This window comes from Lathyrus oleraceus, chromosome 6, assembly GCF_024323335.1.
Source record: "Lathyrus oleraceus cultivar Zhongwan6 chromosome 6, CAAS_Psat_ZW6_1.0, whole genome shotgun sequence".
Classification (NCBI taxonomy): domain Eukaryota; kingdom Viridiplantae; phylum Streptophyta; class Magnoliopsida; order Fabales; family Fabaceae; genus Lathyrus; species Lathyrus oleraceus.
Genome location: NC_066584.1, coordinates 29,184,630 through 29,256,718, shown reverse-complemented (window position 1 = coordinate 29,256,718; position 72,089 = coordinate 29,184,630). Strand labels below are relative to the sequence as shown.

At 34.1% G+C, this 72,089-nt stretch overlaps 4 protein-coding genes across 7 annotated transcripts; 2 read left to right on the top strand and 2 right to left on the bottom strand.

Moving 5' to 3' along the window:
• Window positions 1–6,848: 6,848 nt before the first annotated feature.
• LOC127091484 (carbon catabolite repressor protein 4 homolog 6) lies at window positions 6,849–21,930 on the top strand. The gene is made up of 16 exons (XM_051030133.1): window positions 6,849–7,001; window positions 7,118–7,574; window positions 8,207–8,373; window positions 8,918–8,983; window positions 9,622–9,674; window positions 11,777–11,858; window positions 11,997–12,028; window positions 17,797–17,878; window positions 18,015–18,107; window positions 18,197–18,229; window positions 18,312–18,400; window positions 18,496–19,091; window positions 19,192–19,373; window positions 19,468–19,553; window positions 19,874–19,958; window positions 21,593–21,930. Exons 1-16 carry the CDS (start codon window positions 6,921–6,923, stop codon window positions 21,677–21,679), a joined length of 2,271 nt encoding a protein of 756 aa, XP_050886090.1. The 5' UTR covers window positions 6,849–6,920; the 3' UTR covers window positions 21,680–21,930.
• Window positions 21,931–36,158: 14,228 nt separating this feature from the next.
• LOC127092184 (probable histone H2A variant 3) lies at window positions 36,159–38,017 on the bottom strand. Its single transcript, XM_051031012.1, has 2 exons — window positions 37,821–38,017; window positions 36,159–36,753 (listed from the first exon to the last, which is right to left on the bottom strand). Exons 1-2 carry the CDS (start codon window positions 37,926–37,928, stop codon window positions 36,457–36,459), a joined length of 405 nt encoding a protein of 134 aa, XP_050886969.1. The 5' UTR covers window positions 37,929–38,017; the 3' UTR covers window positions 36,159–36,456.
• A 12,137-nt stretch (window positions 38,018–50,154) lies between these two features.
• LOC127092340 (boron transporter 4) lies at window positions 50,155–54,295 on the top strand. Of its 3 annotated transcripts, none has more exons than XM_051031191.1 (14): window positions 50,155–50,527; window positions 50,622–50,715; window positions 50,796–50,878; window positions 50,954–51,146; window positions 51,408–51,546; window positions 51,642–51,807; window positions 51,920–52,086; window positions 52,180–52,353; window positions 52,440–52,535; window positions 52,616–52,732; window positions 52,817–53,118; window positions 53,277–53,556; window positions 53,642–53,824; window positions 53,920–54,295. In XM_051031191.1, the coding sequence occupies exons 1-14, from the start codon at window positions 50,431–50,433 to the stop codon at window positions 53,947–53,949; spliced, it is 2,121 nt and encodes a 706-aa protein (XP_050887148.1). In that variant the 5' UTR covers window positions 50,155–50,430; the 3' UTR covers window positions 53,950–54,295. The 3 variants fall into 3 exon arrangements, with proteins under 3 accessions (XP_050887148.1, XP_050887149.1, XP_050887147.1); XM_051031192.1 differs by having other exon boundaries at window positions 50,155–50,399; window positions 50,491–50,527; window positions 53,642–53,921; XM_051031190.1 differs by having other exon boundaries at window positions 53,642–53,921.
• Window positions 54,296–56,609: 2,314 nt separating this feature from the next.
• LOC127095357 (potassium channel AKT6) lies at window positions 56,610–62,521 on the bottom strand. 2 transcript variants are annotated; one of them, XM_051034059.1, is made up of 12 exons: window positions 62,102–62,521; window positions 61,621–61,986; window positions 61,245–61,302; window positions 60,721–61,035; window positions 60,328–60,573; window positions 59,696–59,794; window positions 59,548–59,580; window positions 59,279–59,464; window positions 58,983–59,180; window positions 58,808–58,883; window positions 57,526–58,107; window positions 56,610–57,017 (listed from the first exon to the last, which is right to left on the bottom strand). In XM_051034059.1, the coding sequence occupies exons 1-12, from the start codon at window positions 62,284–62,286 to the stop codon at window positions 56,746–56,748; spliced, it is 2,616 nt and encodes an 871-aa protein (XP_050890016.1). In that variant the 5' UTR covers window positions 62,287–62,521; the 3' UTR covers window positions 56,610–56,745. The 2 variants fall into 2 exon arrangements, with proteins under 2 accessions (XP_050890016.1, XP_050890017.1); XM_051034060.1 differs by lacking the exon at window positions 60,721–61,035 and having other exon boundaries at window positions 62,102–62,520.
• Window positions 62,522–72,089: the final 9,568 nt, after the last annotated feature.

Below are 72,089 nucleotides of genomic sequence, written 5' to 3'. Positions count from 1 at the left end.
TTAGTTCCCAAAGCCCTTTGCAAACCTTCCCAGAACTTCGATGTAAATCTAGGATCTCTGTCCGAAACAATACTCGACGGAATACCATGCAAACTTACAATCTTCTCAATATACAACTCGGCTAATCTCTCTAACGGATAATCCATTCTGATCGGAATGAAATGAGCCGATTTTGTCAATCTGTCAACAATCACCCAAATAGCTTCAAAATTCTTACTTGTCCTCGGTAAACCAGAAACAAAATCCATACTGATACTATCCCACTTCCACTCTGGAATAGCCAACGGTTGCATTAGCCCAGACGGCTTCTGATGCTCAATCTTTGACTTCTGACAAGTCAAACAAGAATAAACAAAATTCGCAATTTCTCTTTTCATTCCCGGCCACCAAAATAACTTTTTCAAATCATGATACATCTTCGTAGCTCCAGGATGAATACTCAAGCCACTACGATGTCCTTCCTCAAGAATACTCTTCTTAAGTTCGGTAACATCCGGAATACACACCCGATTACCAAATCTCAAAACACCATTCTCATCAACTCTGAATTCACCACCTTGACCTTGATTCACTAGAGTCAACTTATCAACCAAAAGCACATCGGATTTCTGACCCTCTCTAATCTCATCCAGAATACCACTCGTTAACTTCAACATTCCCAATTTAACACTATTGTGAGTACTCTCACACACCAAGCTCAAGTCTCTAAACTGCTCAATTAAATCCAATTCCTTAACCATTAACATAAACATATGCAATGATTTCCGACTCAATGCATCAGCCACTACGTTTGCTTTACCCGGATGGTAATTCAAACCAAAATCATAATCCTTCAGAAACTCTAACCATCTCCTCTGTCTCATATTCAGCTCTTTCTGATCAAACAAATACTTTAAACTTTTATGATCACTGAAAACCTCAAATCTTGACCCGTACAAGTAATGCCTCCATAACTTCAGAACAAATACCACAGCTGCCAACTCTAAATCGTGTGTCGGATAGTTCCTCTCATGAACCTTCAGTTGTCTCGAAGCATAAGCTACAACCTGCTTATTCTGCATCAAAACACCACCTAAACCCAACAATGAAGCATCACAGTAAACCTCAAATGGTTCCGATGGACTTGGTAATATCAGAATAGGAGCAGTAGTTAACCTTCTCTTTAACTCTTGGAAACCTTCTTCACATTTTGAGTCCCAAACAAACGCTTGCCCCTTTCTAGTCAACATCGTCAACGGTAACGCCAACTTAGAAAATCCCTCAATGAATTTCCTATAATAACCTGCAAGTCCAAGAAAACTCCTTATCTCAGAAACTGACTTCGGAGCTTCCCACTTAGATACCGCTTCTATCTTAGAAGGATCAACAGCAACACTACCTCTTGAAATCACATGACCAAGAAAACTAACCTCTTCTAACCAAAATTCACACTTAGACAGTTTAGCAAATAACTTCTTTTCTCGTAGAACTCCTAAAACCACTCTCAAATGTTCAGCATGCTCTTCTTCAGATTTCGAATACACCAAAATATCGTCAATAAACACCACAACAAACTTGTCCAGGTACGGATGGAAAATCCTGTTCATATACTCCATAAATACTCCAGGCGCATTCGTCACACCAAAAGGCATTACAGAATACTCATAATGTCCATACCTTGTTCTGAAAGCAGTCTTCTGAATATCCTCAGTTTTCACACGTATCTGATGATATCCCGATCTCAAATCTATTTTGCTGAACACACTCGCACCAACCAACTGATCCATCAAATCATCAATCCTCGGCAAAGGATACTGATTCTTGATCGTCACTTTATTCAGTTGCCTGTAGTCCACACACAACCTCATAGTACCTTCTTTCTTTTTAACTAATAACACTGGTGCACCCCACGGTGACACACTCGGACGAATAAATTTCTTATCCAACAGATCTTCCAACTGACTCTTCAATTCAGCTAACTCAACAGCAGACATACGGTACGGAGCCATCGATATCGGCCTAGTACCAGGTACCAAATCAATCGAGAACTCAACTTCACGCTCTGGCGGTAATTCATTCACTTCTTCAGGAAACACATCAGGAAAATCACACACCACGGCTAGATCGCAAATCACCAGTTTATCTTTAGCCTCCAAAGTCGCTAACAGCATAAACAACTCGGCCCCATCTGCTACTGCCTCATTCACCTGCCTTGCTGATAGAAACAAACTCTTTCCTTCCTCAATATCAGGAAAGATCACAGTCTTATTAAAACAATTGATAGAAACTCGGTTAAACACCAACCAGTTCATACCCAGGATAACATCAATCTGCACTAGTGGAAGACACACTAGGTCCATCCTAAAGTCTCTACCAAAAATACTCAAAGGACAATTCAAACAAACTGAAGTAGCAGTCACTGAACCCTTCGCAGGAGTATCAATCACCATACTTCCAAGCATCTCAGATATCTCTAGTTTAAGTTTCACAGCACAATCCAAAGATATAAAGGAATGAGTCGCACCGGTGTCAATAATAGCTACAAGAGGAAGGCCATTAATATAACACGTACCTCGGATCAAACGATCATCTGCAGAAGTCTCAGAACCCGATAGAGCAAAGACCTTGCCTCCCGACTGGTTCTCTTTCTTCGGCTTAGGACACTGTGGACTGATATGACCCACCTCTCCACAGTTGAAACAAGTCACAGTCTTCGACCGGCACTCTGCAGCCAAGTGACCACCTTTTCCACACTTGAAACACTTCTTCTCATTACTGGTACACTCATGGATACGATGTCTAGCCTGACCACATCTGAAACACTTAGCAGGGGCACTGGAGTCTCCCCCACTAGGCCTCTTCATCCCACTCTGTCTCTGGAAACCTTTGCCAGTTGCATACGGTTTCCCACGATCATTCTGATTCTTGCCTTTCCTATCAACCCTCTGCTGATAGCTCTCCGCTCTGGCCTTGGTATCCTGTTCAAAAATCCTGCAACAGTCCACCAGGTCAGAAAACACCCTAATCCGCTGATACCCAATAGCCTGCTTGATCTCGGGACGTAACCCGTTCTCAAACTTCACACATTTTGAAAATTCCCCAGTAGCCTCGTTATAGGGAGTGTAATACTTCGACAGCTCTGTGAACTTAGCAACATACTCAGTAACAGACCGGTTGCCCTGCTTCAATTCTAAGAACTCAATCTCTTTCTTTCCTCTGACATCCTCTGGAAAGTACTTCCTCAGGAATCTCTCTCTGAACACAGCCCAAGTGATCTCAGCATTCCCAGCAGATTCCAACTCAGTGCAGGTAGCAACCCACCAATCATCTGCTTCTTCTGACAGCATATGCGTACCGAACCTGACCTTCTGGTTATCGGCACACTCAGTCACTCGGAAGATCCTCTCGATCTCCTTCAACCACTTCTGAGCACCATCTGGATCGTATGCTCCCTTGAACATTGGAGGATTGTTCTTCTGGAACTCACTCAGTTGACGAGCAGCTCCCATTCCCACAACATTCGGGTTCCCTCCAAGTACTCCAGCTAGCATACCCAGAGCCTCAGCAATCGCAGCATCATCTCTACCTCTTCCAGCCATTCTATTATGAAAACCCAACAAGCTAAAACAATAAGTACTGATAGGGTTACACAACACCTATCACGTACAGGGAAACAGAATAATTACGACTCGACTCGACCAACTATGCTCTGATACCACTAATGTAACACCCTTCTAAAATACCCCAAATTTAAATTAAAACATCAAAACATAAATCAGAGTAGATATGCAATTAAAGGGTGTCACACTTAACACTTCACACCGTTTTCCAAAATATCCTGTCATGCTCATTTATTTAATCAAAATAAAACATTTGCATAATTCGCAGCGGATAAAGTCTAACAACAATGCTAAACATGTAACACATTACATGTAGACTTGTTCAACAATCATCAATGAAAAACAAGTAAAACATCCCGTCCCGATGTTACATCTACCAGAGCATGACCCACTAAGGAACTACACTAGACTCCAAGGACTAGCTTCTACTCAATCACTGCTCGTTACCTGAAACATAGTTGTAAGGGTGAGTTCCTCAATCGATATAATAAGCATTATAAATTATCATGTAATGTTAAGTAAGTTAACACATTCAATCACCCTAATCAGATCACACAATCAGTAACGGCAATATCAATTCCAAAATCATACTCAACACAATCACCAAACAACACGTATAATATTGGAATACATCCATTCATATTATACGCCATACATACATACATTATGCAATGAGACTCCATGCATGCGGTACCGACTATTCGTGAACATATAGTTCAACCTCACCGATCAAATCCAGATACGGCTACCAAGCTCACTAGTCCCACTCATTTGAGACCTAGTGACTCACTCACTAATTCCTCACCATGGGAATTAGCTACCACCCCAAGGGCTATGCTATGCACGCTAATCACCTAGCATGCAAACATCAACAACAATCCACAATACTAACTCACTAATTCCTCACCATGGGAATTAGCTACCACCATAAAGGCCACAATATGCAAGCTAAATCACTTAGTCATGCAAACATTAACAATCATCCACAATGGACATATGCTCACACTCTAAGCCATAAACAGTCCAGCCATAATTTTATACATGATAGATACATTCACAACATTATGCATATCATCATACATCATCAACATATTCACCACATAATCATATCATGTCATACCACATAATCAATCACAGCATTAGCACACTCTACTAATACCTATACTACTCAAAACAACGGGAAATGATCCCTACTCTATCATACATCAGCTAAATTACATTACTCAGCTGAACAACCAAAGAACTGCACAACAACAGCACAGAAAAATCACAATCCTGCCCATACGCGTATTGCCTAGTCCCATACGCGTATGGCCCATTTCTCAGCCAATCCCATACGCGTATCACCTATCTCATACGCGTATGCTACGCGTACCACTTCCCCATACGCGTACCAACAGAGACCAAACCACGTTCAAAACATCATCTTCCTCATCCATACGCGTATTGCCTAGTGCCATACGCGTACCAGACCATCTCATACGCGTATTGCCTAGTGCCATACGCGTATGACCAGAAACCAGATTTCCAGATCTGCTATGGTTTTCTCTGCTAAGAGATCTCCCAATTCCAACCTCCTACAATCCAATTTTTCACATTAATCGTTCATATCATCTAACACGAATCATACCCTATTCGATTTCACCAATTCTAACATTATTACATCCAATTCCTACGAATTTCCTTCAATTATAACCCAAATTTTGTTTGTCCAAAAGTTCACAATTTCATCATGCATCATTCCAATTAGATTCAAATCAATGGTTTATCACTACCCATTACATGTTATCCCATAATACCCATCAAACGACGATAAACCCCCCCTTACCTGAGTTAATCCGGCAATCCTTTAGCTTCGAGCTCTTCCTCTCTTCAACCCTTGTTCTCTGGCTCTTTGCCCTTTTTCCCTTTTCCACTTTTGAGTCGTTTTTCTGTTTTCACGTGAAAACCTCTTTTTACCAAATGGGACCTTTTCTAATTCCAACTTTTATTCCAATAATAATAATAATAATCCAATAATAATAATCCCAATAATATTCCAATAATAATCCAATTATTTAATTAAATTAATAAATATACTATTAACTTAATTTAAATAATTACCTTATTTTTATCGGGGTGTTACACGTATGATTCAAAACCCAAATCAAATTGAACCAAATATATGGATTAATTTGGTTTTTAAAATCACTTTGCCAAAACCGGTTTATTTTTTTAAAACTGGTTTATCTTTGGATCGATTTGGTTAATAATCGGTTTGCACTAAAAAAACCAGTTTTTGTTTGGACCAAATTTCCCTCAAACTTGTTTCAACTAAAACTTAGTTTCAATCCAACAACTTCTTAACTCTATCCAACCGCTTTTGAAATCAATCACTATTCGTCGGCAAAGAAGAAATGTTAAGAAATTGTAAAAAAAAAGTTTCAAATTTCAATATAAAAAATTAAAATTGAATATATATATATATATATATATATATATATATATATATATATATATATATATATATATATATATATATATATATATATATATATATATATATATATATATATATATATATATATATATATATATATATATATATATAAAATTCTTTTTTGTTTCACCTTCTCAAGAAATTGTTATCTCTCAATCTTTCTCTTTGTATAATATTTTATAGTTATCATTTTCATGATTCCACCCATATTCTCTTTCATTTTACGGAAGAGATTTCTTAGAAGAAACATATGAGTCTAATGAACGAATTAAGTTATGTAAAGATGCAAAAATAATAACTCACTAATCATATAATTTTAACCTATCAAAAAGTATTTACTATATTATGTTGAATGCGAAAGGAGACACTAAACACATTATTATGAGACCATGAGTTTAAACACAAAGTTCTGTTCAAGAAAAAAGAATTAATGTGGATTTTTTTATCTTATCATAAAAAATAATATTTATGACTTTTTCGAATGTTTAGTACAATATATTTGAAAAGTGGACTAACCATTCATATATTGATTTTAAAAAGTAGATATTAGTTTTTGTGGTTTTAATAAAATGGATATAGGCTACTTTTTAAACCAAATAACATGTGCTTTTAGAATAGGTGCATCATATTATAAAAGTGGTTCTTGTGAACCAGTTTGGTTCACACCCCTGCATGTTAAATCTTAGAAATGGGATGTGCAAAAAGTAACAGCCAAATTTGTTGGGCCTCAGCCCAATTAAGATTCGTGTAGCCCTCACGCGTCACCTCAACGAGCGTGCAAAAACGCGCCAGCATCTTTCTCACGCGCTCTCCTTCTACTCTCACGGTTTCACTCCCTCACAATGCGACGCACTCCGACTACGAATTTCCTTGCCGCCACCGACGCCTCCTTCTCCACCGCCGAAATGTCTTCACGTCCTTATGTATTCTCTCTTCTTCTCCAATACACTTACGTGTTCATAGTAACAACACATAAATCCACTCTGAAAGTTTAACACTCTTTATTAACATTAATTATTTTCTTCTTCAAATTTTGCAGCACCGAGGTCACGGTAGAGGATACTCCGGCCGCTCGTATTCCGGCGGTAGAGACCAGTTCGTTACTGGAGACGATCACTTACAGTCAGTCCGCGACGCCAATTCGGCAATCCGGCAAGGAGAGAGAAGAAGCTCTGCGAACCAAACGCAGTACTATCAGAATCCACCTCACGATCCTAGGTTTCGTCCGCCACTGTTTTATTATCAGAATCCACCTTACAATGCTCATCCACCGCCTCAATATCAGAATCAGTCTTTCAATCCAAGGCCTCATCTACCGCCTCAGTATCAGAATCAGTCATACAATCCAAGGCCTCGTCCTTATCCTCATCAGCCGCCGCACTTTCGGCAGCCGTATGATCACCGACGTGAATTTCGTCCGCCACAGAATTTTCGCCCAAAGCCTCAGGATCATCGAGAGTGGGAGCTTGCTTTGACGCCGGCACCTCCTCATTGTGGTAACTTCACTTTTGTACCAAGTGGTTTTTTATGACTTCAGTTCAAAACTTAGGGTTTAGGTTGATGAGGATTTTTAGCAGTCTGAGTTCATAATGTTGCTAATTTACATTGTTCATGTTAATGTGAGTTGTAAACTTATCAATATCAAGGACCAACCACGTGCATTTAGGCATTAATTCAAGAAATAAAATGACAATTGAAAACAATATTCCAGATACATGGTTTGGAAAATGACACTTTTGAATTTGTGATGCTATTGCTTATTGGAGCACACGAGTTTAATTGAAAAACGAGGGTGGTAAGAACAATGATGAGGTTCAACATTTAAATATTTTACTAGAAATATGTCCAAAGTAGGAGCTTGATCTACTACTTAGGGAAACATATTGAAAAGATGAGGGTGGTAAGAAGAAAACTAGGTTCAACATTTCAATCTTTTACTAGAAGTATGTCTAAAGTGCAAAGCTCTGATGATTTGGCGAGTGAGAGGACGATAGGTTTGAGATTGACTGTTTATCATTACTCCACCTTCTCACTCTTTGTTGCTCATGATTTATTGTTTTAGATTCTATCAATACATCATCCGACTAATTTAGCTTTGCCTTGTGATTGTGTTTTCTATTCTCAACAGAAAGGTTTAAAGTCCTTTCCTATAATATATTGGCCGATTACCTTGCTATGGACCACTGGAGAAAACTTTATTATCACATACCTTCTTACATGTTGGACTGGAAGTGGAGAAAGAGTAAAATTATTTCTGAGCTTGGCTTGTGGTCTGCCGATATCATGTGTTTTCAGGTAACCGATCTGTTTCAGATTATGCCACAATGTTAACTTCTTGCCCAAATATGCTATATAAGCTGACTGTGACCATACACTGTAACACGTAAAATTTTGGTTTGGCTTGTGGTATGCCGAAATCATGTGTTTTCAGGTTACCAATCTTTTTCATATTATGCTACAATGCTAACTGTTGTAAAATTTGGTTTGTCTTGTTTAATAATTACAAGATGAATTATAGTTGTTGTACTGTGCAGTAGGAATACATATGAGAATGATATATTGCAAGAGAGATTCTTCACTTATAATTGTTGGTATAAGATTTGGAATTTTGCATCTCATCACATATTTTACTTCATTTTCCAAAAAGTACTTTATATTAGTTTTTCAAACAGATTTTTTATTTGCATTAACATCTCAGCAAGATTTCTGTGTTTGGAATTTTTTTCATGCCTTCTTTGCTGATCATATCATGAGTCTTTTATAATTATGTTATTTTCATGGATACTGCACTTGTAAAATCTGATTAATTGTTTTGATCTTATTCTATTATTACTTCCAGGAGGTTGATAAATTTGATGAGTTGGTGGAGGATTTAAAGTTTAAAGGATACAGAGGCATCTGGAAGGTTGGTTTGAAGAGCTTTATCTTTGAAGGCTACATAACATAAGTATTCCTACTGTATTTTTTTTTTGTTCAGTGCTGCCCATGCCACTTTTTATAAGTATAATTTTTCTCTTACTCAGGGCTTTATTTCTACTTTGAACTTTTTAAAGATGACATCATTTTATGCCTATGTGATTATCAAACTATCAATGATATATTTTTGGAACTAATACTTGCCTGAACTTTCTAGTGTTAATTGACCACCCATGCAGCCAACCCCACTTTGTGAAAAATGTTACATAATATTTCGTCATAAATATATGAACGTCCCTTTCATTTGGCTTATAGATTTCTGTCATTTTTGGGAGTAGAAATGCTGACATTAGCTATTTAAACAAAGAACTTTACTTGAGAAAGCATGTTTGCATAAATGGGTGTATCATATACTGATAGATTTGCAACATTTCCATTTCTCTCAATATTCTGCAAGTTGTAAAGTGAAGTAACCTTTCTTCTGCATCAATCACTTTCAATAGTATTTTATTTTATTTCTTTTGATATAATTATTCTCATTTTGGATTTGTTATATCAATTATTTTGCAAAGAAAAATGAACGGTTCTGTTGCATTATGAAGTCTAACGGCATTTCCGCACTTATAGATGCGTACGGGCAATCCAGTTGATGGTTGTGCAATCTTTTGGCGAACATCAAGGTTCTCTATACTTTTCTCTGGATGCTACTTATTAAACTGGGATTTATTTTCTTTGATAGTGACTCAACATTCATTTTATTCGTGCACATAGTGTTTTTGTGTATCTTTTGGAAAAAATTATGCACATGCTTTTCTTCCCATATTTGGCTTATACATTATTTTAATAAATTAAACTTAGAATGCATCATAGGGCACTAATCTACAATCATATAATAATCGAGCAAGTTGTTATATCGAAGCCTTAATTCATTTAGTAAATTTTCTGTAAACAAATGTTAGTAGTTAGTAGGTAGCGTTTGGACCCTGGACCATCGCCTTCAGGAGTGTCAACCACATGAGCTATACCTGGGGATCATTCAGTAATTATTTCTTAACAAATTGTAACTAGTACTCTCTAGTCTCTAGTAAACTGATAGGTCAACTGTAGTTAGTTAGTTTTAGGTTAGTTGGGGATTTAGTTAGGGAAATAAGGTATGTTACCGATAAATAGCAATAGGGGATTTGGGGAGAGTTACGTCATTTTGTGGGAGTTAGAATTGGGAGTCGACCATAGAAGCAATTTATTTACTTCATATAATGAAGCGGTATTAGATAGATTAACAAGACTTGCACTTAATTTTCTTTGATTTGGAGAAGGTATATGATAGAGGTTCTAGAGAGATTTTGTGGAAAGCCCTAAAGAAGAAAAGAGAGGATTGCCTATATTCGAACTATCCAAGATATCGTTGCGGGGGTATCGACTAGCGTGCGGACATAAGGTGGAGAAATGAACGATTTTCCCATGACAATAGTGTTGGAAACTTTGAATTATAAAATAAATTGAAATATGTTCAAAAGATTAATAACTAACTAAATGCCTAGTAAATTACATTCATGTACTTAGTAAATTACATTGAGTCTCCTTGTAACTCTCACATTGTATTTAATTTCTAGTGTGTATAAAAGCATATGAGCTAAGTAGAATTTCACTCAAGCATTCCAGAATAGTTCAGTATTTTTACAAATAGGATTGCACCAAGGTTCAACCTTAAACTCTTATCTTTTTACTTTAGTTTTGGATGTACTTATGGAACATATCCAAGAGTTAGCACTGAGATGTATGTTTTTTGTAGATGAAATAATCCTACTTGAATAGTCGAAGGAGCATTTAAATGAGAGGTTGAATACTTGTAGATGAAACTTAGAAACTTATGGATTTCACATAAGTAGAAGTTAGAGAGAACATATGGAGTGTAAGTTTAGCAAAAAAGAGAAGTGTTTCTTAGCTAGATGTGAAAGTTGGATATCATATAATACCACAAGTTACACAGTTTAAATATTTGGGGTCCATTGAACAAAACAATGGAGAAATAAAAGTATTTGTTAACCATCAAATTCAAACTGGGTGTTTGAAATTGAGGAAGGCCTTAGATGTTTTGTGATATGAAAGTACCGCTAAAATTGAATGAAAATTTTTATCGAACAATTGTAAGACTTGCTATGTTGTACGAGACAGAATGTTGGGTGATTAAAAACCAACACAAGAATAAACTAAGTGTAGCCGAGATGAGAATGTTGTATTGAATGTGTTATAAGACTAGACGAGATAAGATTAGAAATAACAATATTAGAGATAGTGTTAGGAATAGACTTAGGTGGTTTGAGCATGTAGAGAGAAGACTTGTGGATTCTGTTGTAAGGAGAGTAAATCAGATACATCGCAGTCAAACAACTTGAGGTAGAGGTAGAGAAAGACCTAGAAAAACTATAAGAGAAACTATTGAGAAAGAGCTCGAGGTTAACAAGTTGGATAGAAACATGATCTTTAATATAACACTATGACGTGATTTGTTTCATGTAGCCGACCCACTTAGTGGGATAAGGCTTGGTTGATGTTGTTGTAGAGTTCGGAGAGCCCTGGATCTCTCGAACATTCAATAATATGTGTTCTTTCTATTCATAATCTGAATCTGAACCGGTTCCTATCATAAACCTTGATTAACTTTGGTGTTATTTGTGGCTATTTTCTTTTATACTTTTATTCTTGATCTTGTTGATACTCCATATCTTTCTCATTCCGTGCTTCTAACAAATATTATTATTTATCCTGCTTTTTATCATAGGTGCAATTTGTTATATGAAGAAAGCATAGAGTTCAATAAGTTGGGTCTTAGAGACAATGTTGCTCAAATATGTGTACTAGAGGTATATGAAATCTCCTATACTGGCCTTTTTTGACCTTTTCAATTTCTATTGAGACAAACTGTAAATCTTCTGTTATCTTACTTTTCTCCACTCTATTGATGTGCTTGTATTTCTTTCTTACGTGACTCCATTGAACAGTTCATTAATCAAAATGGATCTCTCCCACCCAGGTAATTACTCCATGCTGTTGGCTAATCGAATTTTATGGTTCTATTAGATGCAAATGCCATTCATTTGTTTTCACTAAACAATTCAAGCCTTTCAATAGTTGGTTAATGACATAGTATCAGGTGAAGTTTGATCTTTTTTACCCACATTTCTCTAGATAAAAAAATTGAAATTCAGCAAAAGGTTGGGTGGGCTCTGCACTGTCCACACCTCAAGCCCGGAGTACACCTCAGTGTGTGGTTGTGTTGAATTATAAAAACCATTCACGTAGTTTCTTTGAATAAGTTCTCTCAGCCTTGCTATTGTTGGATATACCTTAGTGGGTAAACTAAGATAGTATGAAGCAAAGCACAAACAGTTGTGTTCTAGACATTCAATAGATTATATAATCAAGTTTAAACTGGTGAAAAATTACATTCATTGGTTGACAATAGTTCTTAGCTATGTAGTTTTATTGATTGTTTACTGGGACATATTAAGGAAGAAGCTAGGTGGTTGTATAGGGTGTGACATTTTAAAAAAACCTTAGATGCATAGGTACGGGCTAGGTGTGAAGTATGGCATTTAAAAAAATCAAGGTATGGGTAGGCCAATAAAATCTATGAGAATCTTTTTATATAATGTAACATGAGAGAGTTAGATTGTTCAGTTCAAAGCAAAACATCACAATAGAAGTTTAAAAAGTAAAAAATTATTAAGTTACAACAACAAAGAAACTGATATACTTAAATAACTTTATATTATTACATTTGTTGAATTAGGAGACTAAGAGACATTTGAATAACCGTGTGTCTTGAAAAGCACTACGGAGACTTTATTATATATAAAGAGATTATAACTAATTACATGATATAGTCGATGTGGGACTATTCGATATACACATATTCTTAATACTATATTTACAAATATCAACACTCCCCCTCAAGCTTGAGCATATAAGTCAAATGCACCAAGCTTGTTACATATATAATTAGTTCTGGGACTTCGCAGAGATTTTGTGAGCACGTCTGCCAATTGATCATTAGAGTTGACAAAGTTTGTGACGATGTCACCTGATTCAATTTTCTCTCTGATAAAGTGACAGTCTATCTCAATATGTTTGGTCCTCTCATGGAAGACTGGATTTGAAGCAATGTGCAATGCGGCTTGATTATCACAAATAAGTGTCATTGGTCTTGCTTCTTTAATTTGAAGTTCCTTGAGCAACTGTTTTAACCAAATAAGTTCACATGTTGCCATTGCCATGGCCCTATACTCTGCCTCGGCGCTTGATCTTGCAACTACGTTTTGTTTCTTACTTTTCCAGGATATAAGGTTTCCTCCAACAAGTACACAATACCCAGAGGTGGATCGTCTATCAATGGGTGACCCTGCCCAATCAGCATCAGAGTATCCAACTATCTGAGTATGTCCTTTATTTTCATACACTAGACCTTTTCCTGGAGCACATTTGATGTATCTCAGAATCCGGATAACAGCATCCATGTGTTCCTGACAAGGGGAGTTTAAGAACTGACTTACGACACTAACTGCAAAAGAAATGTCTGGACGAGTGACGGTGAGATAATTCAACTTTCCAACCAATCTTCTATACCTTCCTGAGTCAGATAAAGGCTCCCCCTGATTGGGTAGTAGTTTGACACTTGGATCCATAGGAGTATCAGCTGGTTTAGCATTCAACAAACCTGTTTCTTCCAAAATATCCATAGCATATTTTCGCTGAGAAATCACCAAACCATCTTTAGATTGAGCTACCTCAATACCCAAGAAATAGCGAAGTTTACCAAGATCTTTTGTCTGAAATTGATTCGAGAGATGTTGCTTTAACTGGAATATACCCTGCTGATCACTACCAGTTATGACAATATCATCTACATACACAATAAGATAAATACACCCTTGGGCTGAGTGACGATAAAAAACAGAATGATCAGCTTCACTACGGATCATACCAAACTGTTGTACTACAGTGCTGAATCTGCCGAACCAAGCTCTCGGAGATTGCTTAAGACCATAAAGAGACCTGCGTAACCTACACACCATATTCGATGACTCCCCCTGAGCAACAAATCCAGGTGGGTGCTCCATATATACTTCCTCTTCAAGATCACCATGTAAAAAAGCATTTTTGATGTCAAGTTGATGAAGAGACCAATGTCGAATGGCTGCAATGGCTAGAAGAAGTCTAACAGATGCCATCTTGGCTACAGGCGAAAAGGTATCACTATAATCCAATCCAAAAATCTGAGTGTATCCTTTGGCTACCAAACGAGCTTTAAATCGATCAATCTTACCATCTGGACCAACCTTCACTGTATAAAGCCAACGACAACCTACTAAAGATTTCCCATGGGGTAGAGGAACCAGTTCCCAGGTACCACTGCTTTGAAGAGCACACATTTCATCAATCATTGCTTGCCTCCACTCAGGGTGAGATAATGCTTCACCTGGAGTTTTAGGAATAGAAACAGAAGACAAAGAAGACAAACAAGTATACTGCAAAGGGGAAAGACGATGATAACATAAATCAATATAATGTGGAGAAGGATTTCGTGTTTGACGTATACCTTTTCGAAGGGCAATTGGAAGATCGGACTCAGGTTGCAGGATCAGATCCGGTGATGACGGAGGCGTCGGATGAGAGTTTTCAATGACTTCAGGGACAGGTATGACTTCAGGGACAGGTATGACTTCAGGGACAGGTATGACTTCAGGGACAGGAACGACAGACGTTGGGTGACGACGCTGATATGTTTGAAGTGGTCGAGAAGTGGGTGGGTCAGGAGCCCTAGACTGATGGGGGATAATGGCAGGCGGGACATTAACAACTGTCGGAAAAGGTGTGGGAGTACTTTCTTGAATGGGTTCTGGAGTTACGTGACTGGACTCGAAATATGGAACCGACTCGAAGAAGGTAACATCGGCCGATACTAGGTATCGTTGTAAAGTATGTGAATAACAACGATAACCTTTTTGGGATCGATGATAACCAAGAAAGACACACTTTAGTGATCGAGCTGAGAGTTTATCAAGACCAGGAGAGAGATTGTGTACAAAACATGTGGACCCGAAGACTCGAGGAGGAATTGGGTGAAGTGGGGAATTGGGAAAAAGGATTGAATGAGGGATTTTATTGTTAAGGACAGATGAGGGCATGCGATTTATAAGGTAACATGCCGTTAGCACAGCATCCCCCCAAAACCGAAGTGGAACATTACCATGGAGAAGTAGGGTTCGAGTGGTTTCTACAAGATGCCGATTTTTGCGTTCGGCTACCCCGTTTTGTTGAGGTGTGTGAGGGCAAGATGTTTGATGGAGAATACCATTGCGTGACATAAAATTCTGAAATTATTGGGATAAATATTCACGGGCATTATCACTTCTTAAGGTACGGATAGACACACCGAATTGAGTTCTTATTTCTTGATAAAATTGTTCAAAAATAGAAAATAATTCAGACCTATTCTTCATTAAAAATAACCACGTGCAACGTGAAAAATCATCAATAAAGGTGACAAAATACCTAGACTCAAGAGTAGAGACAGTACGCGAGGGACCCCAAACATCGGTGTGAACTAAAGCAAAAGGGGACGAAGCTCGTTTATCGACTCGATTGGGAAACTGACCACGAGTGTGTTTCCCTAGCTGACACGACTCACAATGTAAATTAGATACCTTTGATAAATTTGGCACCAACTTATGTAGTTTGGAAAGACTGGGATGACCTAACTGAGCATGGATAGTGAGTGGAGAATCTTTGGCTGAGCATGTCTGAGATGACACTGAGAGGTAATAAAGGCCTTGAGACTCACATCCGACACCAATCGTCCGTCCCGAACTCCGATCCTGCAGGATAACATTATTGTTAGTGAAGGTGACACTACAATCAAGAGAACGAGTTAAACGACTGACTGAGAGTAAATTAAATGGACAATTAGGTACATAGAGGACAGAAGTAACAGAGAGAGAAGGTAGAATTTGAACAGAACCAATCCCTTCAGATCGGGTTTGAGAACCATTGGCAGAAGTTATAGTAGGTAAGAAACCGGATGTAGAGAGGGAAGAGAAAAGATTTTTATTACCGGTAACATGATCAGACGCACCAGAATCAAGGATCCAAGATCCAAGAGAAGATGATTGAGAGAGACAAGCAGATGAATTACCAGTGTGTGCTACCGAAGCAGTAGAATCTAAGTTCTGATAATTTTGATACCACCTGAGGAAATCATCGTAGTTTGGCGTAAAGTTATGAGGAGTAGCCATGAGTATCGGATCTGAAACAATTACCCTATCTAAGTTCTGATAATTTTGATACCACCTGAGGAAATCATCGTAGTTTGGCGTAAAGTTATGAGGAGTAGCCATGAGTATCGGATCTGAAACAATTACCCTATGGAGAGTGGAGCGGTGGAAAAATTGTCGGGATCAACCGTCGGAGGTGCTGTCACGTGCGGAGGTTTCTGCCATGAAAAGTGGGGAGCGGCTGGATCGGAAGAGGCGCTTTTGCTGGAAGGTAACCGGAGAATTTTGAAAAGTGAGAGGCAAACCGGAGTGATGACACGGTTTGCAAAAAAAATAAATAATAATAATAATAATAATTCACCGGAAGACAGTGGGTCAACCGGGTAAAGCACGGCGAAGAAAGAATTGCCTCTTAGCAGGCTCTAGATACCATGTTGAATTAGGAGACTAAGAGACATTTGAATAACCGTGTGTCTTGAAAAGCACTACGGAGACTTTATTATATATAAAGAGATTATAACTAATTACATGATATAGTCGATGTGGGACTATTCGATATACACATATTCTTAATACTATATTTACAAATATCAACAACATTCATATATGAGAAAATTTCACTCGAAGTAGAATAATAAAAAAAATGGAGTACATGTACTGGTGTACCAGTACCGGGTAGGAATCTAGTTCGGGTACTTCACATTTTAGAAATTCTCATGCTTCAGAGCTAAAAACTGAGACACAGGTACCAATACATAAATATTTCTAAGAAACCTAAGATGAACACTGTCCATAATGTTCTAACTTGAAGTTTTCAACAAAATTCTTTGTACATAACATAACTAAACTTCTATAAAGGGGTGAAGTAGTATTTGTTTCATTTAAAAGCGACCCAAACAACAAAGTAACCCAATGTTCTGTTTTATGTGTATTTGAGTAATGTTGGCCCATTGCTATGCTTGAGCCAAATGAACTCAAACAACTGCATCATCATGGGATGAAAGTAATGAGTACAAACCCAATAAGTTCCTGTACCAGCTAGATTCAGTGACCATTTAGAGTATCCACACATCATCCAAGGATGAAAGAACTGCCACACTTTAAGAAAGATATGTCTCCCTCTAACTGCTCACCTCTCCCACAAAAAGAAAAGAAACACTGTTGCAAAATATTGAGGAATACCACTGATACATACAGAAATATAATATTTATCAGGAGAATGTGGTTTTAATTAAGGTCAACATAACTGTGATCTTATGAGGTTTAAGACTTAAGAGACTGTGTCTAGGTTCACAAGAGTATCTTACACTGCCGGCACAAAGCTTTAGAATGGTGCACAAAGTCACGAGATAATTTTAATTGAGCCTTGATTGTATTAGGATGCAACTTTTCTTCTAATGACTGAGGTGTTAATAGCCTTATAGGGAAACTTTTCTTTTCATTTTTTAAAATCATCATTCATATTTTATGAAGGGAGGATGGATATCTTTGTTTGCTCAATATATAACATAAATGCAGCATTCTTCAGCTTGACAGGTTCCCGTAAAGTTGTGGTTTGTAACATCCATGTGCTTTACAATCCAAATAGAGGAGAAATTAAGCTTGGCCAGGTATGCACTGACAACATCTTATCTAACTCTGATTCTTTCTGTATTTGAACTGCTAATACCGGCTTATCACAGCTGACTCTTTCATGTGATTTCTAATTCTTGTAATTGCTTTTTGCTTCATATTTACTTCAAGCAGGTCAGAGTCCTACTGGATAAGGCTCAAGCTGTTTCTCAACTTTGGAATAATTCCCCTATTATTATCTGCGGGGATTTTAATTGTACCCCTAAGGTTATTTTTTATTATTACGCCTTTTCTGTATCAGTTTGTAAAGTTTGGTAACAGCCTCTATGGCATTAACATTCTTTATCTTGTTGCAGAGTCCATTGTACAACTTTATCGCAGAACAAAAGGTATACCCTTTAATTTTTACTTTGTTAATCTAATGATTGACACCTAAGAAGCTGCAGAAATGATATTTTTTAATTATCACAGTTAGATTTATCTGGAATAGATAGGAATAAAATATCTGGGCAAGCTTCTGCTGTAATTCGCGCACCATGGACTTACGGTCCTAATTCTAGGTAGACTTCTGCATTTGATTTGTTTACATGATGAAATTTGTTAAATTTCTTCCTTTTACAATCAATATCTGCTAAAATCTTCCGAATAAATGCAGGGAAAGAAGATTTGCTAATGGTTCAGTTCAGGCCACATCCGCTGAAGGTGACAAGGGAGTTACAATTGAACAAAATAGTTCTTTGTCAAACATGCAGAATCCGACCAGTGAGAGTAGCAGTTCTGAAAATCAAAATTCCCGTCCTGCTTTGGATATGTCTAATCAGACAAATCTGCAGTGTAGTAGGGAGAGTGATGCATGTGCAGGAAAAGTTACTCAGGGGGCTGTTGACCATAATACAGTTTTTGGTGAAGTTGATGGCATGAAAGAAGTGCCAAATCCTTCTAATAATATCGGTAGAATCCCAACTGATCATATAAATGATGATGAAATTCATGACGTCGCACCTATAACGCCTTCAGCTCTTGAGACAGTTCAAACTGACCCAACCGGGATGGGAAGCACAGAACATATATCAGATGCTATCTCAACTTCAAGTCAAGAATCATTGAGTGAAAACTCCAACTTGCATGACCATGTAAATGAAAAACTAGAGAATTTTTCCATTGATGATATACATAAAGCTGATGTAAGCAGTGGGAATATTGGTGAAGATGCCATTGATTTCATAAATGCCTTACATAATGCCGAAGAAGGTATTGGTCTTGAACTTGACCCATCTGGGAAATCATTTCTTCAAATATCATGAGTTTTGTGTGTTAGATTCTGCTTCTAACGACTCGATGCTGCCTGCAGAAAGCAATGAAGTGAAGGATGACTTATCTCCAAGTCTGATTTTCAAATCTATTTTCGCAGAGCAAACTACTTATAATCCATCATCATGGACCTCTGCTGAGATAGAAACTGCAACAGGAAATGCAGAGAGCACATTCTTGGAGCACCCTTTACTGCTCAAGAGCACATACACCGAAGCTACGGTAGATCTAAAAGAACTGCATTTTCATATTTAATTTAAAACTGCTGCTTTCTAATGTTCATGTCATTGACCTCGGCATTCTTTCGTATGTGCAGAACTCTTCAGGGACTAGAGACCCCAATGGTGAACCCTTAGTAACCAGCTACAACAAGTGCTTCTTGGGCACTGTTGACTACATTTGGTACGTACTAAGTTCTAAAGTTTTTGTACAACTCTTTTGCTCTCCTGTGATACCTATTTCATTGCTTAAGTTATTGCAGTTGCCTAAAGATTTTTCTATTTACATACCTGATGGATATGTTAGTACTACCTCCTGTCCTAAATATTAGAAAAAACTCACTTTTTAGATACATTGAATAATTATAAAAGTGAAAATTTTCTTATAATAAGGATCAGAAGGAGTATTAATTAGTGTTCAAAAGCAACTATTGTGCATTTTGTATGCTTAACACTGAACAAAGTTGACAAAAATTCACATTTTTCCCTTGATCTTTCTCATAGGCGATCTGAAGGTCTGCAAACAACCAGAGTTCTTGCTCCAATACCTAAACATGTCATGGAAAACTCCCAAGGATACCCAACTAAGGTAAGAATAAGGGCCTGTTTGAAATGCATCTTAAAAACTCTTCTTTAATTTTTGAAAATTTAAAATTTAAAAACTTGTTTGAATATAATGTTTTGCAAAAGTATTTTCAAAAATTCTTTTCTATTTTTCAATTTTTAAAAACAAAAAAATGAAGCAGTTTAGTTGTGTTTTGCTTCTTATTTTTTAGTTTTTAGTATTATAAAACTTGAAGAAAAAACATAAAAAATTTATAATTTTCAATAATGGCATTAATGTAATTTTAATAATTTTTATATTTTTAAAATAAAATAGAAAAACGTATTTGAAAGAGTATGATATTTTTTTTTATTTATGTATGTTTTTTTTATGTATAAGTAACCTTTCCAAATATGTTTATTTATTTTAGTTAATTTTTTTTTTGTGTTTCTTAATTATTTTTACTATATAACTTTTTTTTCTATTAAATGTGCAATCCCATTATTTTACTTGTTTTTTTTTTCTTATTATTATATTTTTTAATTTTATTTTAAATACTCAAAATAATAAAAATTCACTTTCATATAAATTTATTCACTATTTTGAAAATCAGATTGGTCATCTAATCAATAAGAGTACTGAATCACTAATTTATTGGTCGAACCGCATGACTAAACCAGATTAATCTAGATAATTCGGTTGAGTAAACCAGTCTCTACGAAAAAAATGTATAGTTATTAAATCGGTAATCTATCGATTTTTAAAAATCGTCGGTTCTTCAATTTTTACCGATTTTGACCGGTTTGGTCAATTCTCATTGATTTAATAGCTTATCGGATCCACCAATCAAACCATATCAATGACCCCCTTGGTTTTTGATTCGATCGGTTCAATCGACAGGTCCAATACGGTTTCTAAAACATTTAATTTATCTCTTCGACTTTGAAATATTATATAGTTAAATCTTATAAATACTATTTTTTTTTCTTTTTTTTTTAATGTTCTTATAATTTATTTAAATTTAAATTTAATTTTAATTTTTGGTTTTATTATTTAATATTTTAACACAATGATTTCTCCTCCATACTAAAAGAAAAGTATTCATCAAACAAGTATTATGTGATTTATAAAATTAAAAATTGATTTAATCCAATTATTTGTATTCAAATAAATATCAATTAATTTTCTCAAGTTTGTAATATTTTATACAATAAAATAGATTTTAAAAATAAATAACAAAATATGTATTTTTATTCTCTTCTTAAAATACTATTAAAAAATTAGATTATCAAATAAGTTTTTTCAGTTTCATATTTTTAAAACAGTTTTAAAAAATTAATTTATCAAATAAATTTTTTGTTAATTTTCTTTTTAAAAATAGTTTTTAAAAATAGTTTTGAAAAACAAATTTTAAAAATTAAAACTGAAAAGTGTTTCAAAACAGACCTTAAGTTTATGGTTTTTGTTTGAAAGTTTCGGTAGGTTTATACCATAATGGTGATGTTGCCCATATTTGGGTGAGAGGCTCTTATTGTCGATGTAGTAATAAGGTTATCGTTTCAAAAGTGGATCACAAGTCCTCATGATTGAAATGGACTAATCTTTACTTATCACTGCTGCCTGAAACATGTGTTTTATTATTTAGTTGTATAATTTTCCATTTCGTAACTGTGTAACAGAAATGGGGTAGCGATCATATTGCCCTGGTATCAGAGTTAGCTTTCTTGGAAGATGGTACTACTACTACCTGCAAGGATGTTGTATAGCATTTTACATTGTAAGATCTTCAAATCTGGTGCTAGGTCTTGGCCTAATTTTCCTTCTTCAGGTTTTATGTCGTGGAGTTTAGAGGTATTTATGTAACTTGTAAATAATTAATAATATTAATCATCAAATTGATTCTGTACATCATGCTGAGCTTTTGAAATGCAATGCTTGGGTCAGTCCATGTCTTTATACAATGGTGTTGTGTTGGTGACCATGCTGAGGGGTGAATAAAATGTATAATTTTTGTTTATACCTAAATATATATTTCAAACGGTTAGTCGGGAACAATCTATATTCAAATGTATAGATATTTGATTGAATGGAAGAGATGTGCACTGGAATCTCTGCGGTGAAAAGGTTCACCGGAGAAGATCCTTTCCATGATTGAATAATCAATTTTGAAGCAAAAACGTCTTGGAATGGGTAGTGAGAAGCAAATAATTTTGTTTTAAAGTACTAGATAAATTATCAATTGTCCAATTCATTTTAGATATATTCAATCCGTCAATCAACCACTTATTCGCCTTCAGCTTTTATTCATGTTAAATGTTAAAATAAGTGAATTCTAGAATCCACATTAATAAAATATAGAAATTGAATTTCCGATATGTCTCGACATGCTTCAATCTCAGTTTCATGCAAAAACACATTTAAAAATAATTCGGATTCAAATGTCTGAAATTCTTACGGAGATTGAAACTCGGATGCTTCTGTTTAAGTATTCATGCCTAGACTTTTTCCTTTCCCTTCCCTTTTTCATTTTAGCGAAGTTAACAAAATAGAGCAAACAAAACATGAGAGCATACTCTTGTTTCATTCAAGCTTTCTCACAACGTCTACTCCATTCAAGCTTAGCACATCTCTTAGGTTCTACTCCATTACATTCAATCCAAGATTATCCATCTCTCGCATTTTAAAAATTTCTCATTTTTGTACTTATTTTGATTTGAGATGTATTCATGATCTAAATAGGTTATAGCTATTGATACATTAGGTTACATACAACCGATATACAACCGATATGTCATGTGTTTTATCCAAAATTGTTTTGGTTTGAAATTTTGATTGATTGTGGCTTTGGGTTTGTAAGCTCTATTTCTACTTATTCTGTTTTGGTTTTGTCCAGTTCAATTTTTGAAATTTGGACCCTTAGTCCCGATAACAAAATTCAGAGCTGTTTCTGTTTTTTAGTTCGATTTGCCAATATTTTCTTTGGTTATAGCATGATTTTTTTTGTTTGAATATAGAAAAAATGGATGACAACCAAGAAAGAGTGAAACATGGTAGAGTGACATGATATATTTATGTTTGCACATGTGAAATGGAGAGGTAGCATAAGTTCTTAATTACTCTTTTAATAATTGAATTGTCTAATGATGATGTTTTAAATTTTGCAGTACCGTGATTCATTGAAATATATTAACCACAATAGAAAGGTTGTAAAGTTACCGCAACTTGATGAACCATGGTTTCAGAATATCTTGCACCTATCTGGGTTGAAGGATTTATGCAGGATTGAATATGAATATATTAACCATGATCTATTGTTTGCGTTTGTGGAGCGGTGGCACACAAAGACCTCTTCATTTCATCTTTCGATCAGTTAGATGACCACCACACTTGATGATTTATCATACCTCATACATCTTTTGATCACATGAAGATTATTTGATTACTCTATAATTAGTAGATCATATACACTAGACATGAAGATGTCATGCTAGATTTTTATTACTGGTGAAGATGTATGAAGACCACCTGACTACATCTGTGGATGCTACAGGTGATGATGCACGGGTTGCATATCATAGAGCATGTGCATTGAGATCATACTCCATTATTTTTGTCGATATATATATATATATATATATATATATATATATATATATATATATATATATATATATATATATATATATATATATATATATATATATATATATATATATATATATATATATATATATATATATTTGTGGATAAAAGTGCGACATATGTTGATGTTGTCTACATTAAATATTTCATTGATTTGGAAAAAATTCATGAGTACAACTGGAGACAATTTGTTTGGTTTACATCTACGCTAAATTAGATGAAGTTAGTTTATGGAAGATGAGATAAATGACAACAAACAATTATATATTTATGTTTTTTTTGCACCTTTGTTGATAATAATTAATAATATTTATATTACACTCTTAGTGATATTTCACCTGAACCATTTTCAAGCATGCATCCATTAATATTTTCCACGTATCTCCGACTTGGAATATGTTGAAGACTACTATGAGGAATTCCCACGTGCCTGTTTGGGTATCCCATCCGAGAGGAATTCAGCGACCAAACCTTTCTGAGTTTTTCTTGACCGCATCATGTCAGATGATATTTATTTCATGTCGTACAGTGAGCACCGTGAGACACGATCCTTGGAGGTGATATCCTTGTACTTATGTACCCACACATTTACCTGAGCGAGTATTGCAACAGTTTGGGTATTTCAAGATCCCAAAAAGCCTTTTGGCAATCTTCGGTCCAATCACAAGACTGATCTTTCCGAAGAAGCTTGAATATAGGCGCACACGTGGCAATCATATGCAAAATGAATCTCGAGATGTAATTCAAGCGGCCAAGAAAATCTCTGACTTGCTTCTCAGTTTTGGGCGCAAGCATCTCTTGTATTGCTTTGACTTTGGTAGGGTCAACCTCAACACCCTTCTCGCTGACAATAAAGCCCAACAACTTACAAGAACGAACACCAAATGTACACTTTATTCTCAGAACGAACACCCCACAATTGCTACTTTTGTCACTGTCCTCCGTAGAAATGCTGATGAGATATTCTCATAGTATTATGAATATCTGGTCCTAAAGGATGTACATTGTGTGACAAATCTTCGTCCATAGAGCACGATATACAGTTACGTCCAATAGTTTTATAGAATGTCACATCTTTACATGTCTTGAGCAACCACGGTCCAAGTACCAAAGTTTTTTCTTATTTTTCAGAAGATATTCCTACATCACAAGTTAGTAATGATTTGGGTATCCATATGGACTTGATATTTGGTGCAAGTGTGAGTGGTTAAAGTCCCACATTGTCTATGAATTGATGGAATGATGGAATTATAAGAGAGATGACTTATTCACCTACCACCTTAAGGTTTTAGATTGAGATGTGACATCTCTCTCTTGTGGTCCTGGACCATTAATTCCGTTAGTGCTCCTGACTCTCCTAGACTCCTCAATAGTGGTATCAGAGTCGGGGTTCGACTTTGTGGGGGAGCAGGAGATGATCCGGTGTTGGATCCTGTTATATGATGTGGGGGACTCACACTTGTGGGGGAGAATGTCGGGTGCAAGTGTGAGTACTTAAAATCCCATATTGCCCATGAATGAGTAAAATGTTGGATTTATAAGAGAGAAAATCCATTTACCTAACACCTTAAGGTTTTGAGTTGAGATGTGGCGTCTCCCACTCTTGTGGTCCTGAAGAATTAGTCTCATTGGTGCTTTCGACTCTCCGGACTCCCCAACAACGACTCTCCCAACTCCCTAACACTTGGGTCCTTGAGTTAGTTTTTATGAGATGTGTAGTCTTGCTAAAACACTTAGATTCGTGATGACCAATTTTATTGCAATAAGAATATTTTCTCTTTTTTCTAAAGTAACAGTTTGATTCATGATGGTTAGTTTTTTTGCAAAAATAATATTTTTTATGAGGTTTTCGTTGTTTTTATTTTTCTTGATACTTTCACCCTCTTTGCTATAAATGTTTCCTTTTTGATTTCTTTATTTTTGATTTTAGGAACACAAATGATTTGATATTTGTTGACATCTTTCCTAAAACTTTCATCTTGCTTGTATACATATTTTTCCTTCTTGATTGTTTCATCCTTGATATTAGGGACAAAAAGTTTTTGTAATTTTTTTTTATTTTTTCAAGTATTAAATTCAATTCCAACTTTGTCCAAAACTCGTACTTGAGATCCCATGGTTTTTTGAAAAGTTTTAGTAGATTTTATAAATTTAGTAATATCATTTGTTAGTTCTGTTAAGGAGTCAAGGAGATTCGGGAGCACCAATGAGATTAATGCTCCAGGACCACAAGAGAGGGAGAAGTCACATCTCAACCCAAAACCTTAAGGTGATAGGTGAGTGAATCCTCTCTCTTATAAATCCAACCTTTCACCCATTCATAGGCAATGTGAGACTTTAACCACTCACATTTGGACCCAATATTCTCCCCCACAAGTGTGAGTCCCCCACATCCTATCACAGAATCCAACATCAGATCCAGCTCACGCTCCCCCAGAAAGCCGAACCCCGACTCTGATACCACTGTTAGGGAGTCTAGGAGAGTCGAGAGCACCAATAAGACTAATGCTCCAGAACCACAAGAGAAGGAGACACCACATCTTAACCCCAAACCTTAACATGGAAAAAACAAATAAAGCATAGAGAAAAAAGAGGAACACAATTACAACATAAGAACATAACGTGGAAACTCCAAAATCGGAGAAAAAACCACGACCATTGTTAAATGACAACCAAAGAATAACACTATGTGAAATTTGTTACAACGTATAATATACCCTCAACTAACCCAGGGCTAAGTACACCCACACCCTCCAAAACAAATATTTAATTATATCTCACAACACTTTAATACAAGAGTATAAGAGAACAAAGAAAGTCAAATACAAGCTTAAAGTGATTTTGACTGATGCGTCTTAGAATGAAGAACTTGAATCCTTTATATAGTCTTGAAATCCCCATTCCTTCACAAAACTAAGCAATGTGAGACTTCAAAGAACTTATATCATATATGTAGCCTTTGATTCTCTCTTCATTTACAAAACTAAGCGACGTTAGACTTCTTCAACATGTATATTTTCAACCAACCCCAACAATCTCCATTTTTATTGAAAATAATACATAAGCTTTCATTGTCTTTACTGATAATCATACTCCACCATAAAGAGTATAGTCACTTGAATTTACACCACTCCATGAATTTTCATATTGTCTTCATCGACAATCATAGTTTTAAAAAATTATCATACTCCACCTAAAGAAGAATATACTTCACTTGAAGCTAAACCACTTCAAGAATTTTCACATGCCTAAAACTAGGTTGAAACATTATGGTGCAACTTCCTTGTTGGCAAGAAGCTATTCAATCACCGACATAATCTTGCACCTTGTGTAATATTGATTGTATCAACACATCTTTGACTTGAACTTTTCACAAGTAAAAAAAAAATTCTTCCATCAATATTCTCTAGCTCAAACTGCAAAACAATTTTTTTTACTACAGCTCAACAACTCTTTCACAATACTATTCTTTTTTTCTGATATGGAAGATCAAACAAAAATGCAATCACTGAGCATACTAAGAACACTTATCTCTAGATCGAACCAAAAGCTCTGATACTTGTTGTTGAAAAAAAATAAACAAACAAAGCATAAAGAAAAAAGAGGAACACAATCACAACACAAAAACATAACGTGTAAACTCCAAAATCGGAGAAAAAACCATGACCATTATCAAATGATAACCAGAGAATAACACTATGTGAAAATTATTATAACACATAATATACCCTCAACTAACTCAGGTCCTAGTACACCTACACCCTCCAAAACAAATATTTAACTACATCTCACAACACTCTAATACAAGAGTATAAGAGAACAAAGAAAGTCAAATACAAACTTAAAATGCTTTTGGTTGATACGTCTTGGAATGAAGAATTTGAATCCTATATATATATATATATATATATATATATATATATATATATATATATATATATATATATATATATATATATATATCTTGGAATCCCTATTCCTTTACAAAACTAGGCGATGTGGGACTTTAAAGAACTTGTGTCCTGTATATAGTGTTGGACTCTCTATTGATTCACAAAACTAAGCGATGTGGGACTTCTTCAACATGTATATTTTCAACCGACCCTAACAAGTTCTCCAACTTTTATTTTCAAAGAATTGTTCTCCTTTTGAGTTTAACAAGGATTTTGAGAATGAACCTCGCTCGTTCCTTCATTGAGGTTCTTATGTTTCTCAGACATTTCACAATGAGTTAGTTACACGTTTTGAATGATTTTAAAATATTCATCATTTTTAATTTGCAGCATTTTATTTTATTTCTTTATCTCATAAAATTGTTTTTTTATAGACAAAAATTGTTTAGACAAAATACTTGAGTAATTTAAAAGACTATCAAACTCTATTTCAAGATGTTTACATAAAGGGTAAGGTTGAAATTTGTTTACCTATTTAATATCTAAGTTTTCCATTAGACACATGTTGACTTCTCACTCTTCTATTTTTGAGGATGACATTTTATGTGTTTCTAGAATTAGTTTAGAACTACTAATTCATTTTCATCCTCAATTTGTTAAGTGTGTTGTTGATGCTTCATCTTTCTCTTTTGTTGAGAGTGTTTTTTATTCCTAATCTTTTCATTAGAATATAATGGTATACTTGAAGACTTTGATGCATGTACATATTTTATTGGTTTTGACATTTCTTATTGGACCTTATCCACTTACATTGTCAAGTGCTTTAACCTTAGAGGTTGTGATCTGATGCCAATTGAAGTAGATAGAAATGTCACTAGAATGGGGATTGAATAGTGACCCCTTTAAAATCTTGATTTTAATTTCTAAAACAAGTTGTATCAAAATAAACTATGAATATAATAAATAGTTAAAGTGTTTGTAGTGTGTGAATTGTGTTTAAAATAAGCAAGCTTTAAAGAAAAGAGTTTAAGAAAGAATACACAAAGATTTATCCTGATTCACCAAACTTGACTACTTTAGTCCCCACGTTTTATGAGATTTTATAATTAATGATCAATATATTTTAATCCTTTTCTTACACCAAGATGTATTTTCTTTGGACTCATCAAACTTACAGCACTGATTACAAAGCATCAACTAGCTTACACTATCACGAAAGATAAACCTTGACTTGAGGATATACAAAGTATTGAGAATTATTTATAAGAAGTATCAGATTCACAATTCCTTAACAAATGATTATTAAGAGGATGTGGTTTTAAGACAAATAATCTTAGAAATAAAGATCCTTGATTCTAAAATTATGATTTTAGTGAGAATATATTTTTGGAAGAATATGATGAATTTTCTCTCTTGATGTCTCCTTGAATGAATGCGTTTTCTCTCTTGATTTTTTCTTGAATGAATGATGTGATTTTAAGATAAATATTCTTAGAAAGGAATATCTCTGATTCTAAAAATATGATTTTAGTGAGAATATGCTTTTTGGAAGAATTTCATGAATATTTCTCTCGAGTTTTCCTCGAGTGATTGTCTTAAAATGAAGAGAGTGTGAATGTCTATTTATAGAGATTTTGATCCTCTAGTTTCTTGAGTACTAGATCAACCATGAGTATATACTTGAAATTACATATCTCCCATTGATATTTACGATTCTTCCATTGATAGTGTAAATGAGAATATTATTTATTTACAGAATTTCCATTGAGAGAAATTGATACTCATGTTGTGATTCTTGATACTCGGCTTCTTTGTGTATTTACGAGACTGCCATTTGATATTATTTAGTTATTATAATTGACCCTCTAGAATAAATACAGTTTTGCCATTTGTTCAAAAGCTGATCCTCTTTAGTAGTGCAGAAGTACGATAATGTCATTTTGTGACTTATTTCTTTGTCACACTTGATATTTTGTGTTCCTTTCAAACATATGTTTTTCTTTTCTTATAATGAGCTTAATAATAAACTTGAAAAAATTTATACATACATGTCTTATTAATTTTCACTCAAGAGAACACATCAAATAACAAATAAGATCATAATCTTAATTATATCTACAGAAAAAATTGTCATCTTCAAAACATCAAAAATATGTTTTTCCTCTACAGGCATACCATGTCGTGGATGTGTTGTCGATATGTCAATTATTGTGGCATTGGGTGAGAGACCATAACTATGGGTGAGTTTCTTGAAATTACTCCTTAAAGGGTCATTCTAAAAGTCATATTAGCATAGACACGACATACATTGCATTATAGGAGGCTGATGAGGAACAATGACGTCAGATATACATAATAGTTCTCTTTTACTTTGTATTTTGATATTAACATTTTGAAATTATGTATTATGGTTCTTTGTATTTTATGAACACTGATGTATGGTTTATCAACATTTTGTTTAAATATTTGATCTTATTATTCAATGACAAATATGTATAGTTTATTGCAGGATTGATTTATAAATGACTTATAATGTAAAATTCATTAAAAAGTATATATAATTTCTTCTAACTTACTATCTAGGTGTGAAAAAAATGTCTAGGTGTTTATTCAAATTTGAAAATATCGACTCACCCCGTTGTAAGAAAACATAGATAAATATACAAGCGATGGGTGGGGTTTATCCAAGAATTAAAACCTGTTTTTTATACAAAAATGGGGGTACTGAAGAAGAGATTTGGTGTATAATAAACGCGTTAGAATTTTCAAATCCGGACGATACAAAATATATTTTATGGTTTGTATAGGGTATCCTTATAAGATATGAGGTACTCACACTTAATGAAGAGATTGTTTACTTCAAATGTGAGTAGTATATGACACATTTGTTTTATCTTTAAAAATATATATAAATATTAAAAAGATTATAAACTCATTTTTATAAATTTGAAGACTAATTGTAACATTAAATAATATAAGTATATATTATTAAACATTAAAAAATAGTCACAATCACAAAAGTTTGAAAAAATATGTATTTCAGAAATGATTTTTATGAAAAATTATTTTAAATAGTTTAAAATTTATATAATTTTTTAAAATTTTGATATCCAAAAATAGTCATAATAAAATTATGAAATACCTAAATAAAATTTTAAAAAAAATCTATTTGAACCAATTTTTCATTTGAAGTTTTTTTGAAAAAAAATATTTGTAATTTTTTTAAAACAAAAATATGTAACACTATAAAAATTATTTTTAAAAAAATGAAACAAACGTGTTCATAGTATCACGTCGATTATAATGATATCAATGTTGAATATATAAAATGGATTATTTATATACATAATATTCAATGTCATGTCAGAGACAAGTTTATTCTCTTCAAAATTTAGACGACATACAATGGGGGTGATCGACTAACTTGTAACATAAATCATGATTATGTATACCATAAATCATATTAAGTGTCCATGTATTATTTGTCTTGTGGTAACCGTACAACTTAAAAGGACACTCGCATCTTCTTGTTTTGGCGTCATCACATTTTAACTTCCGGATAGGTGCTTCATACTTATCACTCATTTCGTATCTCACTATCACAAATGCTTGTCTTCTATTAGAAATAAAATCCAACCTCTCGGTTATATTGTTGAACCCTAATTTGAGAGCGTTCGCGTAAACCCATTGAAGCATATGTTATGTATAGCAAACTCTTGTATATTTGCAAATTATTTTTCAACATCTACATAAACATCACCCGATTTCACATCCACGTATAGAGAAGTCTAGGGGATAGTATTAGGGTGCACCATAACTACAACCAATCTTAATAGAAGCAATTCAAATTCCATATAAGAGTAGTCTGAATTTCAATTTTCGAACACAATGTGACGTAATCCGGATTTCATAGTCCGGACGTAACATACATATTTCCTCTCAAAAAGTAATATATGTACATTACTTAAACTTTCAGCTTTATTTATTCCTTTTGATGCTAAAATATAGAAGAATGTTGTTTTGAAGTAAAAATCTTGAGTGACAATGGAGGGAGATTTTTGTAGGGTTTTTCAAGAAAGTGTTTTGATCATGAAAACCATGAAGAGTTGTATACATGCAAGTTGATAGCCAAATTCATATTCCCACTTGAAATTCTGAATATTGTAATTCAGATTACGTCTGAAGATTAGATTCCTAACATATTTTAGGCAAAAATGGATGTGCCTTAGTCATGAAATTATTTACTTCTTACATTATTCATTTCATTTCTAAGTTGTAGTATGATTGTTGGTTTTTGCATTTAAATTTTTTTTAAGTGCATCTTGTTAATTATGTGTATTTGAGCATGACCTCTTTTGTTCATATATTATTTAATCTTCCATTCATATATATTTTGATCACATATTTGTGTTGTTGTATAGTTGCAAGTGTATTGACACATATTATTGCATTTATCATGTTTATATTTGTATATCTAAAATATATTACCTGGTGTTCTATATTCTTCTGAGATATGATTAACTCAATTGTTTCTCTGAATTATCATTTGTGTTGCTGGTTATTTTGTATTTAATCTTATTAGTATCTATCTCTTTTTTATCTTGTCAAAGAGGGGGAAATTATAATGTGAGTCTATATTTGATTTATGTGTTTTATGTGGTTCGTGTTTTTTTGCAATGTTTATGGGGAAGCACGAGAAAATTGAGGAAAACATTGATATTGCTTTGCTTTTTCTTAGAGTTGAATCAATTCTAATTGTAAGCTTGTCAAGCATAAAAAGAGGGAGAATAAAGTTGCATTACAGGTATTTGATACCTCAAGGGTTATGGTTTTGATTGCTTATCTTTTAAGCTTATGGTTTTTTTTTATTTCTATCATTGAGCCTCCTAATCAATTGTATATTTCTTGATTGATTTTTAGATCAATATTTTAGTATGCATAATCAAAGTGTTTGATTATAGCTTAAGCAATATGATTGAAATCAATTTATTGAATCTTTGAATCAAGAATTATGTTTGAGAATGATTCAATTCATGACTATAATAGAATCTCAAAATATTTTGAAGTTTTATAAAAATGATATTATGCCTGTGTGATTAGAATCACACTGCTTGTCTGACTCGAATTAAACTCACAGAACGCTCGGGAATTCATTTTCAATTTTCATGATTCGAATTACACGAATTGTTGATTCAAATCACAACACTCTGATTTGAATCATAAGAATGTTTGATTCAAATCACATTGAACTAATAATTTTCCTGGTTGCTTATTGAATTCTGATTTGAATTACCAATATTTATAATTCGAATCATATGATGCAAATCACAGTTCTTGTGACTTGAATCACACAAATGAATTTCATATAGATTTTGCTTCATGATTTAAATCACTTGATTTTTTTATTCCAATCATACCTCTTGCTTTTGACTCGAATTATACATATTTTCACTCATTTTTGTGTTATATCGGTAGCAGATATAAATACTATTTTCTCTCAAAATCATTACAATGTTAGGAAACATACACTTCCAATATTGATTTGAAAACTCATAAGTCACTTGTTATCTCATTTTCAAAAAGTGTTTTGAATCTTTCTTGAACACTTGCAAATGATTTTTTTCATCTTCTATCTTATTCTAATTTCATGGTCACATGAATCTAAATATCATCTTTGGAAATTCGTGATTGTTGAGGAGATTTATTTATTCGATTTAATGTTTCTTTGACTATTTGTTTAAGATTCTAGAGGTTCGTAAGGTGTGTGGTGTTGTGCCTGATTTTGACAATTCTAGTGAAAAAGAACGAGATTCTTCTCTCTAGGTTCATCTTGGTAGCATTGTGCGGAAGCCTAAAGACAAAGTGAGACTTCTTCTCAATCGATATATCAACGCTTAAGAAACCGGTAGGATCAAGAAAAGATCGTTGTAGAAACTATAGAAAATGATTGTTGGAGTTGGAAGATTCAAGACAATTTGATGTGAAGATTTTACAAAGAATTTAGTTCTGATACTATGTACGAATCAAGGGATCCATCTAGAAGATTTTTATATTTTCAGCGTTAATTGTATATTGTGATTGTACTAAAACTCGTGTAATTTCTCAAAAATAATATTCTAAGACAAAAAAAAATTATAAGCAACCATCAGAGAAAGGATTAAACTTAACGAGGATCTGAAGAATAGAATAAATCATGAATGCCTCAATAATCTTGATCTCCCCCCTCCCAATTATATAAACTATTTCATCTTCACCAATCTCATCATAACCTCGCTCTCTATCATCCCCGACTAGAATAATAAAACTAATATCTTCCATCACTTCCATCATCATTTCCTCCTTTATTGATATTTTGTATAGCTTTAGAGACATATTCATCTACATGTGGAGCTGACTTATATTAGTACGAATATTTTAATCAATATGCATCAAATCTTAATCTAAATAAACCATATTTAAATGACTAACACTTGCATTTTTTCCTAGATTACATACTACCGATCGTCATCATCTTTAAAATCACAAATGGTTATATCCAGGGACGGAGGGAGATATATCACTATGGGGGCATATGCCCCCACTATGTTTTAAAAAAAACCTTTATATATATATATATATATATATATATATATATATATATATATATATATATATATATATATATATATATATATATATATATATATAATAAATCAAAACAATATATTAATTAAAATTATATATCTTAAATCAATTGAAATAATATTATTGTTATATATTATTAAAAATTAGGTGAAAATCATAAAGTATATAAATATTTTTTTAGGATATTGTTCGAGATTAATGTGAGTTTTTTATTTTCAATATCAATAATTAAATTAAAATATGTTAGACTAAAATATAGTCGAATTGTATTTTTTTTTATAATTTCAAAATATTTTTTCCCTCAACCTTTAAAAAAAATTGATTTATAGGATTTTATATTAATATTATGATCTCATAAAATAATTATACAACTAATCATAATATATATATATATATATATATATATATATATATATATATATATATATATATATATATATATATATATTATATATATATATATATTTTTTATTTATTTATTTATATTTTTTATTTTATTTCTTGATAAATTTTGTATAAATTAAATTAATTTTTTTTTTTTAAATATTATTAAATATTTTTTTAAAGATAAATAAATATATTAATATATTACGCAGTTCAAAATCTCTGGCTCCGTTTCTGATTATATCTCTTTTTTCCTTACAACCTTCTTCTTCTGTTGCATGCTACCAATCATCATCAATGATTATATCTCTTTTTTCTTTACAACTTTCTTCTTGTGTTTACCATCACATACACAAGATCATTCATAACTTTTTGTTTCAACTAATTTATTTTCATGGTATGTATTTGACTATTTAAATATAGAAAGAAATAGTATTTAGACTATGTCCTTACAAAAAGAATATTATTAGACTTTATTGAATGATTTTTCATTAGTGTGTGAGAATCATTAGAAGATATGTTTGATGTATATATAATACTAACCATACATATGAAAAAAGGCATGACATATATTTCTTACCTTATGGACCTAAAGAGATGAAATAGTAAATTGAAGTGCAAAACACATAGTAGCAATAAAAGTTATGTATGATGAATTTGAAAACATATAATCTCAAAGACACTTTAATTCCTTTCACATCCAAAAGAACTGAGTCATGTTCAACACACACAATTTTTTTGAAACTCCATGTGTGCATCACTGTGAGATTCCTACCATTAAGTTGGTATATTATTTTCTAATTCATGTAGAGTTATTTTTAAGTTGGCCATCAATATTATTTACCATATTGAACAATCATTTTACATATATTTATAAATTCTTTATCCTTTACAATATTAAAAAGAATAATAATGTTGTTATAAAAATAAGTTGTAATTTATAGGTCAATACCCTCCTTTTTTTTCTTCTTAAAAACACTGATGATAATTGATCGAGAGCTTTTCCCCTCTAAAAAATATTTGCAAGACTCAAAATTGCTACTTTTTCCTTCTTTCATATCAACATCAGCTTCATCTTGATGTATAGTGCTCTTCTTAACGATTTGTCGAATTTAATTTGTAATTTATGACAAAATATCCCACATTTAATTTATTTCTCACATATTTCGATCTTTACAAAATTCCTCATATCTTTTTTCTCTCTTCTAAATCACTGATTGATTAAAAGTGTCATAAGCTTAGTTTCACAAAGCCTATGCAAACATGGGGGAAAATTACGAAAATTTCTCAAGGAAAAGATGAAAAAATCAACCATCCCAAACAGAATATTGCAAAATGCTAAACAAGTTACAATTGGGAGACATTAAAAAAGAGGTTTTTTTATTTTATAGAAGCCGGGTCGCAAACCATGTCAAATCTTGGTTGAGATGGTTTACGCAACCTTCTCAACCAGACTTGCAAGATCTGACATTCTTGCGCACACTGATTTTTCACTAACAAAACTAACCAGAACCATACTTGTGATGTCAATTGGTAATCCAGTTCAAAGAGCTTTTAACAGCCTCAAAGCTTATATCCTTCAGAAAAAAATCAAGCCTATATCATGGCCGCAACAAAATTTTCATTTGAATCACAACTACACATTAAAGCTTGCAGACATAGTCATAGTAGAGAAACTTTGTACAAAAAAAATACCGAAACCTGAAGCAAAAGTCTTTCGATTACTCCATTGTCAACCAGTTCAAAGAAAAAGCAAAGACAAGTTTGACAAGATAAAAAATCCAACATAAATCCTAGACATGCAGCACCATGGCACAAAAGTGTGCATGTCAGTTAATACAATCCATATAAATAAAAGAAGAAAATATCAAATTATCTAAATGTGACTCAACCAAATCAAACCAAAACAACGAGGAAATTATCCACAAATCAAGTTATCATCAACAAATTTACATCATAATCCATCTTTTTCCGCGCTGATTTGGGCAAATTACAAACCTTCATTCCTTTGAGGACTTGTTGATAAGAGACTTGTGGATATGAGGAATAACACCACCTCCGGCAATTGTTCCTTTGATGAGAGTGTCAAGTTCTTCGTCTCCACGGATAGCAAGCTGTAGATGTCTTGGTGTAATACGCTTCACCTTCAGATCCTTGCTTGCGTTACCAGCCAACTCCAGCACCTCTGCGGTTAAGTACTCCAGGATAGCAGCGGAATAAACTGCAGCTGTTGCCCCGACTCTTCCGTGCGCCATTGTCCTTGACTTCAGAAGACGATGGATACGACCAACAGGGAACTGTATGTAAGGAGATATTATCAGAGACAAATCAAAACAATCCTAACAAGTTCAACATGATTTGCAGTCAGACTACAAATTTTAGCGAAAATGTTAACCAATATGCAGTAGAATAAACACAGATATAGGCATAACACAGAACAAAAAGGTTGTTTTCAATTAGGTCGTGTTGACTACATTCTTCAAACATGGAGTATGGGTTCGACATGAGTTCAGAGAACAGAATCAAGAAATTGAATAACAAGACTTTTTATGTTAGAAAAACCTAGACAAGTCCCATGAGAATTCACTGTTTAAAATGAGAATTCACTGTAAAAAGAATAAACCAGCATATTATAAGTCCAAGGTGATAAAAGAAAACAACCATAAACTAGCATCTAGTACACTTTAGAGCGAAGGTGAGTTCGGTAACAACACATGTTAGTGTGTCAGTATCCAGCATCAACACACCAACCGACGCATATGGTTATATTCAATTATTAATATTTCCAAATAATTATTCCTAATGTGTATGTACCAGGGCCGACATTGGAGTGCTACGCGTGTGAGCGCAAATGTGACGCATGCGCTCACGCGCTTCATATGGCATAATACAAAACAAGGTAATTATAGTAAAAGGGTGGAGTGAACCCTTCCCAACAAACCATATAAAAGGGGGTGGACCTCTACTCTATCAAGCAAAATGCTTCAGTGAAAAATAACAACATGAGAATGAAAATCATTACATAGACTTTCATGGTACACAACAACAATCTCATCAACAATACAATGGATCCAAATTTCAATCTTAGTAAAAAATCAATATTTTACTCCAACCTATATCATACACAAAACCCCAAATCTAAAATACAGTTTCTCTCAACAAAAAGTAAAACCTAGTATTTTCCAATTACAATTTTTACAAACGGAAACACATAAAAATCAAGACTTTGGGTATGTATCATAATGTAAATGTGACGAGGATGTGGATCCATGACATGAGAGTGAAAAAAGTGAAAACTTAGAACATTTTGATAAGTAATAAACAGAAAATAATGAAGGGAAAGAGAGGGATGAAGAAGATGAACCTGAAGACCAGCTCTGGAGGAACGAGAAGTGGGTTTCTTCTTGTCCTTGTCTTTGAGGGATGATGGGGTTTTACCAGTTGTCAAACCCTTCGCTCCTTTCCCCGACATTGTTTCTCGCTTCGATCGTTTGAGAGAGAGAGAGTTTTGGCTTTTGAGATTTTGCTTCTATGTTACCCTTATGTCTCTTTTTATTCTCAAAATATATAAAAAAAATAAATTAATAGTAGTGATAGTGAAAAAATTTGCTACCCAATGTAGATCATTTTAGATTTTTTTTTTAAAAGTAAAATAGTTTTTGACACTTGTAAAAGGGAATTGTTAGTCTATTGTTCTATAAAATACAAAAAATAAATATGAAATTGATGATATGTATTGTAAAATTTTATTTTAACCAGGAAAGGATTTTGAATTTAAATTTTTGTGTTAGAGTTTGGAGTGTGGATATTTTAAGTTGGTCACTAACTAACCAACCTATTCTAAATGAAATATAGTTCATATGGTTAATAACCTCGTGACACTAGATTGACACGCAATACTATTATGAATAATAAAAACATCAAGTCTTGTTGTCAATTAGGAAATGGAAAGAGGTAGGTGATATAACATTCATATTTGATGGTGTATATTATATGCTACATTTGTGAGAAGCTAACATTAGACTTTTTGCATTTATTTTTGAGAAAATGGGTGACTACCCTGTCAATCAATGACGATCATGCATTCCGCCAAGTCAGACTGAAAATTTTAAAATACTGATATGACATGACGAAATGATATATTCTTATTGAATGACAGTATAAAACTATTTTACATTGTCAGTGCATCACCACCAAACCCTTTATTTTTTATTTTTTATTAATTTGGTTCTAAAAAGTTGAGCTTTAAATTAAGACGACTAAAAAGTTAAAACTATCAAAATAAGGAGATAAAAGTTTATTTAAGAAAATAAAATAAAATAAAATTAGAAAAATGACTTACTAGAATGACCCTTCTATTAAATCTCTAAGATTGTATGTCTTTAAAATAAAGTGTAGTATAATATTGTTATAAATATTCTAATATATATTATTTCCATTTTTAGTTAGTTTTAATTTCTATACGACCTTTTATTGTTACTATCATGTAATTAATGTAGAATTTTTGTAATTGTAGGAATTTGTTCAGCTTTTTCAACATCCATGTCGAAGCTATCAGTAGCTTCAACCATGAGGATCTTGACATGCTCAGCATAGTGTGTCTCTTCAATTTGGACTTTTAACTTCTCATCAAACTGTAATATTTCTTCTTTCAATGCCTTCTGCACCAAATTCTTAAAAAGCACACATTGAGAAGTTTTATGATCTAAAAATTGTGGTACTTACAAAAACCTCTCTTTTTTCTTTTTTCTAACGGAGTTTTTAGACCCAGAGGCACTATAGTCTGCCCATTAGTAACCAATAAATCGAATATTTCATCATATTTAGTTATATCAAAAGTGTATGTCTTTGTGACAAATTTATCATTCTTGTTGGGTTCAACATAATTCTTTATGTTCGATGGTTTCAGCAATTTACACACGTGTGGAGGTCATTGCTTAAGTTCTACCACATTGATCTCACTCGCTTTGACATACTCGTTGCTTAAGTCCGAGAGATACTTGTTTGTCTCTACATATGCGACATTTTCTTTTTTTATGGTACTTATTTGTTATGGCCTTTTTAGTTTTCAAGTGTTCGACCGGCGAACCCTATCTGTTAATTGTGCCAAGTCCCTAAGGTATTGAGTGTCTAGTTTCTTCCTAATGGAATAATCTAGGCCTCCTACAGCCATTTCGACTAACTCGTGTTCAAGGACTTGTGTAAAGCACTTTGCTTTAAGAAGTTTGAACTTATTCAAATAATCGTCAATTGACTCGGGAACTTTTCACCTAACATTACCGAACTCCTTAAGGTTTATCTTCAATTGGCCCATGTAAAATTATTCATGGAACAATCTATCAAATTAACTCCAAGTTTGTACGGAGTGCAGGGGGGTGTGGTAAACCAAGTGAAAGCGTTTTTCATTAGAGAATTAGGAAAATACTTCATTTTCAAATTCTCAATGTTCAGTTAGCCGCCTGCTTAAGTTTGATATCTAGCGACATGTTCGACCGTAGACTCACTAGTGTCATCAGCGAACTTGGTGAACTTCGGAACTTTCCATCCCCTAGGGAGTTTTCTCTGTCGAACATATTTTAACAAAAGGGATATGAAATTGGGTCTATGGAGATCCAAACTTAGGTCGTTTTAGGCCAAAATTTGTTCGAACACATTAGTTATGTTATTATGCCCCCAAAGTTATTTTGTTGGACATGTCAAAATACTCGGCTGGCATCTTGGTTTCTCTGTACCATTACAGGCCTAGGGTGTTAGAACAAGATTTTGGTTATATAATATATCTCTAAGTTTTGATGATAACAAAGAATGAAATAATTTGGTATCCTAACAAATTTCTCTAAGTGTGCAGGATTCTAAAGAAAATTAAATCTGATGAGAATAATATATGATAACTAACGAAGTCCGGAACAACTAATCCAGCATTAAAGAGATCACATTTGACTTCGGACAAGAACTCTTTTGAATAAATTACATACAGAATTTATCATTAAATCTTACATCTGAAGACTTTAAAGATGCGTACATCTAAAGACTCTGAAAATTGTACACCTGAAGATTCTGAAGAGTTGCACACCCGAAGGCTCTGAAGACTTTATATCTGAAGACTCTGAAGACTTCACATTAGAAGACCTCTATTTGAAGAACAATCAAGATAACACTGAAGACTACCACCAAACAACTATCTAAAGAATACAAGCTCTGCCCAAAGACTCCAAATTCCGCTCGCTCTGATTCACGCCAAATAAATCATTTGACTCATCAAAATTAGAAGCTTAATCAAGAAGTATTCTAAGTATGGTATGAATCCATATAAGGATATTATTGACTACACTTCAAAACTGCTATGGAAAAGGGACAAGAAAATTAATGTCATTAAGTCCCATAATTGGCAAGATATCTCAATCAATTTTCTCTCCAATGGTATCATCTCCAAGCTCTATATAAAGGTCTCACTATCATCATACCAAAATACGAAGCTATTACACAAGAATTCTACAATACACCTTGAACAATATATTGAGTATTTGCTATTGTAAAATTCAGTAATCACACAAGAGTTGTTGCTCATAGTGTGATCATTGATCATATGTTCTTAATTGTTGTCATACTGCTTGTCTAGAAGCACTAAACATATACTTGTAATTCTCTATAGTTGTTGTGGTTCCTCAAGTGACTTGTGAAGTTTGTAGACTTGAGAGGGCTAAGAGATTACTGAACTCTTAGACGATTGTTGTAATCTTTCAACATTATTGAATTAAGTCCTTATTGAAGGCGAAATCACATTGGCCGGGTGGACTGGAGTATCTTTGATTTTCAAGCGAACCAGGATAAATTTCGTGTGTTATCTTCTTCTTTTTTTGTGGTGTTGTAAAAGATTTTATTTATTGTGAAAACAATTCAAACCCCTATTTTTTATTTTTTTTCTCCACCTTCATAGGGTTATATTGACATATGTACTCTTCATCCTCCCTATTTGGGGTAGGTTCTTGTGGTAGAAAACCTGGATGCTGACCTATGTTTACTTGGGCCACCTCGTTTTCAGGTGTTTTGACTTGCCTAACATTTGATATTTGAGAGGTTGGTCGAGCGTGAACTTGAGACGTGCCGAAAAAGTCGACTATTCGATCCATTTGATTGGCCAACAACTCACAGGTTTGGTTAGTATTTGTAATCAGAGGATTAAATATTGTACCCATTTATTGGGTCAAAGTATTAACCATTTCAAGATTACTTTCATCCATTTGTTGCCTCATAGCCATGATAGACATCGTATTTAATGATGGTGCCACTTAAAGGATATAACTTATCCCTCATGGTTGAACCATATTGTTTATGGTCGAAGCAGAGGCGTTATGGGGATTATATGATGGCCTTATGCCCATTTCATTGTCATTATAAGTTGACATGTTAGTGTGAAGGCCAACCATCATCGGCGTTGCCATGCCATAAGGGCACTCCCTATTATTTATTGGCATTGAAAAAACAAACAAAGGTATTCCAACTGTTAGGTCAAAAGGGGAACTTTCTGCTTGTGGTGGGGGAATTATCCCATGTGATGGTATCAATGTAACTTGCATCGATGATACCATAGGAGCAGTTGTTCTAACAGACGTTAAAAATAACTTCCTCTTCAACGCCAATTTGACTGGTAGTTCTACTATATTTTAAGGATTTTTCTACGAATTAGATTTATCCATAGAAGAACGCGTCATTTTTGGTAAATATTTTCCACTTCTTAAGCGCATCCAAATATCCAGAACATTTCAGGCATGCAAAACACTTTTATAAAAGAAAAAAATATATAATCTCTAATAGAGCAAAAGTTTTAGCACATGTCCCACCGGGTGTGTCAAATTATTTACTGGAAAATTTGGTAAACAAGCGCTAGTCTTTTATTAAAGTTTACTTGCAGGATCGATTAGATAATCCTATGACATAGTGATAAACACTTTCTGAGTTTCGTGTGGAAAAGTAAAGGATTTCAACTTGGTCGAAATCGTTTAGAAAAGTAGTGTAAAAAGGTAAATTGTCTATAAATGTAATAAATTTTGACAATGATAAAAGCGTAAAAAAGTTTGTGAAAAGACAATGTAAAATAGCCATAAATTAACAGAAGAATGAAAGCAAGATTGCAAATAAAGAAGATTGAAGTAAAATACTTTGCATTTAATTGAAATGTTGTTTGGAATCATACATTTTGCTCAAGTTAACTCGTTTCTCGTTATGCTGGATACTTTGAGTTTGTAAGTTTTGTAGTGAATTCAACACAACACCATGAATCCTAACAGTAGAACTCATATTTATACTAAGTGTAGAATAACTTCTTGTAATATTCTCCTCTTCAGCACTTGACACGTAACTTTTGCATGTTTTTTTCCTCTGAAATGTCGTCCACATGTCCTTTTGGATAAGAATGAAAAGTAGTTACTCGTTTTGAAATTATTTCTCAGCACTAAATATTGCATGTCGATGTATATTGCCAACATCTAAATCTTGAACCAGAGTTTCGTCGAAATGTTGGACGAAAATTCTCTTTTCAGAAAATACCAAGTCCTAACTTTCATCTCTCATCTTGAGACTTCAACTTCCTTGACTAAACACCATGTCGAAAAGTCCTTTTAACCTCCCAACTTTTAAGTTTCTTTTATTGAGTTGAGATTTTAGTACTGTCAAAAGTATCAGCTAACAATAAGTTAACAAACGAAAAAGATGGAACTTGGAAAATGGGGGTTAACATTAATGTAAAAGATGACAAACATAACTTAGAAATTTCTAACATCCTTTAGTGAAATGTTCACATCGCCAAGTGGGCATGTTAATCTCCACTGGCAGCATCCATAAATCATCTTGAAAGGTGTTTCCTTAGTGGAAGAGTGTGGTGCGTATGATATAACCATAATAATTGATACAACTGCTCAGGCCATAACCCAAGATTTTTCTTGATTTCGTAGAATATCACCTTGTTGGAGGACTCAATTTGTCTATTGGCTTGGGGATGTTTTATTCAAAAGAATTTGTTTTATATTCACAAGTGTTAGTAGAACTTAATCATTGCGGAATTGGAAAATTGAGTCATGATATTAGAGACGATGCACTTTAGGAAACCGAACCTACAGATTATTCGTTTCCAATAGAAACACTTTACCTTATTTTTAGTAATTTTGAATATTGCCTCTTCCTCGATTCACTTAGTGAAATAATCAACAACACAAGTAAAAAATTAAATTATCCTAGAGCTAAGGAATGGTCCAAGAATGTCCACACCTCATTGATAAAATGTCAAAGGCAATGTGGCTGAATGCAGGAACTTAGCTAAGGTGTAGTTTAGGTTCAAGAGGCGTTGGAACTTGTCACATTTATTTACATAATTTGAGTTTTATTTCATCATGTTTGGCTAATAGTAATCGTCCCTCAATATTTTATTCACCAGGGCTCTACCTATATGTGACTACCATACACGCTTTCTTGTACTTCCATCAATACCAAGCTTGTTTCGCTTTCAGCTAGACACCTCAACATCAGTGTGGCTTTCCATATTTTGTATAACTTGCTAGATATTAAGGTGTACTTGGACAAGATTCTTCTTACTCTTTTGCTTTTCCCTCATCATAAGGTAATTGATCACCAGTTAAGTATTGAATGATGGGCATCATTCAACCCTTGGATTCTTCCTGGTCAAGCATATGGGCAACTCTAATTTATGTGATGTGGTTAAGTAGTGTGTCTTAAATCATTTCCTTGTTGTGGCTCAGATTTTTGGTACTGGCGAGCTTTGATAATAGATCGACTCTAGATTTCTCTTCTCGGAGTACATAAGTCTCCTCAAAAAAATTGATTTTTTTCAATTCCTATACTTTAAGCAGATACTTCACTAATTGTGCTTCATAAGTTTGGTACTTGATGATAGTTTGTCTAGTAAATAATTGGGAATCATTTGTGACCCGAAGGTTGGTGGCGCCCATTTCTCTTGATAAAATCATCTTGATCATCAATGCCTCATACTCCTCATAATTATTACTTTCTTTGAACTTAAAGCATGGTGATTGTTCAATCAAGATGTCACCTGGTCTTTCTAGTTCTACTCAATTACCATTTTCTTTGAGGTCAAAATATCCATCATACGATAGTTCCCATTTATGGGGGGGATTTCCTTGCTAGGAGGGGAAGTTAATTCCACTAAGAAATTTCTAAGACCTAAGATTTAATGTTGCTTTTTGTGATGAAAATCATGTCATATTCAAATACCTCTACGACCATAAAACCTTATTCCTACCAAATTCGATTTTTTGAGAACTTGTAGAATTTGATTGTTTATCTTTATTACAATTTGATACCCCCTAAAAATAGAGTTTTAGATTCCTTTATGTGACGACTACCACTAATGTAAATATTTCAATATTTCGGTATCTTAACTCGACTCCATTAAAAACTTTACTTACGAAATACAAAGGTTTCTTCTCACCATCCCAATCATGTATTTAAACGAAACTCATGGTGTTGTTTGTAACTCATCACCAGAAAAGATTTTAAGTTCAGAAAAAGGGATTGTTATGTCCCCATAGCACAAAAGAAAACAGGAGAGGGCCATAATTTTCCAGTTAACTACTAAACTTATTTAACTATAATTGGGATTCTCATGTCCATTACTGCTTGGCATTTGCCAGGGTTGGTCTTTATCCCTCTTCAAGTTGGCATGAAGTCCATGAATTTTCTGGCCTGGATTCCAAATGAACATATAGTTGGGTTAAGACGCGTATTATGTTTTTTTGACCAAACTTAATATTTATTTAAGGTAATTATAGTGATTTTCTCTTTTGGGAGTCTTTACCACTATGTCATCTATAGAAACCTCCAAGCTACGCCCAATTTGATCTATAAATACAATGGTCATCAACCTATGGTAAGTGGATCCAACATTTTTTAGGACAAACGACATTATTTCATAATAATAGTTATAGTTGTTAATCTTAAAATATGTTATGGATGCATCAACCAAATGCATTTTTATTTGGTTATAACCAAAGTATACATCCATGAAGTTGAGTGCACGGTATCCTAAGGACCCATTAATCAACCGATCTATGTCTAGTAATGGATAAATATTTTTAAGACACGCTTGGTTGGTGTCGGTGAAATCCACACGTACATAATTTGCATGTTGTCTTCTTTTCCATCACCATATTAGCTAGCCAAATCAGATACTTGATCTCACTAATGAAACTTGTCTCTAGTGATTTTGTTTACCTATTCAGTTACATGCATTCTTCTTTCTTCCTCAATCTTTTGCTTCTTCTGAAAAACTAGTTTGACATTTGTATTAAGGGATATAAGATGGCAAGTGATGTCAAGATTTATACCCGACATGTTTAAGGGAAACCACGTGAACAAGTCTACATTTTCCTGGAGTAATTGTACAATCTTGTCTTCCTCCTCTCTCGTCAAAAATTTGACTACCTTTACGGTTTGGAAACTTTATGGACCAAAAATGCACATCCTTCGAATCTTTCGTAGAAATCAGTCTTTCCTCGTTATATTCCTCCTTTTGATACAGATCTACGAAGTTGGCTTTATGGGTTTTGGATTTTTGTGTGATTCCTACCATCATTCTCACTCTCTTTACTTTCAAGTTGGATTCATAACATCTTATGAATAACTTTTTATCTCTTTTTACAACACTTACTTGTATATAAAAGTGTATATAAAAGTGCTTCCAAGACATTGAGTTTGGGTCTATCGATGATAATATTGTAATAAAGGGACATCTACTACTAGGTACCTGAATATTTCAGTTTTGGTGCTATTTCCTTCTCTGGAGAATGTTTTGATTGGTATATCCTCATGAAGCCATATTTGATTTCCTGAAAAACCTACCAAGGAGTCTTTGAAGGGTTGTAGCTGTTCGGGATCTAATTTCTACCTTTTGAAATCATCATAGTAAAGGAAGTCGGCTGAGATATTGGGGTCAACAAGAACTATTTTCATATTCCATTGAAAAAATTTATTGCTAATAACCATGGGATCATCCTTATGGGGCAAATTTTTGGCTACATCTTGACGTGAGAAGTTGGATTTACCTTATGTGGCAGGGGGTTATTGATAATTTGGGAGAGACTTCGAGATATGCATAATCTAGCGACCATAAATTTTTAGAGAGGATTTGGATTCACCTCCCCCAGCAACCCCCTCCCTCCCCCACCCCCACCCTCCACCCCCCACGACAATAGTGTTAATACTGTGGCGGACTTATTCATCAACTTTAGGTTCTTTTCCTTTTTCCTGTTGGGCATTCATGGGATGATATCACTCTGAATATACAATCGCTCGCTAGAATTGTATGGTGTTCCTTAAACATATATTCTTAAATGTCCTTCCTTAATGAAACACTCAATCTCTCTTTTCCAATTTGTGATAGTTGTTTGTATGATGACCATTGACTTTGTGATACTTGCACCACTTATTGGGCTCACTCCCATTATATCCCATTTGGAAGATGGAGGGTATAGGATGAATCTAGTGTGATAAACCTCCATCATATCTACCCTCGTCTAGTGTTCGTGGGCATGTGATATTCTACAAGTCTTCAAGTGTGTTCTTACCTTCTACTAGGTTTAAAAGATCCTCTTTCTTGGATTGGCTGCACGAGGTGGTTCTTTTAGTTAATGGAGGACTCAGACCCCCATTTTTTTGCTCATTTGCATCTTTGGGCCTTTTTCAACATTACTTTATTCTCTTTTCACATGACATTTTGCCCTTGCCATGATCTCTTCCATCGAATTTGTTGGCTTTTGTACAAGGGATTCATTGAAGTGTCTAACATTAAGTACATTATAGAAATCTCCTACTAACATTTCTTGATTTGGGTTGACTACCTTGATGGTGGACTCATTAAATATTTTCAGTTATTCTCGAAGTGATTTTGAGTGTCCCTATCGTACATTAACCAAACTGGTAGTAGATACTTTGGGATATTTGATCCTTAAGATTATGTAGATTAATTTTCTTGATAGATCTTGATAGTTGGTCACGAAGAACCTGAGTAGGTTCATGTACTGGCGTAGGGTCACCTCCTTCAACATTCCATTTAGGAGCTTACATTTGACAAAATATGTTTCCCCAATTATCTCCATTTATGCGTTAATGGTAGTGACATGTTCTAATAGGTCACTTTTCCCATCAAATATTACCAAGGAAGACAACTATAAGTTATTTGGGATATAAGTGTCAAAAACCTCAATATAGAGAGGTTAGGGATTAAAATATATGCACCTTGTCATTTGGTCTGCTCATATTGTTGTTGTTGGAATTTTAGGACGCTAGTTTGAAGGGTTTCGTTTTGACGGTGCAACTCGTCCAAGCATGCTTGCATCCTTTCTAGGACATCATCGTTGCTAAACTTGGATATGTGTCTCGTGCCCACCATTGAGAAATATTGGTTGAGTAACATGAAGACTCTTTGAAGGAATCATTGTGTCCCAAGTCAATTTTATCAGGCTCCACAATGGATGTCAATTTCACTTGCAAAAAATACAATGTATGTGACATTGTCTGTGTAGAACAAGCAAAGGCTTAATGTATAAGATATGTGAGTAAGTGTTGCAAAATGTATAATGTATATGACATTGCCTATGTAGGACAATCAAAGCCTTAATTTGTAAGATATGTGAATAAGTGATGCAAAAAGTACAATGTCTATGACAATGTCTGTGTAAGACAGACAAAACCTTAATATGTAAGATATATTAATAAGTGATGGATCACTCTGACCATTGATTTGCCTATTTATAGTTGTTATGACTTACTTTGGCCACATCGACTTCTGTTACCTAGTTATTTCCTTTTATTGCCTTGTCTCTTCCTTGTCTGAGCCTTGAGTATGTGACACACTTTCACGGCCCTTACTGTTATGCTTGTTACAATTGTTACATTATCATGACCATCATTATTATGGTCTTTTGCTTGGAGCTCATTATCATGCTTGAGTCAGCTCTTTGTCTCAAACTTGACCTGAACTCTTAGTTAGACACTCTCTCTCACATAACTTATCGTGGTGAGATAGTCAATGTGATATGAGGCCGAATTCACCTCGCCTATGCTGGTTTAAGTTCTCTCCACGGGTCTAGGATACTCTGGGACTACTGGATCAAACCCTGTTGATGCTAAGTGAACTTTGACCATTATAAACATATTGAAATAGACTCCCTCAAATACGAGATTTATAAAGAAGAAATGATTAAACAATACATTTGTCGTTCATATTTCCATCTTTTTTTTTGAAAAGAGATTTAATGAATTTGATCCATCTTTAATTTTCTTACAATTATATTTGCTACATGTGTTAAAATTTAAAAAATATTATAAAATACTATATGTAAGAAATATGAATATGAAATGAAAGACTTGAATATAAATGGTATGATTAATGTCTTTAAAGCTTATGGAAAATGTTATTCATACACTAAAACATACATTACACCGTATTTTATTGTTCACCGACACATTGAACAGTAAATATTATAATAATAAAATATTATTTTATAAAAATATATAAAAAAAAAATATTTTTTTATTTAAGAGTACCGTGTGATTAACCAACTTTATAACTTTATTAACTAATATTTAATATTCTATAACCAATTTTGTTTTACTACTAAAAATTTATTTTATATATGGGTGTTAATTAACCAACTTCGTAATTTCGTTAACCAATTTTTTATATTTCATTAACCAATTTTATTTTACTATTAAAAATCATTTTTAATATCCGGACGTTTATTAACCAACTTCATAAATTCATTAACCAATTATTTACATTTCATTAACCAACTTTATTTTAATATATAAATCATTGTTCATGAACCGTACACATACAATGTTCACACGGGTATTGTTCATGTTCACGCATTGTTCACATGATACTGTTCATGAACTGTTCACACAACTATTCATGTACGGATTTACTGTTCACCGTATTTGTGAATAGTGCATACGGTGTAGGTGTAAATTATAATGTAAACATAACGATGCTGTAAAACTTATATGTCTCTTTTATAATTGAATTGTGATGCGAAGTAGGAACCTACTTTAAAAAATTATAGATAAGCTAACTCTCAATTCTATTGTTTAGAAAATTGAATCAAGAGTAGTACTTCTTATGAGATAAATAAATTTAATTGAAAAAGTATGCACATAAGTGAAGTTATAAAAGAAATAAGGTGTATGCTTAAGAAATGTGTTAATGGTAAATTGTATATAAATATGATTAGGTTATGAGTTTCCTAGTAAGTTTTGGGTAAAATTGATAGCTTGAAAATTAAATAGACAATATATATTTAGAAAGAAAAAAAAACTAATATTAGGTTATAAAAAATAAAATAAGACCATAGATTGAATAGAAGTATGAAATGAGGTCAATCATAGTGGTTAGATTTCCACAAGTTTTCAACCTTAATTGGGAAGCATTGTTTAGCATGTGACATGTCTCAAATAGTAAAGAGACAATTTTGGCACTAAATCTTTTGAGCAAATCATAATCTATTTTGCAAAGATAGAACATCATGGTATATATCCGACAACATAGGATCATATCTATCTCCCAAACCCCACAAAACTTGTCTCAACATTTTCTAGGTTTGCATGCATGCATGCTTCTCTCCCTTTCTTTCTCTCTCCCTGGTGTGTTCTAATATCCCCCCCCCCCCCCCCTCTCTCTCTCTATCTTTCTCTTTCTTTTTTTCTCTCTCTCTTTCTCTCTCTCTCCCTCCTTCCACATTGTTAGAGAGAGAAACACCCTTCAATTTCTGCAATCTAGATTCTCCGGTGGTGGCGGCCTTTTTCTTTTACATTTTCCATTCTTTTCTCAAAACCCCTCGGTCTTCTTCCTTCCACCTTCAATCATTTTGTTGTTCCTCTACCTCTTGAGGGTCCACCTGGACCCGCAGTTCAAGTAAGTCCTCCATTTCTTCATTGTCATATATATGCAAATTAAAATGAAACATGTTCGTCTCGAAAAGGCAATTGAGTTGGAAGCTGTGCAGGAACATCTGCAGGAACATTGCATTACAGAAGACACGGGTTCGTCGTGACATCTCACTTATTCATCTTTAAGGGAAGAAATTTCAGCCATTAGTAAATTTTGTGAGTTGATGTGTGTAATGTCTTGTTTCAGGTATGAAAACATTTAGTGGAATAACTCAAGATTTCAAAGGAAGACTTGAATGTTACAAACATGACTGGACTTGTGCACTCAATACTGGCATCAGGTAATTCTAATCTATCGTTATCCATTCTTTTGTATCACCTCATCACTTCTAATTTTTGGTAATTCTTTCAACAATGTTAGGATAGTGGCCCCAACTTTCTACATATTCTTTGCTTCTGCACTTCCTGTCATTGCTTTTGGAGAACAGCTTAATAGAGATACAGGTAAATCACCAAAACCTTCAAAGTTCAAACCGTAATGTTATGGATTTAATTCTTATACAATTGACGTTTCTACAGGTGGAAGCTTGAGCACAGTTGAAACATTGGCATCAACTGCTATTTGTGGAATTATCCACTCAATATTTGGTGGTCAACCTTTGTTAATTGTAGGAGTTGCTGAACCAACTTGTCTCATGTACACCTATCTATACAATTTTTGCGTAAAAACACCAGAGTTAGGTGCTGAGCTTTTTTTGGCTTGGGCTGCTTGGTAAGTATATATAGATTTATTATGGCTTTCACATCAGGGTCGTCTTTGAGGGCGTGCAGAGCGGACTACTGCACATGACCTGAAATTTGACACGTTTAAAATCGGGTTAAAAAGGGCCTTACAAATATTTGTCACTGCTAAACCATGATCAAATACGACCCTTATTTGATTTGCCACACTTATTTCGTAGTTAACCTAGACAGGGCTTCCGAAAACTTAACTGGTCATGTTTCTCATAAATCCATTATATATTTGTTGCAGGGTCTGTGTTTGGACAGCATTGTTGCTGATTCTGCTGGCAAGTTTCAACGCGTGTAAGATTATAAGTAGGTTTACTAGGATTGCAGAAGAACTATTTGGCATGCTAATTACTGTGCTTTTCTTTCAACAGGCTGTAGAGGTATGAATGTATATATAGATATAGATATAGATAGCTAACTTTTCCTAGCAAAATGGAAAGTGAATTTTAACTTCACAATGTTTCTCATCCATTAGGGACTCGTAACTGAGTTCAAGATACCCAAGGATGCAGATCCCTTGTTAGAGGAATATCAATTTCATTGGCGGTATATAAATGGATTACTTTCAACCGTTTTCTTTTTCGGGTTAATTTTCACTGCCATGTTAAGCAGAAAAGCAAGAAAATGGCGATACGGAACAGGTAAATCACTCTAAAATCAAAATATCTACTACTTCAATGTTTTCATTTGTGGTATTCATCTTAAATTGCACTTGCAACAATGTCACTGTTTTTTGAGTTTCCGCAATCGCAGGTGGCATACGAGCCTTGGTTGCAGATTATGGTGTTCCAATGATGGTAATGCTTTGGACTGCAATATCTTATGCTGTGCCAGGCAAAGTTCCAGCAAATGTCCCTAGAAGGTTGTTTTGTCCACTTCCTTGGGATCCTGCATCTCTCTACCATTGGACAGTAATGAAGGTATATTCTTCATTTTCTTAAGGAAATGACTAATTTCATGTTATGAAAAAGTCCTAAAATCCATCTAAAGCTACTACTGAATGCAAACTGCAGGATATGCTAAATGTACCATTGCCATATATCTTGGGAGCATTTATTCCGGCAGTGATGATAGCAGGTTTATACTTTTTTGATCATAGTGTAGCTTCCAAGATGGCTCAACAGAAGGAGTTCAACCTTCAAAAACCATCTGCTTACCACTATGATGTTTTTCTCCTTGGAATAATGGTATGTCATAGTGTTGCGACCGTCTTGTTTTATGCAACTTACACTTGATAAAGTTTCTTGACATGTTTATCATTATGATCCTTTAGACTCTGGTTTGCGGTCTTCTCGGTCTTCCTCCATCAAATGGAGTGCTTCCTCAGTCTCCTATGCATACAAAGAGTTTGGCGATTCTTAGGAGGCAGGTCAGTATCATATATTTTGCAATAAGAAGTCTAAAATATCAACTAAAATAGATTCTTATAATACTTTGTCAAATTCGCAGATGATTCGAAAGAAGGTGGTGAAAGGTGCCAAGGAATGCATTAGGCACCAAGGAACGAATGCTGAATTATACGGAACCATGCGCTCCGTGTTCATAGAAATGGATGCAGCGCCTACGGTAAGTATCGTTGGCTTGACAAAAAGTCGTATATCCATGTGTATACATATCAAGAGTGATCTTTGTTTTTTCATTTCGGTTTAGGCGAGAGAGTTGGAGAATTTGAGGGAGGCTGTAATGAATAGTAATGCTGGTTCAAAGGAAAAGTTTGATCCTGTAAAACATATAGATGCCTATTTGCCTGTTAGAGTCAAAGAGCAAAGATTGAGCAACTTGTTGCAGTCTCTCTTTGTTGCCTTATTACTATTAGCTACATCTCTTATCAAAAGGATACCTACCTCAGTTCTTTGGGGATATTTCGCATACATGGCAATTGATAGTCTTCCAGGGAATCAATTTTGGGAAAGAATTTTGCTTCTTTTCATCACCCCGAAAAGGCAGTACAAGTAAGTCTCCTTAATATGAAAACAGTCAGGGCCGTCTTTGCAGGCATGCAAAACGAGTTACTGCACATAGATTATATCTTTTGTTATGATAATAACTTGTACATAAGCAATCGGACTCCGAGGTCTGTCGATTGTTCTAAAAATGTGTTTTTGTGCAGAGTTTTGGAAGGCTCGCATTCGTCGTTTGTGGAGTCAGTACCATTCAAGACAATAGCTGGTTTTACAGCTTTACAGCTTCTATACTTTTTCATCTGCTATGGGTTAACATGGATACCTATTGGTGGAATATTGTTTCCAGTACCTTTCTTCCTTCTCATAATGCTAAGAGAGAAATTGCTTCCAAGATTATTCAAGGCAAGCAATCTTCAGGAACTAGATGCTTCTGAGTATGAGGAAATCGTTGGTGCTCCACTTGGACCCTACAATATACCACTAATTGTAAGATTTCTATAAAAATCGGTTACATTTTATATTACTCTCTCGAAAATTCATTCAATGCTTGATGTTGAAAATGTTTGATCAGGACAAAGATGCGCGTACTAGTACTGACAGTGATAGCGAAGAAGAAAATGATTATGATGCGGAAATTCTGGATGAGATGACAACTCATAGAGGAGAGTTGAAATTTAGAACAATAAACCAAAATGATAATAGAAACTTCAACCGTAGCTTGAATTATCGCTTCAATGAAGACAGAAACTCTCAGGTAATTATAATTAGTCTAAAGTTGCACATATGATTGACTGTGATTTGTTAACCGTTGTACAACTAACTCTATGTTTATGGCTTGGACTTAGACAGGTTTACCCTGATGAAACTATCCATATATGATGAATTAGTCTCGCTCCATTCACCTTTTGTTAGAATTTAGAAAAAGGTTTTATGTATGAGTGAGATCCTCTTGAATGTCATGATCAAGATTAACGTCGTTATGGTTGAATACAATTGCTGTTCGTGGACGAAGAACATGAAGAAGAAGAGACTTAATAGGGGGAGAGAAGAAACTGTTTCAACTTTGAACTTAGTAGACTTCAATATTACTAGGATAAATGCACTAAAACTTGACTACAAGGGTCATTTTCCTTCATTAGGTGGCTACAAAGTTTTGAAAAAAAAAGAGTATGATGTGGAGTAGAGATTATATATATATATAATATATGAGAAAGAAAAAGGGGAAGAAGAGAAAAAGAAAGAGAAAATTCACAAGTACTTAACTTGTTGATGACATTTAACATGGTGCAATAATACACCTAATATAAGTAACTTTGTTTTGATTAATGCTTTTGCTTTGATATTTCAAAGGATATATACACTATTTACAATATTTACTGCTAATAATTAAAAACTAAGGAGAATAAATCACTTCTCGATTTTTCTATAATTTGTCTATTTTAAAAAAGATGAAAAATATAATTAAATTATTATTTTTTGATTGACATCCCTTAAACCCTTAAATTAATTAATGTAGGTGGTTAACGAGCATCAATTTATTAATAAAAAAATGATGATGTGGACAGGAACACACTTGATAAGAATATTTGTTATTTGAAATTTATTATTAATATGAGGAAGTGATATAATTTGGTTATCATAGATGTTCTGAATTGAATGAAAATCACTTTAATGCGTTCAAAAAAAAAAATCCAACAAATTGGATGACACTTGTACTTGTATTGAGTATGTCGCATATCACGTTCTTTATTATGAAACATGATATTAAACTATGAGACATTATTCTCCCCATGAGAAGTTGCAACATGTATTCAAAGAAGCAAGAGTACACCTATTCAGCTAAGCATCTTTTAACAACCTTAAATTCTTTACACAGTTTCGTGAGAAATTGATCCAACCTACCGGTGTTGTAATAGTCATGTGAACATGAATGTTGATAATAGTAGAGTCTTTTATCCATAAATTAAAAAAAAAACAGAATAATATTCTTGTACGGAAAAGTTATCTTTATTTTATTTGTAATTGTCTATCTTTAATTTCAATTGAAAATTTTGGTTGCATTATCGGATTGTAAATATCTTTTAAATAATTCAAAATTTCTTGAATGGTTGAAAAGAAACGGAAACTATTAATCATAAATTCAAGTGATAATTTGAACTAAGTTTTTCGAATATTCAAAATTTTCTCAATCTGCGTTTCAAAAACATCGTCCAAGTAACTTCATAATTTTTCCCTTTGACTTAATTTTTTAATAATTCTTGCCATTAATACGGACACAAAAATAATCTCTTTCATTTTGCAAAGCCATGAATTCAATGTGAATAAAAAAAAATAGAACTTGAGGACAAAAAGAAAGACATGTATCCCCGAAGCCAAGAGAAAGAAAGGGTAATTTCTTTGTTGTGTTTTTATTTATTTCTAGTCAAGAGATGGTGCCATGAAGAGAGAAAATAAACAATCAACCAAAAGCAAACATTCGGTACAGAAGAACAAAAATCAAGAAATGAATTGTAATTATAAATTTATGACCCAGAACAATGAATTACGACCCAGAACAAACAACAATTAAATACCAAGAATAAACAACGACAACTGAATCATAAGCAAAAACCAAAAATCGTATTTATCATTTAGGGCGAAAACACGAATCAATTACGACTCAGAGGAATCAATAATGATTCAAAAATAAATAAAACTTTAATAATCCACAAGGAAGTGGCTTGAGTTATAACAATTTCAACACTAAAAATGGTAAAGTTTGATATTTTAACTTTTTTTTTTCAATGCATATGGTATAATACAAATTAGAAACTGAATTTCGTACGAAAAATCTTTTTTAAAGACTAGAAGTTACTCCAATTTGAAGGTGTCAAATAAAAAATAATATCAGATGATATTATCTATAAGAATAGATAAAGAAAAACTTGATTTTGGTGTAGGCTATTTTTCTATCAATTTTACTCTTACGTAACTTACATAATAACTTCTAATAATTTCTATTGAAACCACTATTATCATCTTTCACATGACTTCCTCATATTAACTTCTTTTATATATATATATATATATATATATATATATATATATAATATATATATATATATATATATATATATATATATATATATATATATAATATATATATATATATATATATATATATATATATATATATATATATATATATATATATATATATATATATATATATATATATATAACTTCCAATTAAAATTAATATTAAATAAAACAATATCATATATATTTTCACGTGTATTTATTAAAAACAGACAGACTGTCCGTCTAGACGCTAGTATCTAATTAAGCAAGGTGTTTATACACTAGCTTAATCAGCTAAAAAATTAGACAATGAAACCACACTCTAACCATCATCAAACCTTCACACACTCAAGATAACTCTGCCAGTATGCACTACACACCGTGACCATTAAATTCTTATATGGCATTAAATCCTTGTATGACAAAATTCAATGTAAAGTGAAGAAATTTACTATATTTAAGAGATGAAAAACATTAGATTGAACCAAATAATTAATCAATATATCTCTTATATCTTCTAATCTAGATTTTTACATGTGTATATTACAATAATTTGTGTATCCATAATTTACAAAAGGGTGTAGAGACCAATTATAGTTTCAATCCTTAGTCGCATCATACAAGAGTGAGATGATCACCCTCTCTTATCAAACATATGTCTTCAACTTCAGCTCCATCTTCAGTCAAAATTTTAGTTGGAGAGTAGTTAAACTTTTCAGCACCAATATGTAGCAACTCTTGAAGGGATTTAGGTAGAAAAACAAGCCGTTTAGGATATTCACTTTTTCCTTGACAACTAATCATTACTCTAGTTGGTAATTCAGTCACACTTGGAGTAGGAGTAGTTGTAGTGCGACTATTTTCCGATGTAGGAGAATCAATTTTATCTAACAAAGAAAAAAGAAACAAAACTCATAAACTTTTTCAAAATGAAATGTATGCAGCATGGCAATCAATGAAGCAATACATATTAATGAAATGAATTTCAGGATTATTGTGCTTCTACTCTTTTGGTTTGACTGACTACTTATCACATGGTTGGATAAACAACTTAACTATATGTTTATAATGTAAGTGCTTATGTATAAGCTATTTCTATAATATAAAATAAAATAAATTTAAATTGTTTGCATATAAGATATAAGTTTATGTGAATAGTTTTTTAAAACAAATGGTATCTTATATGCAAACTTAATATGTGTTCAAATATTCATTAATCATCTACTAAATGTGATTAATCATGTAATAAAAATTTATGTGAATAGTGGCATACGATGTCTCTACGGTATCAACAAATTGTGTTAGAATAACATAGCTAGTAGTCATATAAGATAAAATCATCAATTCATTTGAATTTGGAACTTGGAAGATGGCGGCATAAGATGGATTTATTACCTTGACTAGGAACTGAAACCATTCCGAAAAAGGAATTTCGAAAAGGGGTAACCCTTCCATGATGATTATCCAACCATGTCAACTCTTGATTAGGTGGCAAGCTACCACTTTGAGGAATAGTTGGTAGATAAGATTCACTTTGACACTTTTCAATACAAGATCCTTCGTTATTATTTGGCACCGGAGAAATAACATGGGGAACTTTGTCATCTTTTTCAATTTCTTTAAAGATATTTTGTATTTCTTCATGACATTGATGATCTGCATAAGCTCTTGCAGACCAACCAAAACTATCTTGCAGATCAATATATGCTCCTTGTTCTACAAGAAACTTAACCATTTCAACATTTCCTTGACCTACAGCAAGATGAAGCGCAGTGGTTCCATTTGAGGACTTTTTCACATCACCACCATATTGAGCAATATCTTTGAGCAATTCTATGTCCTTTTTCTCAACAGCATAACATGCTAAACGACCTACATCCGCTAAAGATATATCTGCACCATTCTCTACAAGTAGTTTTGTCACTGATTCATGGTTACCCAAAATTGCTTCCCCTAGTGGTATATTTCCATCAAAATCTGTATAAATAAATATATAAGAACAATTCTTTAAAAGAAAATTAATAATTATAACCACAAAAGTATGCTTGATAAAACAATAATTCAACATTAACAATTCATTTAATAACAAATCAGTTATTGTTTGTGTAGGACATGAAACAAGTTTAGAGCCGGTCAAAATCAATTTTGACGAAAGCATGTGAAAAGGAGCTTCTCCAAAAGCATGTAAGAAGCTGAATTGGACTCTCCAAAACCAAAAGCTCAAACAAACCAGCTATACTATTGGCTGAGATTGAGCTTGAGTATTCCTTGTACTCACTTTTAATATTATTTGTCATTCAATAAAAACTTAAAAAACAAACAAGCTAGAAGCCCGTATGTTTAAGCTTTTGAGAGATCTCAAACAAGATTTTGGGGACGCAAGAAAAGCTTTCTTTTGGTAAAAAAAAAGTGAAGCGTTCTTTTGTCATTCAAGCCCGTTTGCTTGAAATATTAAGAATTAATTCAGTGTTTATTATGTACTAGTGCAGCAAAGTACTTGATGAAAAAATTTTAAGGCGAGTATTATGACTTGATAATTTAAATGAGGAAAGACTACTCTTGAACACTTCTTTTTGTGTGCATGTTTCAAAGTTAGTGACAAATAAGCATCATTCTTCATACTATAAGTTTTTTACTTTTTAATAGTTACTGAATTTACAAAAAGCTCTAACTATACCTTTTATGTTAGGATCAGCACCAAACTCTAGAAGCAAAACCGCACAATGGTCACTACCTTTAGAAGCTGCCGTATGCTATATAAAGAGTTAAAGTAGAGTTGTAATTAGTGTCTAGTAGTATAGCATATAGAAAAAGAAAAGATGTCTGAACATTAGAGGAAATAAAATTCTAACCAGTGCTGTCTTTCCAGTTTTATTATCTATTTCATTTGGATCTGATCCTTTCTTCAGTAATTCATGCAACATTATATCATCACCTTTTTGAGCTGCAAATATTAAACTTATAGGCAGATCCATTTTTCCTCTTGCCAACAGTGTCTCTATTTCAGTCATAACTCCATCCAACATTCCAAATTTTGATTTTTGCACATGCTGCAATAAGGTAGAAAACATCAACATACGCTTTCTTGCAGAATCAATTCTAGAAGAAAAAATAAGTATAAAAAAATCTCAAATATCTTTTTATATACATTGAGAAAATTGTTCATGATTATTGCTCCATCTCCAACATTGTTATGAACAAGGTTTAGAAATGTTGATCGACTCAAACGCAAGATCTGGCTAAACCGCTTGGTGCGAACTGTAAAAATTTGGGGCCTATAACATAACACTCCTATTTCTCCAAAAACATCTCCTGTATATGCGTGGTCAATTGTCTAATATAATTGAAAACAAGTTCTGTTAGTCATGAAAATAATTTTTTCATGATATCAATTAAAGGAATGCAGATGAAACTTGCCCGATCCATTGATTTCTCGTGAACGATAAGATCCTGTGAGTTCAAAGAAATTAGAGCTATAGTTTGTCATGTCTTTCTATGGAAGTAGTTCAATGGAGTATACAATATAACAGAGAAAATGAAAATAAAGATATATAAAAAATCTTACAACGGCTCCAAAAACCACTATATAAAAGTCTGTTGGTGTTTCATTCTGTAAGATTACATCTTCTTTTGGCGGAAAAAACTCGGCCTTTAACTCTGTCACCTTCAAATTTTGATATTTCAAAATATGCAGGTTAAATAATCTATTCTTTCAAAACAGTATGAATAAAATGAAGCAAACATGCAAATAACAAGTTAGAGACATTGCATATACATATTTTGGACTGGCCTTTAAACTTTTGAGATATTAACCTGAGTACAAAATAATCTATTCATTAAAAAAAGTAGGAATAACATGTATATAATTGTTCTTGGAGATTTAATTAGTAAGAGACATTGCATATATTTATTTTGAGTTGATTAAAAGTAAGAGAAAAAATCTTTGTTTTTTGCATTTTTTAAATCAATGGAAGGATCTTATCAACATCCATAAATCATTGCATAGCTCAAACTAAACTACTGAATCGGAAAAATGGAGTGTTATCATGTAGTTATATATCATCTAAGTTCATGCAGGCTTACCAATCAAAGGCATGCTTTAAAATAAGTTATTTCCAATGTGCAGATTGGTTAAACATAAACTTAATGGTTTTCTTCGTCAACAAAAGCAGGGTTATTGAGACAGAATAATATTACCAATTGATATAGTAGGTCCCTTGACACTCCATTAAACAAGTAAACCTGTTTAATAAGTTCAAAGAATCGGTAGTGTGCGATGCTCGACTGAATGGCTTTTGGAAGTGAATCAATTATCTCTTGCTGCTCCAGTCCTTCTATATTTGTTTTGTACTTCATATGAAAATGGGCATATATCTGTTCTTGCAAACGTTCAGGTAACCGATTTCTACGAGCAAAATATGATGCAGCTTGAACAGTATCTCTCTAATGCACCACAAAAAACCACATTCAGAATTGAAATTAATAAGTATGTCTAGTACGCTATAAAACCATAATATTATAATATTGATGCAGAATATTCAAGTGCATGATGCTTCAAACTTCACAAATTGTTAATAAGTATATACTTACATATGTCTTAGTTCTATCAGTCCAGTGAACAACCAAGTTGGTCATATTTCCTATCAGATATGCAGTAAGTCCAAAATTGAAAATCACAAATAAAATGCAAAAACTCATTTCATCTGAGTTTATGGGGTGAAAATCTCCATAACCAACTGATGAAAGTGTCACTAAGGACCAATATACTGATATAACATAACCGTCAAACATAGTTAGGCTAGAACCATTCGAGACAAGTGATAGCCATGTAACTTTTTTATGGTTAGGTCTTGTAGCAAGAAAATAGAAAACACAAGCGGCTACATGCGTCGCAAATAGGGTTACCTACAAACAGATTCACATTTTAACTCATAGGTTAGGATTTTTTAATACTTTACTCCTTCTGTTTTCAAATATAAGCAAAAAAGTATATGCATATGATCCAAATTTAACTAGATACATAAACTTCTTTTACTTAGATTTGATAATAGAGGAAGTATAAGCCATAACTAAAGAAAAAAAAGAATCACTATATAATTATAGAAAGTACTCACACAAATAAGTTTTGTACAGCGCACAAAAAAGTAGTTATATCGCTTATTCTTTTCTAACCTGACACAAAGAACAAAGAAGATAAATAAGCAACACCGTGTTTGGTTCCACTTTTGAAGGAGGCAAAATTGATTTCACAAGTATTATTAAATTTTATTGGCATGTTTGAGTATTCTCAAGTAGAACTAATTTTTCCTCAAGAGCTGATTCTGGAGATTTTTCCTTTACAATTGATTTACAAAAATACACACTAAATCAATAAAAACATTCTACTAACTCAAGTCTAAACAAAAGGGGCACTATTGAGAATAACTTTCTAGTTACACATGGAAGTAAATTTCAATAGAAAGAATGAAAATTTTGAGCTTATAATGTTACCTTTGAAACATAGCACTCGCTCTACGAAGGCGCCAAAGGCGAAGAATATTGAAGTAACCATAGGTCCGGAGAAAAGGCGGCAACAGAAAATGAAAAACCTCATAAGGTATGGTAGACAGGACATCTAAGAAGAACCATGATCTAAGATATCTATGAGCAATTTTCCTTTTATCAACGACGAGAAGGTAAGTCATTTTCTCAACATATGCAACAAAGAATGTGAGAACAATGTCAATTAAGAAAAATACATTCACAACATTGTCTACTATTGCAAGTGGGCCTTTTGAAGTCAAAAGAAACCCAAATTCAAAAGGACACATAATTGCAGTGTAGAAAACCCATATTGTGAGAAACTTGTTCCAATTTCTGCAATATCAATTACAAAAACATCATTATCATCATCATTCACATTATCGTGATTAGGTCAATTTCGCCGCGAATTCAATCTTATAATTATCGATAAAAACGGAATAAATCTTACTCATAACGCTTGTTGTATGGGGAGATGATGAAATAACCGAGGTCGTTCGCGTTGCTGTCGTAAACGCTGGTGGCGCCGAGAGACGGAAGAATGATTCCGGTGAGACTGCATTGGCTGTAACCGTGTTCGTTGATGTGACCGGGTTGCTCGTAGTTATGATCAGACTCTGATTGAAATATCTTCATGGGGTTTCTTTTGCGTAATCATGCATGTGATATCTTTTATGATGTTGATTTTGATTTTCAAAAAAGCAATTAAATGGAGATTTTTTTCATAAGCCATTATGCGATAAGCTGGAAATGAAACCGTGTTTGTGATACTATATTTAGCGATGGTGTGAGTTTGTTCGTGTGATATGATACAGCTTGTTTGGATAAATTCTGCACATTTCTCTTATAACTACTGGTATCTATTTATCTTAATCACGTTCTCTTTTCTCGATATAGAAAATAATTAGAGTGAGAAAAAGTTAAGCAGTAAGAAAGTAAGAAAAGAAGTAAAGAAAATAAATGAAAGAGGTGAATCTTTTCACAGAGATTTTTTTTAAATGAAAAATTGAGTTATACAGAGTCATATTTTAAATTAAAAAAACTCAATTGTTATTGTTTTTTAATAACAAACTCAAGAAACTCAAGTAATATTCTTGGAATCTCATTCCGTCATTATTATTATTATTTGAAATAATATTTTTATTTAAGTGTTTGTCAAAAACTAATTTTTTTTAAATATTTATAATATTTATTTAATTTAAAAATTATAAAAAATAAAATAAATAAATAAATGTGAGTAGTAGTGGAGAGCTGTAATTAGTTGAACTTTATTCTCATAAGAATGATGAATCCCCACCCTTAAACCTTGAAATAAAAATAAAAGAGCTATGTATAAATAAAGTTTCTGGGAATAAAATATGTCTTAGAATAATATTTTTTAGATTGAATCAAACATGAGAATGTTTCATTCCCATGACAATATTCCTAGGAATATTTTATTAAAACCTTGAAACAAACACACCCTCAATGTTTTATTAAAAAAATTAGAAACTCAATTGTTGTTTTTAATGAAGAACTATGCTAAGATAACTCCTAATAAAGAGTCTATATTTATATTTTAATACCCTTTCTTGTTGGAAGGTAGAGACGAAGATTGGTGATTTTTTTATTCGAACTTATTTCATGCGAAATTAGAATTGATATTAATTAATGACGTTGGACTTTTGAAATTGTGATGTTGATCTTTGATACGGTGATGTGAGGTGAATCTACAAAGTTAGCACTTCAACACTCAAGTTTGTTAGAGAGTACAGGATGAGTGAGTAAGAAGTAGAGATAAAAAAAAGTATACATTGAATTTATGTGTCCTGATTATATACGATGGACAATTTTAATTGGACTATGCATGGTTGGGCTAAACATGTGGATATCTCGTATTGGATTGGTCCATAACAGTTGCCCATAAAACTTGTTGGGTGTTTTATCAACCGACGAGTCTTTTAGAGTCGCGGTCAACGTCTCATTATCAAATTCGATAAGGGAAGTGGTAAGGTTGTGAAGTAGTTACAAAAATAATGGGGAACAAGGGCACTAAATATCTTTCCCATCATTTAGGTGTTTCATCGATCTTTTAAGCGTGTCTCTTTAAACTTGCAAGTTAGGGTGTGGTGTTCCTCTCAAGGACACTTGAGTGCCTCTGAATCACTTATATTTCTAAAGAAAAATCAAAATGTCACCCTTAGGCTTCCACTTTCTTCTTATCTATGTTGTTGATTTGTTACTAGTTTTATTACAAATAGTCACCCCCCCCCCCCTCATTTTACGTTGTCTTAATCGTTTGGCCCTCAAAACTTTTCCCCCTTCCCTAAGTTTATTTTATCATTTATTAGTTATGGCAATTCTAGTCACTTGGCATCCCTTTACAGCAGGTCATTCCTCTTTCCCCAAGGTATTTCTCTATCTCCCTTTGTAATTTGTTATGGTCAATCTAGAGAATGTATTTGTAAATATGGCCCTTGAACCTGATAGTGACGAGTCTTTGTCAAGTGTTGGAGTTGCTAATCTCGAACTTGTGGATATTTTTTATGGGGCGGATTCTCCTATTCCTTCTCAGAATGCGCCCAGCGGTAGCTCTGAATCTAGGTTGGACTCTTTGGATAATGAGGATGATCTGTTGCGTTGTCTCTCTTGCATGTGTCAAATTTAATTTGGTTATTGCTTAATCTATAGTGGTTGAGCATGAGACTGGTGCTTCATCCAATCTCTCAAAAAAGATTCTCCTTGTAAGCGTTCTAAGCTTTGCATTTCCTTTCAGAATTGTTCTTTTTTCACTCAATAGGATAACATATTTTATGATGTAGAAATAGATATGGTCCAAGTTGAAAGCTTGCTAGAGCTGACTGGTGCGGATCTCTATTGTCGGGTGGATCCTGTGTACTTGGGGAGGGTTTCCTACTACATCCGAAAGGGCTCCATTGAGAATGTTATCGATGAGGTAAGGTCATATTATGATTGGTTTATCTTCTTAATTCCCACCGATAAAAGGATTTGTAGCAAGTTTAAGGGATGTTTTATTCCATTCTAACATGCATCTTTCAAAAGTTGGGCATAAGGCTGCCTCTGACCACTTTTGAGAAGGAGGTGTTGGATTACCTACATATTGCCCCCCCTCAATTACATCTAGTGGGCTAGGCTTTTGTAAGAGTATTTCAATATTGGTATGAGTATAAGGGACAAATGAAATTTACTTCGAAAAACCTCTTTTTCCATCTTTTTTCTGTCAACCATACTACGTTGAAAATGGGCATCCCATGGGTTAGTTTCCCTTTGTTAGAGTGATGACAACTGAGTTTTCCTTGTGTACACTGAGAGTTGGAAGAAATTCAAAACTCATTTTTTTCTAGTAACTCCCACCTCCCTGAAGGCTTATTCGAAATTCTACGACTTACCAATTTCTGCTTTGGGCATGTTGGTTGCACGGGCAGAGCCCAAAGGTTTTACTCGCTGAATCACTTTGATCATAAGGTTAATTTTTCTCTATCCATTACATCTCCATTATTGCCAATGAGAGGAATATGAAGGTTGTTTTACTTTTGTTTTTTGACAATTTGATAAGTTGTCAGGACTTCGCAGATGCAGGTTCTGCTAAGGGTAGAAAGAAACTTTTTTGTAATTGATCTTACTTTGTTATGTATGATTGGTGTTAAATTGTGTTACTCTTGCTTCACCAATCTATTTTGTTTTCTTTCCAGGTGATAACAATGAGGGAAATACCCATTGTGCCTTTAGAATGGGGCAGAGCTGCGATGGTTGAAGCAGGGTGAATATCCTTGGAATTGACTCAACAGTCCTCTGAACAACCGAAGTAAGAAGAATAACAATTGGGTTTCTGCTTTTGTTGGGACTAGGAAAATTTGCGGCAAAGATCATGTCCAGGAGGGAGTCCCGCCTAAAAGACCAAATTAGATGTACAAGCTCATGCCACTCAGTTGATTGATCATGATGGGATCCCTCCCATTCAGCTACCTCATGTCTTTGATTTTAGGATGCCCTATACGGCCCCGGAAATAAAGGCATGTGTGCTTGTTGATGATTATGCTTTTGTATGTAAGCTCTTTGAAATAGGCAAGTGAGGGTTATTAGAAGAGTCGACCTTCCAGATGCTGCAAACAACCTCCATTGTGACTTTACTCGCGGCTGGCCATAGGGAGCTCTTGGTCTCAGGTGTTCTCCCTCATGAAGTTAAATATTTTCGAACTGATCTCGTCAAGTCATAAGTTCTTCACTTCCAATAAGACTTGTCTAGGCTTCACCACAAGTTAGATCAAATGTATTCCATTCTAAACGAGGTAAACTTGCATGGAACCCCTACATAACTAGTTGGTCTGGTGGTTAATCTAGAGGTTGTACTTGAAAAGGTGTAGAAAGCTTCCCACTGGGAGAAGTCTTCTCTAGAGACTTCTTCTTCATATGTCTTGGCTGTCGAGACCAACCTTGAAAAGCAAAAATATACTCACTCATGTGAAGTGAATATTTTCTAGGAAGAACTGGTCGATTTTAATAGATAACTCATATATCTTCCAGCGAAGGGTGTAACACCATACTTTCCCCGCGCATAAATATATATTAAAATCAGAGTATTCACACAATCAAATAGGATGTCACACATTCTCTTTTCAAAACATACATGCAATTTAACATTTTATCAAAAATATCATCATTCAACACCATCACTCAAAGTGTCATCGCATTCTCACTTTCACTTATGGTATCATAGCAGTGGAATCTCTCACAACATAACATGCAATGATTAAATCATTTAAATTTAAAATCACTTTGTATCATAATCAAACTCATAAATGAATCTCCTCAAAATAACGAAATATCTAACAGAAATCAAACAGAGATTGGCTTGTGGAGCCACATGCGTTCTGAGATGTCGAAGAAAGAAACCCCATCCACCAGCAGTTTCACCTTCAACCAGAGCAAAGGCAATGGGGAAGACATTGTTGTTGTCGTCTTGTGCAACCGCCATAAGCAAAGTACCCTTGTATTTGCTGTATAACCAAGTGCCATCAATTTGAATAATAGGTTTGCAGAATGCGAAACCTTTGATGCATGGGTCAAATGCCCAAAAGAGACGGTGAAAGATTCTATTACCTGTAACACAGGTTCCGTCTGGCATCATCGCTGGCAATGTCTCCATAATTGCCACAGTTCCTGGGACATATGTTTTTAGTGCCCATAAAAACCGTGGCAATTCTTTGTATGAATCTTCCCAGTTGCCAAATATCTGTTCAACAACCTTTGTCCTCGCAATCCAGGCTTTCTTGTAAGATGGAGTATAATTATATGTTGTTCTGATATGGGATATAATTATACTCAGCTTCACTGATGGGTCTTTATTAACCAATGGCAGAATGTCTTGACATACCAATGCAGCGCTTAGTTTACGGTGATCTTGTTCAACGTTAGTTGCAATGCAACTGTGAGATGGGTCTATTGAAGCGATCTCCCAAAAGTCGTTTTTCTTTTTGTAAGACACAGCCAACCGAAACTTACAAAGGATGTTACGACATTCGATAACATACCTTCTTGAATCAGTGCGTTTCACTGTAAAATCAGCAGAGTTTTTCATGTGGAACTTTTTGATAGCTCGCACACATTCTTCTTTGGTACGAAACATGTCTCCCACCTTTAATTCGCCTTCTGATCGTCAGATACGGGTTATAGAAAATACTGTTGGATATATCATTGTCGTGCAGGTCAAAATTTGTCATATGTTGAGGCGGATTGTATACATGACTAGGAGGTATTGGTGGTGGTTGATCATCATCTTCAATGTCGTTGTTCAGCATCTGATCAACCTGTATCTCAGTCTCATTTTCTTCTTCATCAACGACGTCTACTTCTGCTTCTGCTTCTGGGTTGACGTCATCTGACCATTGTGGATCAAATTCACCAGATTCATCCTGACTGGTTATTTGAGACTACTGAGACGGTATACATGGTTGAAGAGTAATGTACAACTCAATACAGTTGCAGCATGAATGTTCATGACTAACAAACATGTATTCAACATCTTCATCGTCTCGTACCTTAAGCGGGAAAAACTTGCATTGACTATTCTAAAAAAATATTGGATTTTGATACGTGATCTTTGACACAATACCCGATCCTATACAGGATTGTATTCTTTTTTTTCAAATGCAAGAAGGTTGCATTTCTCCTGATCGTGAGTGTAATGGTATCAGTGTTTCGAAAACAAAAACCATATAACTCAGACTCGTATGTTTCACCGTTGTAGTGAACGTTGACACTGTATTTTAGTGAAGATGACATTGTGTAGATGAAAACTATTTTCTTGCTGCAGATGAATGTGAGTGAAGTGTCTTGGATGTTGATAGTAAGACACTTAAATAAGGGAGTGAAGTGTCTCACATGCTAGCTAGTTCGAAATGAGGTGTCACACATGCAAGCTAGTCCGAAATGATGTGTCAACCATGCAAGCTACTAAGAAGTGACATGTTCAGCATACAAGAGAGAGGACAACCATGTGTCAGACATGCAGACACACACTCCAAATGAATTGGCGCCCCCATTCATTCCTTTCACATGGGCGCCAATCCATTTGGCGACACCTTGTCAAAGCATGCATGTAGACCTCGAAACCAAGCAATTAGACTTAGGTCTTGCATGCATATCCCTATGGAGGCGCCAATTTGAATGGCGACACCATGTACAAGTTGTACATGGGCGCCAATTCAAGTGGAGACACCATGCAAGCACAACTTTTCATGCTCCCATTCATTTGCCTGTAAATACACCCACTCTATCAACACTTCTTCCACACTGTCACTCTCACTACTTCCTCTACAATACTTCTTCTACAATTTCATCTGCAACAACTTCTTCTAGTTTCATATAAGCAAGATTTTGTCTTGGTCCGTAGATAACAAATTCATTCTAGCTTTATGCGAAAGATGGCGACCAGAGGCACACACATTTTGGTTCCCAACTGGTGAGTGTACCGTGACGTTAGAAGACGTTTACATGCTTTTGGGACTTCCTATTGAAGGTAAGGTTGTTAATGGTAAAACCAACTATGCAAACTCAATTTGCATGGATCTCTTTGAGACTGGTTTGTTAGATGATAACGCAAGAGGTCAAGGTATACTACTTTCACGCCTTAAGTCGTACTATAATAGTTTATACTTAGATGAGCATTCTACCGAAGATGCTCGAATAATAAAAACCAGGTGTTACATTATGTTGTTAATTGGTTCATTTTTATTTCCCGAAGGTAGTGTTTCTAGCATGCATATTATGTATTTACCTTTACTTAGACATATAGATAGAGTAGGAAGTTACAGTTGGGGATTTGCTTGTCTAGCATATCTCTATAGCTCCTTATGCAAAAACTCGCACAAAGAAACATATACATTTTCTGGATGTGCTGTTTTGCTACAAGCATGGGGTTGGTCAAGACTACCGTCCCTAGCACCCGTCAACAACAACCCTTTCACATTTCCGTATGCACAAAAGTAAGTTGTTTAAATTGCTATATCTTTACTTACTTATTTAAAGATTATTATCTCTAACTAATATTTTTACCTTTTTGGTGTAGATGGTATGCACGTGATATGAGGTACAACAGATGTCCAAGACATTGTATTACTCAATATCGCAATTTGTTGGATCACCTTCGACCGACAGACGTAAGGATAATAACTTAATTATTTCGTTATAATTTGTTAACTTCTCCTACCTAGATTATAATCCTATAAGACGCGGCTGTATGGACTGCATGCACACCGATAATACGGTTCACAACTGTAGAGATGCACAACAGTGATCGTGTGAAGTTGCAGTTCGGTATGCCCTAAAACATCCCGGATCCCCCGGCTAGCCTAGGAGAATGGCATATGCGCAAAGTTAACGACCAATGGAACTTTAATCCATGGCAAAGCTTCACAAGATCGGAGTGTCACAGATGGAAGCATCGCCATGACCATGTGTTAATTGACACAGTCATGCCAACTGAAGAAAAACCAAGTCGTACTTATATGGCTTGGTACAAATCGAATGGTTTTCAGTTCATCGATGAGGATATGTATCTGTACGACCCACGCCAGATGACTTACACACCTGACACCTCAACATCAAACCCCCAACAACAGTTTCAGACCAGATACACACAATCCCCTGTCCGTCAAAAGTTTCGTTCAACCAACACACAAACATACAACCAAAACATGCCGTACACCCAACCCCAATACCAAGAGCATACCCCATACCACCACCAACAAATTGACCATCAACCTGAGACCTGTTGGAATAGGGTTAGAGTGTCGGGTTTTTGTTATCGTCTCCACAGGGATTGTGAGATATCGCCGCCGTTCGACAGTTGTTTTAATTCTTAACTCGTAGTAACAAGGGGGGTTTTGGTTTTAGTCACGGTAGTTTGCATAAAAGTGTAAGAAAATGCGGTAAAAGTTTTGGTATTTCTATTTGAGAAAGATTGTCAAAGTTAGGGTTCGACGATCACTTTGCATGCATATGTTCGATCAATAAAACTCATAAACTCCTTTAGATGATAAACTATTTCACAAAGTCCTCCCAATGTGTTTATCTCTAACACACATCGTGGGTTTTCCCATTTTGATCCATTGTTTATCTCTAACACAATCTATCAAAATGACAACTTTTTGGTTCAACTTTATGGTGAACAAAATCATTCATTACTATCTCTAGCTAACAAACAAGATTGGATGAAAACCTAGGTAAAGAGTTGGTAAACATCTCTCGATCATAAACCAACACAAAGAGTTATCAATAAAACAAAGTTTTCACCATATATTCATCATCAAAGAGTTTACAAATGAAGATCATCCCATTTACACACAAAGCTAATGATCCTCTACATCTAACCTTGACAAAATGAAGGACTTAGCTACTCATTTTCATGGTAGCTTGGTCAACAAGTTTCGGTTGAAGGTTGATCAACATCCAAGTCGAAGAATCGAGATTGGATGGGAATCCACCTTCTTTTTGTAGAATATTGTTAAGAGATGAAGAAAATATGAAAAATGGGTTTCTAGGTTACAAAAAGTGATCCCAAGAAAATGCAGAAAATATCTAAAAATGCTAAGTATGTCTTCCAAAAAGTAGCCCCTGCTACTTATAGTACTGCTGTCTGAGCTGTCATGCTCGCTGGGCGAGCAGAATGGTTCGCCTAGCGAGCCCCAAAATAGGCCACCTGAGGCACCTGCGCCAGAAGAATCTTCCAAGTCCAAATTACATGTTCGCTAGGCGAAGCCCACGCTTCCTCCTTCGCTCCAGCGAGTTTTGGTGGTTTTGCTACTGGAAATGCTCGCTGGGAGCTCGCTAGTGGCTCGCCTAGCGAGCAAGTGCTAGCTGTGCTTATAACCAAGTATGGGAGTGTTCGCTACCTCCTTCGCTGGGTGCTCGCCTAGCGAGTTTGCTGACTTTGCTATTGTAAAACTCTGGGGATGTTCGCTGGAAGCTCGCCTAGCGAGCACTTCGCTACAACACTCGCCTAGCGAGCATGTTGATGAATGGTTCCTTTCTTGGTCCCTTTGCCATCATTCATGTGCCTTTGTTTTCTATTCTTTCATGTATACTTTCTGCACAATAACACACAAATTAAGGGTACCAAGATCATTTAACATTGTATTGCAAATCATCAAAGGCAAAGGCGGTTTCAGACACTTTAACGACAAAAAGGAGTGAAAGATGCCCACATTTGATAGCTCAAATAAGCACTTTTGGGCATCTAACAACTCTCCCCAACTAGATTCTTGCTTGTCCTCAAGCAAAGTATGCCTCTTGAAGGACAAGAGGATTTGCTTTAAGAAAAAGGTTTCTCCGAAATCGGATAAAACGACTCAAACACAAGAAAATCAACCAGGCACAAGTTCCCAATGGTTAGAATAACATAATGCACAAGAACTAAAACTTTATAGCAATGTAAAACATGTAACAATCCACAACAATATCATCTTGAATGAATCACCCTATCTCTCCTCTTCGAATAAGGATTGAAGAAATTACGCGTTTGCAACCGCGGGAATAATCCCACTCTCCAACAAACAATGAAGAAATCAATTCAATTCATATAATATCTAACAATTATAAATAGAGATACGGAAGCGCGAAGATCACTAAGGTCTTTTCCAGTTGTAGCTTGGTTAGGTTTACAAACAAGGGTCATTTCTAAGGCCATTGAAAACGAGACTGCCGATGCAAAAGAGACATTCACTGTATACTATTCACACATCTCAACTTCGTTCCCTTTGTTTCTTGTTTGAAACTTTCACAACACTTATTTCACAACTCAATTTTGTTTTTCATTATTTTTCTTCCAAGCAAGCATTCATTTTCATTTTCTCTATTTTTTTTTCTTTTCACATCGTATTAACAAAACAGATGTTTCTCTTTTCTATTTATTTTTTATTTTTTTCAATGCTTGCTCGGTT

Coding starts and splice junctions, on each gene's coding strand:
- LOC127095357 (XM_051034059.1), bottom strand. CDS start 62,286: ATGAAGATATTTCAATCAGAGTCTGATCATAACTACGAGCAACCCGGT. Junction 61,036..61,244: donor GCTGTACAAAACTTATTTGT/GTGAGTACTTTC, acceptor ATCTGTTTGTAG/GTAACCCTATTTGCGACGCA. Junction 59,795..60,327: donor GGGACCTACTATATCAATTG/GTAATATTATTC, acceptor CAAAATTTGAAG/GTGACAGAGTTAAAGGCCGA.
- LOC127091484 (XM_051030133.1), top strand. CDS start 6,921: ATGCGACGCACTCCGACTACGAATTTCCTTGCCGCCACCGACGCCTCC. Junction 7,002..7,117: donor AAATGTCTTCACGTCCTTAT/GTATTCTCTCTT, acceptor CAAATTTTGCAG/CACCGAGGTCACGGTAGAGG. Junction 19,959..21,592: donor CCCAAGGATACCCAACTAAG/GTAAGAATAAGG, acceptor ACTGTGTAACAG/AAATGGGGTAGCGATCATAT.
- LOC127092340 (XM_051031190.1), top strand. CDS start 50,431: ATGCAAATTAAAATGAAACATGTTCGTCTCGAAAAGGCAATTGAGTTG. Junction 52,733..52,816: donor AAATGGATGCAGCGCCTACG/GTAAGTATCGTT, acceptor ATTTCGGTTTAG/GCGAGAGAGTTGGAGAATTT. Junction 53,557..53,641: donor CCTACAATATACCACTAATT/GTAAGATTTCTA, acceptor ATGTTTGATCAG/GACAAAGATGCGCGTACTAG.
- LOC127092184 (XM_051031012.1), bottom strand. CDS start 37,928: ATGTCGGGGAAAGGAGCGAAGGGTTTGACAACTGGTAAAACCCCATCA. Junction 36,754..37,820: donor CCTCCAGAGCTGGTCTTCAG/GTTCATCTTCTT, acceptor CCTTACATACAG/TTCCCTGTTGGTCGTATCCA.